Source organism: Diprion similis, chromosome 12 (assembly GCF_021155765.1).
Source record: "Diprion similis isolate iyDipSimi1 chromosome 12, iyDipSimi1.1, whole genome shotgun sequence".
Taxonomy (NCBI): domain Eukaryota; kingdom Metazoa; phylum Arthropoda; class Insecta; order Hymenoptera; family Diprionidae; genus Diprion; species Diprion similis.
Window position 1 is genome coordinate 9,604,932 of NC_060116.1, and position 60,948 is coordinate 9,665,879.

Here is a 60,948-nt window from a genome sequence, read left to right on the forward strand (position 1 = left end):
GAGTTTTATTTTCCACCGGTTGGCTATTAACTTTTACGTGGTACGTTTACTTTTTAATCTCGAGAAAAAAGAAGACCTTTCCCCGCGCGTATATTTTTAATTTAATCCCCTCTCTGACCCCTTCCATCCCCCTTTCTTGCACAATCCTCGCGAACACCGACGCAGGCCTTCATTTTCCGTCATAACCATACACCCGTTATGTGCCTCGTACTTGGATGTAGCAACAGCTAAACTGTACCAGTTCTAGCTCTATTTATGCGATGCGGTGCACCGGAGGACAGCCTCTAGAGATACTCACTCACTACAGCGAGCTCAGCAAGCAACAACGCCTTAGTAGAATTGAGCGGTATCAGGAAGGCAAGCGTCTTAATTAATCCCCTGCAGGTCGATGTGCAGGCTGCTGAATTCAGACGGACAATTTATGCCCGCGAAGCTAGTGAGAAGCAATAAAACAAAGACGAAAAAACAAAACAAAAAATAAAAAATAAAAAAAAACCATCACGCACACAGATTTCCGTGTAAAAATAAAGAAAAATCAGCAACCGTGAAGAGTGCAAACGCGAGCCGGTTGTGAATCTCGGTTAAAAAGTACAGGGTGGAATTTTGTAACACAGGGGTAACCCGCATGTAAATGAAAGCCGAGTAGAAGAATGATCTCTTTTTAATTCAACACGACCCTCGAGTTTTATTGCTCGGGCAAAAGGAGAGAGAGAGAGAGAGAGAGAGAGTGAAGGAGGAGACCGCCGCGAAGTGGGATCGCTTGTTTTTATACCGGGGTATAACACGACGCCGCCATTACGTTTAATCTGGCGCAAAAATGCTGAATATAAACCTTAATATAAAGAAGGTTGCAAGCGCGGCCGCTGGTCGAGGGTAGACGAACGGAGGAGGAAACGGGCGGAGAGAAAGAGGAGTGCAAATGAAGCTCTGAGGATCACCCGTGCCCTCTCCTCTCTCTGCATCCTCCTCTTTCGTAAGAGTTTTCTCCAGCCCCTCGACACCCGAGCACTAGCTTTTATCTCCTCGACTTTTCCACGATCCGGCAACCCGGATGGTTAGTTGGCTGCTTCACCTCCACCTTCTACCCATCTTTTCAGTTTTAAAAATTCTCTCGGTACTGTATTTTATACAATTTTTTGCCCGCGCACATGTACCTCTTCCCTGTGTCCGAACAATAAACTGATTTTTTCGTAATAATGTAATGAGAACACGTATTTAAGCAGTATAAGTCTTGACCTTTTTGTCAGGAATCCATTTGTCTCTTACAGATGTAAATGGAGAATGAAATTTAGTCGTGAGAGAGTCCGAATAGGTTGTTAATTTTTAAAGGTGTTACGATGAAGAATCGATACGGTGGTATGATTCCAGAAACTGAAGTTTAAAGGAAGATGACATCAATCTTTACAAATGAAGTGTATAATGTGAAAGGTGCACAAGTTTGGTAAAGTGAGATTTCACCGTCATCATCTTTCCCGAACCTGCATGGATCTTAAAGTAACCATTTGTCAAGATCCCCGTATACAATCCATCTCCACAACTATACTTGTCACTGTCAGCCATGAGAAATTCTACCATAGATACAATCATTAATTTATGTTTACTACATCAACAGCATTTTAGTCCCGACTATAGTAACCAAATCATCTTACGACTCATGTCTCAAACTGTACACTTGCAAACCTAATTACAATCCACGAATCATGCGTGACGTAGCTACCGACGACGTACGTGCGTCACCACTGGTTTTCGGAGTTCGAGCATCATAGGGTGAAAAAAAAAATTGAACCCCGTGGAAAAGCGGAATCAATGGAGGGTAATTAACAACAGGTGGAATCACCCACTCCACCCCGGTCCGCCTCAACCGATTCGACCAACTCGATGCGGGGTTTGTATCGCAGGGCTGAATTTGCACGAGCTTTAGGCTATCGAGCGACGATAGGTTTATAGCACTGCGGTGAGCCGCCCCAGGTCACCCTGCTGCAGGCTCGCGTGTCGCCCAGTTCGATCTCTCAACGTTTGCTTCCAATTGTAACCTGCTTCCAATCGACGCTGACCGTTGAGCTTGGCAAACGCGGAAGTCAGTGACTCTCCGTTTGTCCGACGCTTCAACACCGATCCTTAAATCATTGTCTCTGGAAAATCAGAGCGCAATTCTAAATGGTCTACAGACTCATGCATGTCTTTGCCTGTTCATTTGAAATTACATCATGCCACTTTGTTGTAAAAGGATTTATAGGTACGAACGTTGATTAAAGTTTGTTTTCTTTGGGGTGAAAAAGTCGAGAAAATCAAATGAACCTTGCGTTCGATGAAAGTGACGAGCCAGCCACACCCGGTTCACTATTTTGAGAGTTACTGCTCGAGTGACACGTAATTCCTGGACCAGATAACTGTGTGGGGATGGTTTCCGGATCCAGGGTTGGACACGCTGATCCCCTCCACTTTATGCGAGTCTATTGCGGTGACAACCCGTTCGATCCCGAGCCGGGAATCCGGTGAATTCCAATTACAGGTATTCAGAGCCGAAGAGTGATTGTCACGGTATCGTGATCATTTGATGCAATATATTTTAATGGAAATTCTCTAGCACTCGCTGGATTCTGTACTCTTCTTAGATGAGAGATGAATGTAACTCCGAGGAGGAAAAACGTCTGACGTGATTACGCCGTGCAGCGGTGTAGCCGCTATACATATATATATATATATATCCTGCACCGATGTATGATACAGTTTTTGCCCGTTGAAGAACACGACTCTGACAACAATTACTATAGTGAAGCCACCGCAGCCGCAACTATCCTGTTTAGCCATCCTAGCAATCCTATCAGATTAAACCCGCGTCTCCGAACTAATCCTCAAATCGAGGTTTTGTCGGTTGGCAGGCCTTGGCTTTGGCGCATCTCATCAAAACTTAAACTACACGCACACTTCTATCTCCAACAGTATGTCTCTAGTAATATCTATTTCTAAACAATCATATTCTCCAGCATATAGTAGGTATACATACGTGTAACGTGGATTCTAATCCAGCTAATCACACGCGACGTTGCGATACAACTTGGTAGCAAAAACTTAAGAATATATGACGGCGTGCAGATATGCGTGGTCGAAAAGATGAAGCTTCTAGCGCATTGTGATCTGGTTAAATTTCGGTCTGTTTTATGCCAAAGTTCGACAACTTTGAAGTGGGATTTTTGAAAACGCTTTCTATTTATACCTCGAATCTAATTGATTTTTTGGAGGGGGGAAATCGCGCCGAAGAGACGATCTCGTCGCCGCTGCGTCTTCTTGGATCAAATATGAATTTCACGATAGCGGAATGGGAACGGAAGTGGAAGCACCATGAATATCCGAGCATCAGACGCCCTCTGGGACATGAAAAACTGCGAGGATCTTGAATAATAAGGCGACTCCCGGTGTGATTCCCAATCGGCCGAAGGAGCCCGAGCTGAGAGACCAGGTGCGCCCAACGGTCGAATCGTTTTATTCCCAAGCCCAAAACTCTGGCCACCCCCTTTTCCCAACCTTCTTCACATTTATATTCGTGTAATACGAATGGCTATTCATTTTTGAACGCGTTTTTCACCGGCCCAACCGAGTAGCGAAAAGTCTCGCAGATTTTCGGTCTGTTCAATTCCAGCAAACAATGTCGATAGATTTGCCGGATAATCATTCTTCAATTACTGTGATCGTTCAGGAGAATCAAATCATTCCGTGATTGTGATGAAGGGGGAAAAGAATCGTTGAATGATTATACAATTTAAAATACCGTATTATGAAGCTTGTATATATTTAGATGTATGTTTATCTTGACGATCTTGATTGAGTTAAAAGAAAAGCTTTTATCGCACTTTTAAAACGTCCAACTCCATCCCAGCTTTCTGCGTTGTTTTCCAAACTATCCCCACCTCAGTTTTTAACGAAAGCACAATCACTCCGTTTGCCTAGCTGGCAATCACGGTGAAATAATCAAGCCACCGTTATTCAAGTATCCAAAATATTATCAAACCATGTGTTCTTGGTGTTTAAACTTGACATAGTTGTCAGTTATCGTATCACTTGTGATATTTTGACTCATTGAAGACTGCCAATCGATAATTACTCGACCAAAATGAGTTCAGATCATATCTTCGCCTTATCGTTTACCGGCAATTGGATATGTGCGTTGAACAAGCCTTCTGTCAAATAATATTGAATGTCAAGAAGAAGGTTTAAGACACGTTTACACGATGCGATTTGTCTGGGAATTCGTCGGCGATTCATAGGCGTGAACGTTGTATTGCTCTGCAGCGACCTCGGTAGGTCACCAGACAAAAGTATAAAGCACATGTCCATACTACAAGCGAAGATGATTCGGCGACGTGTTCTCGTGACAAGTACGGATATGATGCAGCCAGGGATCGAACTGCTGAAAAAAACGTGAGTGAGTTAAGATACTAGTTTGCTGAATAAAAAAATCTGAGGAGCTTCCACGAGTCGATCACAGACAACAAAGAACGTCTTTCCTCCTCCGCGTTGGAAAAGCACTCTTATTCCCGTGTCGAATGGTCGATTGTGCGCCTCCTCTTGGTGCCGTTAGCTGACGGGTACCGACCAGCGTTAGGTAATACAGACATCGTTGTTCGCTGCGATCGATCCTTTACCAGTAGTAAAACATCCAGTACCTAGTGGAATTTCCACAATGTCGAATGTTGATGACCGGTGTGCACTGTAGATGCGAAGTCTTGCTTTGTCCCGTGCCAGAGCTCACTAAGGAGGAAATTTCGGCCGGTTATCCTGGGCCTATGCAGAGTAGAGAAGATGTTCTCGGACATCTGAAGAACTCTTATCCGATCGATGGGATCGTTTGGTCCAACAAAGTCCGGTGCGATTCGGAAATACTCGATTTAGCTGGTACGAAACATAATTATTGTGGTAAGCTTGTTACAGCATATTGTTAAGCAGTAAAAAATCCCATTCATGATCTAACAGGTCCGAGTCTCAAAGCGATCGTCACAATGTCTTCGGGGTTTGATCACATGGACGTAGATGAGATCAAACGTCGCGGAATTCAGGTTGGGCATTCGCCCTTTGCTCTCGACGCGGCCGTCGCGGAAGTTGGAGTGATGCTCGCCCTCAGTGCTAGTCGACGAGCCCACGAAGGACGCCTCATGATCGAACGGTCGGTATCAGCGTGCACTTGAACTTTGAACCCCTTCGATCAGCTCGATAAAAAGCCTCTTTCAACTTGACCCATCAGAGGTCAGTGGGAAAGCAGACCGCAGTGGCTATTGGGACATGGATTTGAAGGTGCGACAGTTGGTATCGTAGGACTGGGTGGTATAGGTCGAGGAATTTTGAAGCGGCTGTCCAACTTCGAGGTCAAGCGTTTCCTCTACGCTGGACGATCTCGAAAACCAGCTGGTAATCCTACATCGTTATACCATTTACTGCTACACATTTCAACAAGATTCAACTTGCTTGAACAGACGATGAACTCGGCGCCGAATTTGTGCATCTGGATAATCTACTACGTCGAAGCGATTTCGTGTTTGTGGCTTGTGCCCTGACCAACGAGACTCGCCAATTGTTCGACGCTGAAGCGTTTGCAAAAATGAAGAGAACGGCGGTTCTGGTGAACGTCGCCCGCGGACCAATCGTTGATCATCCAGAACTGATACGGGCTCTTCGCCATGGGACCATATTTGCAGCTGGCTTGGATGTTACTGATCCTGAACCACTTCCAGCTAATAGTGAACTTCTTCAACTCCCAAATGCTGGTAAAATTAATCACGTATATAGACGGAAAACTTCTAAGGGTTGTTTCGATTTTCAACCACTTTTTTTTTTTTTTTTTTTTACAGTCATCACTCCGCACATGGGTAGCTGCACTGTTAAGGCGAGAGCAGATCTATCTATATTAGCAGCGCAAAGTGTGCTGCTCGCACTTTCGGGTGAATCGATGCCGTATCCTCTCTGAAACGAGCTACTTAGATTTCGCACGTAAATTATTGCTAATCAGAGTTATTGTCGAATGAAACCGTTTTCCTTTATCTCATAAATAGCAATCATTGAATAAATGAATGGTACGAATGAAAAGCTGCATGGGAAGCTTATCGCGCCTTTACTGATTTCATTCAAACCTCAGTTGATAACCGTATTGTAAATTTGAATTAGCTGTATAAAAGTCCTTTGGTTCTCAATGTAGGGCACCCATACAATCGGCCATTAAAGGAATTGGTATTTTCGTGAAAAGTGTTAAGCAGATTGCGGCTCCACCAAGCTGCACCCTCAGTCTGTCTTCGGTTGTTTTATGTCTCCATTAGCATTCGGTCCCTCTCGACAAAGACGTACGTACAGTACCTTACTTCTGCGGTTTGTCGCCGCGACGCCGACGCCTCTAGAGTGTAGGCTAAGATTTATTAGCAGCCCCTTTAGATCCCGCTAAATCTAAATTCCCAAAGCCGTTAGCCCCTCACCCTCAACGCCGGATAAAGTGGGCTGCGACAAATCGACCCACAACTTTACTTTCACACATGGTTGTTACACGTTTCTCTACGCATTTTATCCGCGGTGTATATCGGAGCTCTGGATGCAAACCGTTAAACCATAGGTACATCTGCATCGTCGTATACACAGATTTCCGTGGACGTAGGGAAGAGGCGAGTGAAATGGGCCATAACGGGTAAAATGGGCCTCCTGCACAATTAAATGGGATTTAAAAAAATGTTCATAACGATTGAAATGTATTTTTAGACCACAGACAAAAATAACTGCGTTGTCGAAATTGGTTTAACGTTATTCCTTCTCTGAGGGGCCCAATATGTATATCTATACGTACATCAGAGGATATAAAACTACGAAAATACTTTCCGACTAAACTCTACTCATATTTTTATTCGATCAAAGATACAGTACCGCGAATATTGGCCAATTGCTAATTATATACTAAGAGAAAAATTTATTACACCGTAGAAATAATCTATCATCAATACGTTCTTCTATGAACAACTTTTCAATACTTGATAATAATTAACCTGTATCAACGGATGGTGGATTATATTACTGTTCAAATAATTCGGACACAGAACGTGAAAACCCTAATTATAATAGCTTGAAATTTATTTCATGTAATTAATTTACGAAATGATTATATTTTATCGAACATAATCAGATGATTTGATGGACGTATAAATTGTTTATTCTTTGTAAGTAATATACAAAGTTTTTTCTCACTTTCAATGTTTAAATAAGTAGCTGTGTTTCTGATACAAAATCGAATGTGTTGTCTAAATCTACTATATTCCTGATCGAATTGAATTATTGTTATCTTTTTTTTTTTAGCGTAATCGAGAGAATAACCCCTGAATATACCTGAATAAAATTGTGAAAATGTTGTGCCGCGCAGGGTCCCTACAATATACTTATAGTCGTCGTCTCCGTTAGAAAATCGGGAAAACAAAGAAGAACCCAATAACGTGTAACTATTTCCTTTGAAGAAGCAATGCCTTATCGACGTCCAAAGAGAACAGCTTGATCCGAATGAACCCCGTCATCTTGGGACCGCAACAACTGCACGACGGTGCGAGTCTGGCACGCCGAAAGCTTCTTGAGTTCACTCTGCAGAAGAAGGAAGTCACCCTATAGTCGATTATTTTCCAAAAATTACACTCCAGAGAATTGTTTCCGGTCCAACGTACCATAAGCGCGTGGCAGGCTGCAGCTAAAGCTTTCGCGTTCGTTAAGCAGCTTCCTTCGCTCGATGGAGATCGTTTTCCGGGGTTCCAGTCCCGCGAAAACGTCACCTGAAAGTTCTTTTTTCAAATTTGAGCTTACTAATTTTCTACCTCTTTACCCTACGCCGACTCAGACATACCTGGCCACTACCGATCCTCGTATAACAGACCAAAACCAAGAAGAACATGTAGCATAACGAAAATCCTCTCATTATGTCTTGTCTCAGCATTCCATTCATGCTGCACAAAACGAGTTCGAAGGGGTTAAACACTCGTAAAGTGATATTTTTAATACCGTATCTTATAACTGGAGGATATGATTATGTACACAACGATTTTTCTATAGAGAACGAGGAGTTAGAATTGAAACGCGATTTTAATTGAGCTCTTTCTAGAGCCTCTCATTTCTCATTGTAGATCATTTGGCTAAAATCGTCATTTAGTCAAAATCTTGATGCAGGTATCAACTAGCATGATGCCAGTTCGTAACCAGTTGCAAAATATGGTATAGGAATTTAGTGATATTAAACTATTATAATTATCGAGTAGACCGAATGACACCGAGTAAATTTTCTAATTGTGGCTCCCGTAATCAAACATTAACTATATTTACATGTCTATTAGCGAAAAACAAAGTTCTGGGTACAAGATGGAAATGAGTTTAGTAGCTGCGACTAGATAATCTAACTCGGGTTAATATTGTTTATGGATTTAGTCCTGTGACTTTAGTGTAGTTGGCAACTGTAATGTTTTAATCACGTCTCTTAGGTTCTTAAAAAATATTAATTCACTTTCCTCATCAAAGCAGTTTCCTAATTATGCCATCCTAATATATATTATCTATGAACAAGTCCACCGATTCTAGACGTCGAATCCGGCCTCAGTCCCTCAGATCGTATCGCAATTTTTTGAGCTGAAAGTGTCCTCATGGAAAAACAATATCCCACATTTTTACAGAATTTATCCTTTTTTAATTTCCAAGTTAATGTATGGAGTATTCCATAGAGATTTTTAATTCTTGTTTTATTAAATTATTTTTGCGTTTGTTTGCCACTACAAATTTTTTTTTTTAAATAGATTTTTGTGCAAAAAAGACTGAGAAAACACTGAGTATTTCAAATTAAAAACAAAACTAAATGCTCAAGCTTCTCAATCAAGAATAGTCAAAGAGACTCAATCACTGCACTTTTTTCACCTATTCCCAATATTGCCGGTTAACAACGATCAGATCCGCTTCCTCTACACTTTCAATAACTAAAGTTTTTTAATCTAATTCTCATACTTGGTACATTTTAACATAAAATATATGAAATATATTTGAAATATTCTTCAATTTATAGTTTTTTTTTCATTTCTCGAGTGAAAAAGAGGGTGAGAAAGGAAAAAGAAGGAAAAAGAATAATTATTGGATGTATAAAATGAATTCAAAATTTTGTTCGATTTTTGTTCATTAATTCTTAATAAGAACTCATCTCGAAAAAGACGTGTATGATGTGAAATTTTCTTAGCTTTTCGAAAAAAAATATTGAAAAAATTTTCAAAATTTGGACAATGGCAAGAAACAGATTTTCAAACTATAAGTTAAATTCTGAAAGATTTTCACAAGCATAAATGAAAAAAGAATATTTTTTTTGAAACCTGAGCCTTTTTCCCCAAAAATTTATTTACTGAAATTTTTTTGTAGTGGTAAACAAATTAATAAAATAAGAACTGAAGAACTCCATGGAATACCTCAGACAATAACTTGGAAAATAAAAGAGGAAAAAATCTGACAAAAAATTTGGGATACTGTTTTTCGATGAGGACTTTCGAGCTCAAAAAATTGCGACTAAATCTCAGGAGCTGAGGCCGGATCCGACGTCTAGAATTGGTGGACTTGCTCGTATATATTGTCACGATAGTAAATAATGTACTCACGTACTGATTGAAAATATCAGAGAATTCAGATATCGTTTCAAACTCCTCTTCAGATGTCGTAATTCATCTGACCGCAAGCGCAGAATTCTCGCTTTATATATCTCGGGATCGTCGCGAAGCCCCCGCGTCCCCCCTGATTGCGCCGAGGCTTTTTCGCCCGCGTCTGTCAGATATTCACATTCGCGTATCATTTTCCCGTCTCCGTGATAAATCTGCGGGATAATTTTTTCCTCAAAAGGCTTATTTACTTCAGGTCGAGTGATTGAATTCTAACAAAAAGTATCGAGAATATATATACGTATTGAGCGATAAAACAAAATTATACTGTTTTAATCCTCATATCGAGAAGCCGGATATAATCACTGCGATAATATAATTGAGAATACGAAAAATTGCTTGTTATTTCTTAAAGTAGAAAATTGGAAGGAACGTAGAAGAATGAAATTAAGATATAGAAGACGAGAAAGGACTTTGAGAAACGTGAAATAAAATGTAACGGATCTTTATAAAATGAATCGTAGGTGGCGAGGGCGGCGTTGAAGTTTAATTAGTTATAAATGTGGTGTCAAGGTCCATTACAATCACAAGAATCGCCGAAGTGTCACGGTGTCGTGATATTTTTCTAAAACGTAGTATTATATCTACGCGATTTGCATTCGTTAATATGCAGATTTGTGATCAACCAGTATAAAATTAACTTGGACCAGATACCCGACCTTTTAGAAACTTCGAAATAATCAATTTCCAGCTGACACAAAGACATTTCTTACGTATCTTGAATTCCCCGATCGCCCAAAAAATTCTACCGTCACATCCTTGATTACAACAATAATTGTTCCTCTCTTGTTTATGTTTACAAATCAATTATGCGACAGAGTCTATTAAATTCCCACAAGACTAAGGCATTGATAGTGGACCAAGAAAATAACGATAATTTTTATAACCATGCTACCGACAATACTTGAAACAAGTCAGAGCAGTAATAGTAATACCTGTCACACCTGCCACACTTTTATGGGGACAAAAAATCTCTCGCCTACACACCTTTGAAACGACAATAGGTACCTATACATATGGATGGGTGCAGACACATAAATCCCTCAGGAAAGGCGAAACATGTATCGAAAGATGTTCTTGATCGTGGTAATTCCATGTTTTTCCTTTTGCGGAATCGATGATATCTGAGTAGGAAAATCTTTTAATACACTTATAAACCGGATCAAAAGTCTCCTCTGGAGGAATAAGCTCCCGATAATCATATACAAAAGTAGCTTATGCAGCAGACGCGATAAAAGAAAATTGAATGCACGATTCGGTTTATATCAAAACCACGTTAGGTACTTTTATTTTCATTTTATCGCGAAATGAAAAAGAAAAACTGCGAGAAAAATCTCTCAATCGTTTCCTGCTTCGCCGATGTTTACTTAGGGATCAAAAGCACTTGCATAGGACGCGAGAACCGCACCGCGGCTAGTTAGCCAAATATTGAATTTCTACCGATGATGGCACTAAACCAATAAGCATTATACCTCTGTTGGATTCTAGTGCGAATAGTTTGCACCATCGTTTCCACCGTTTACCTCACCAGTGAAGCTCGCATAAAGCATTTAGAAGGATCTATTATGGAATACGATTTAGGTATGATATTTGATAACGGGAAGCAATGTAACAGATTTAATTTGTAACGTAATGTATATAATATGCTACGAACAATGGATAAAATATAAAATTCAATTGTTCATACAATAATAGAAACATTTCCCGAGAAAAATTGCAATGTTTTGTTCAAGCCGTGTGGATATCGTTTCCTTAGTCCATCGCCTTTATTTGTCAAAATTTGAGAAGACTCTTTGAGTCTTTCTACAGTGTCAATACAGAATGTACCCTGAAAGCAACTTTTTACCCCCTGACAAAAGACTTACGCAAGATTTCGAATAATGCAGATTCTAGGGATCGGTTATGTTATTTTACTTTTACATTCCTCACCATCGAAGTATTCTGAATGGTTTGGAAAGTTTAACCAACCAATGAGAATACTTGGATGATGGTAAATGTGAAAAGTGAAATACGTAATCGAACCCCTGATAACGGAAAAATCGTTATTTCACAATTGCAGGGATGTCTGAAATGCAACAAATCATAATAAGGCAAAACTGATTCATATTATGCAGACTCAACTACTTCAAAGTCACTATAAACTCGCAAAATAGTCATTCTTCCTCCCAACCTTTCGTTACAATAACGTTACTAACTTCAGACTCATAGAACGCTTTAGGGTTACATCGTATAAAGGCTTGTTCATGTACGAAGTTACCCCATGAGGCGTTCTGGCTTTAATCAACGCTTGTGGCATTGATGGTGTAAGTCGAAAAAACCGTTAATCGGGGGTACTTATATACCGAATATGTACTAAATACTCGCTAGTTAATAATCATATACTTCAGAGCAAACTTCTGAAGAAGGTATAACAAATACTGTTTATATTACAAATATAAACTGTAGTTAAATAATTCGTAAATTATTGACACTCGGAGCGAGGCTACAAGATTTTCATGTCACGAACATTGCAGCATATCGTAGTACAATAAATTGGAAGGTTCTTACCTGCGTTCCATCGATGAATAACAGCATCGCCGTTGATTGGATTCAGCGACTACATCCTCTCGATTTCAGTTACCGTATCTTCAAATCGGAACGATCAAAGTCACAAACACAACACACATAACTTTACGATACACGAAAACTGATTGACATTGATATTTAAGTAATACACAATTATACATTCACACTGCGATAAAATCCCACTATGGTAGCGAATGATCCTCAAGATGGCGGATATATCGGCTGTCGATTGTTTACCGCGGCGTTCCCGGTCGTACCCGCACATATGTTGATGAAATACCAGTTTGATAATATTGAGATGAAGTAATTGACTCAATTAACCACGGAGATGAAAATAATGTGCTCTACTCGTTAGACATGATATCAGAAAAATTATTGTTCCGCTATTAGAACAGCCAGCGGTATTACCGGTTGTTACTGTTCGCGACTAACTTCATTCACATTGTATTAACGAATATCACGAATTATAACCATTATAAAATCTCTGATTGAATAGCGATTGAGAATTGTTCATTGTTAGATCAACTTGTACTAATTACGCGTCGTTGCTACATAAGTAAGACACATTTTCACGCAAATTTAGTAGAGCCGAAGTCCCGAAAACACATCCGTACCGAACAATGTCTCACGTACTAATAAAATGTAAACAAGCTGGCCTGGCAAGGTCGGAGTACCGATCGGCATTTGTTTACCCGTCACAGATTCGAAATTCAAACCGTAACAACTGGGGTGTAACTATATAGAACGAAACGATTATAATGTAATTACTTATATCACAATTAATTTTGTTCGGGAAAATAGTATAATGGTATATCAAGCAAGATTATTTTCGTTACAATAATAATTCATTCTACTTCAAATAGGGTAGAAATTTTATCTGCAACTTGATATTATCGTATGCTTTACCAGTCCAACAATTTCTAGTACATACGTGTATACGATCAAATGTACGGTTTTCTATTAATTTTTCCCTCAAAGGCGAAGAATCGATTTCCACGAATGTAATTATGTCATGCAAGAATAAATATTCATATGATATATTATACAGCATGGAAAGTTTATAAAACATTATTTTTACCGACACAGCTTAAATTTTTGAAATTTTATTTGTGTTTTATTTTTTTCTCTTAAGCATGATCAATTACCAAGTTATAAAATAAATTATGCCGCATCTAAAAAGTAACTGATGAAGAATAATGAATGATAAGATCAGACTTTTTACAGTTCGATATGCAAAATGATATGAGCATCAGCAATGCATATACACATACAGAAGTACTAGGAAACACAATGATAGAAGTACCGTATAAGTATATATAATAAGCTATATAGGTAGCTATGTAGACACGATAAATCTGTACGCTGAGCATTAGTAGAAGGCATTGCTCAGAAACTGTATAATATTATATGTATCTAGACTTACACATATCACTATAAACATATCAGTTTTCACCTAGTTTTATATCTTATGCATAGAATTTACTTTGATTATTACTTATTACCACGTCACCTCCGCAAATACATTGAACACAATCATACATTATATTTCATCTTAATTTATACAGGGTTTCATGATTTCGTTATTCGTTGCAGCCTGTCGAATGGGACGCAAAACATTCAAATAATCACGTTACCATGTTATTTAGAGAATTCATACGTTTCCGGCAGAGGAAGGGAAAGATTTCCGGCTAGAAAGCTTGGAAGTTTCTAGAGATATTTAATCCAATTCCTGATAATCCACTCAGCACAGCTTTCTTTTGCTCAGTCGAACTCAAGGTAAGAATAAAATATAGAAGAAAACAAATAAATACAAGTAGTAACAGTCAAGAAATGTAATTTTTCTGATTTTTTGCAAAGGAAAGAATGATAATCCGGAAGAATGCAGCACATGGACACTTGAAAACACTTACCGAGGACTGGATTTGGCGGACAAGGAGGATACATTTTCTATTTTCTATTTTAAATTATATTAAATTAAATATGAGTTATATTATAGCTTTACAACTTTACATGACGAGTGATGTTGGTTGAGAACGAGAAGTTTTCTCGTTTCACCAAGAAATGGGAAGCTTTTCACATATTTATACGATGAATATACAGTATTTGTGGAATCAGGGTGAAAAACGCTGACAAAACACAGCTACACTGTTACTCCTACCTCGCCCAATATCTCAGATAATTTTTCGAGGTGTTTATTGATCGAGCCATAATCTTGTTGACTTCTGCCTATCAATTGGAAAGCATTCATATATTCAAGCTCGGAAAACCGCGGACCTTTTTCTAATACACCGTTCAATATTTCTTCCGGTGTTTGGTAGAACAGCTCAAAATATTGACGGGCATGATCCATCGCTAGTTCACGAGCCATTGTGATATTTGTTAACGTCTGCTGCAGGGCGAACACGTTTCGACACATCCTTTGAATGCCAATTTCGTCGATCTTCTCCATGAACTGAGCAGACGTTATTATAATTTTGGCTATCAAATGACCAAGTCCCTCAAAGATGTACTGAAACAATTTCCAAATTATCACTAATTGGTATCAACTGAAGAATTTAATTCATTACCTTGGCCTTTTTTGGATGAAGAATAGACTGCATTGCCTCATCGATGTGCTGCATCACTCTGCACAATTCTTCAACTCGAGGATCCGCCTCCTGTGCATCTCTGGCTCCGCCACACAGGTGACTGTACTCCCCCCGGGGTAACAAGTAATGGAAGCATTGAACGCGTACCTGAAACCATTTTTCATGGTTAAAACAAAGCTGAATATTAAATCCGATCGAAATAAACCGGACATGAACAAACTTTCCCAATGGACTCTGACCTCTAGATGCAGAACCAAGATGCAAGTGTTTGCTAACTCGTCAAATTCGACAGCCAGCTGATGCAGCGATTCTACTAAAGCCTCGGGCATAGGCGGCAAGCCTTGTGATTCACCAGAGTATTTAGCCTGGCGTAACTCGAAGACAAACGACTGTATGGAAAGGGAGAACCATTCCATGCTTTCTTGGAGTAGCGCTAAACCACGTAGCTGACCAACGTCAGATAGTATCTCATGAGCATTGATACCGCCTTCACCCAAATTACTCGCCAAGATCTCTGCTTCTCTGAGATTACGCTGTCTCACTTCTTCAGGGCTTTCCTCCTCTTGCGTCTCTTGACGACGCATCGATCTTCTCCCGAAAGCTCCACGCTGAGGGTGCGTTTCATATTTCAAATTCGCCCAATTCGGTAATGATCTAAAAATTTGATTATTATGTGAGATAATTTAATATGCAATACCCATACTTTTGTACTGCAAAAATTGTAAATACAAACTTGATAAATCTACTGATGTCGTCGTCTTTCAGCCATGCTGCAGAACATATTCTTTTATCTTCACTTTCAGGTTGAACTATACCACGGTACGCAGCTTGACACGTCTCACGATAATTGTGAAGTATGTTTAAAGCAAGCGTGCAGAAGTGTTCGCCCTGAAGAGGCAGCACGGTCATGAGCGATCTCAACTCATTTACGCATTGCTCGACTTTTACGGTGCTCTAGGAACGAGTAATTGTTCATTTCATAAATCTTCTTCACCGACCGTCAAGAATTTAAACTTCAGCAGATCATATATCGAAAGCTAATTACCTGTAGAAGTGGTCGAGGTAGGCCAAGTTCTTTCATTAATTCAGGTGACGTTGTTGCGCGCCAAGCCTCTTGGCTTTTAGTCGCGGTATCAATAGCTGTAGCAACTATCACGTGATGTCGTCCCAAATATACTTCCTTCACATAATCAGCAATGAAAGTATTCAACGTGCATGGATTTCTAAAATGAGTTGTCATACTGTCATACATATTCACACTGGTCGTGGTAAACTTATTGTTAGATTCGGGTTGAGTTCCCGTGGCAGCCGTTCATACCCAGGTTTGCATCCTAGAGCTTGTTCTATTTCTTCAATGAATTTCATCATTGGTCTAAAGACCAGTGTGATATTCTGTGGGTCTGGTTCACAGACAAGTCTTTTCTCCTTTATAGCACCCAAAGATTGACTAGCATCCTAGAACGAAAAAAATCAAACGAAAATGAATGAAATTTGATGAAATTTAATGTTGTGTTGAGCATATACCCTTACCGCTAATACGAAATTACTATATCTATGTTCCTTGAGATAGCTGTTGAGCGTCATAGTGTGAGATGAAGAGTCAAACTTGAAAAGAGAGCCATTTTTTTGACGCTGCGGCTTTCTTCTGGCAAAATAAGTGTTTACGTCACTTGCCGGTTCTCTCAGTGTTGTGGGAGTTTGGAAGGGATCGTCACCCATATTTTGTATATCTAGGTATTCGGTTAACAATAACTGAAGCTGCAATTACAAGTATAAGATTACCGTTTTCATCAATTTCAATTTCATGTGAAAAAAATTAAACAGTAGTACTAAAACTTACAACTGCTTGAATCTTACTCCATACGTCAGGCATTTCATATAATCGTACATCTAAATTATATTTCTTTACAACATGTGAAAAACTGCGTAGCACTACAGCATGCATTGCAGCAACTAATCTGAACTGTTCAAATACTGTTTGAAGCAGGTCAAGAAGTAGGGACTGCTTTTCTGTTGTATTATTGCTCGACGTAATCTTAATCTCCGAGATTTCTGCAGATATAGGTTTTAACGAGGTTGGTTGATTGTCAGCCATTTCTTTGATTTTCTTCGAAGTTCGAGCTACTATATTTAGCAGCTCGGTCTGCATTTGTACCTTAACAGCCTATAAAATTTCAAAAATTTAACAGTACTTGATACAATCTAATTTTCGTTTCGTTTTCTATTAGATACTTCATAAATTTGGCACATTTCATTTAACTAGTTTCTACGAGAAGTTATTACAAGTTGACAAATTTTATACCTCGACAGCCTCTGGTATCTTATTGAGCAATGCAAGGCACTCGATTATAATTGCCAGAAAATGTTCCGAATTCTCTTCAGGATTCGTGGCATTTTCATCCTCGACAATATTACTCAAATCATCAATAGTTGCAGGTGTTGTTCCCCTAGAATAAATAATACATGAAAATATCGCTGCATCAGCCAAATTTCATTAGCTCACGAAAATGAACACAAAAACATAAGACAGAAAACACCCAAAATATAACATACATTAAATGACTCACATATTTACAAGCGAAGTGCGACGGCTGCATGATAAAAAATATTAAAACAGGAACATTTGAATTAGGTAAATGTTGAGAAATCGTCAGAATTCAAAGACAAACAATGTAATTATAGCTTAAAATTTGAACTCTGGGAAAATCTTTCTGGAGACAGGAGGAATTGATATTTTCCAAATTATTGTTAATCGATGAAAATCAGGACAACATTTTACCTTGGAGCCTGACCAGCGGAATATGCAGACATGACGTCAAGCAATGCTCTTCTAACTTTATTTCCTCTAGATCCGCGTGACTCGTTGCCCCTTTGGAAATCACGACCAGAGCCTTGTCGTTTGAGTAATACTTCACGTGTTGATTCAATATATAAATGTTTACTCAGTTCTTCAAGTAACTTTACATGTAGCTGTTGCTCTTTAGCTTCCAATTCTGTACGAACTTCCCTGAGAGCTTCCACTCCTTCCAAAGTCCCATCTCCGAGGGAAAGAGCAGATACTAGTAACTGGGTAGCGTGTAGGTACAGTTTTTTGTTTAAATAATGACCTAGGCGAGAAGGAACATCTCGTAACTGATCGCTGAAAATAATAAATAACAGTTTAGGCAATTGAACAATGCACTGTGTTTGGATAATTGTGAATTTATGGAAGCTCACAATAGAGCACTTACATTTCGTCCAACAGTTGCAAAAGGTGCTTATGTTCGATACCCTCTAGCCATAATTTCATAAGTTCTTCCCTTCTGCAACGCAGCAGCTGTTTACATGCGTTTAAGTTCTCCTTAACAGCATGAATCTTCTCACGCGAAGCTGTGACCCGTTCCGATAAAGTACTGAATATCTGCAAAAACAAAAAAAGGTGTAATGAGTTGCGAGACCACTCGTATCATCATTTATTCTACATCATACTGTGAATTTGTCAAGATTTACCGACCTGCATGACCTGCGTGAGGTCCTGATCATGAAGAGAAACGAGTTCATCGAGACGTTGATCACTTCTCTTATACTCCTTCTCGAGCTTCGCCTTCTCAACTTCTCTCTGTTCATTTGTCTCGCTAGCGGACAATGCCCGAATAACAGACATCAGTAGACCGCTCTGTAAGCATTTGGCAGAGTTGAAATTTACTTGCAGCAACAAAAACTCTTACTAAAACACTGTGCTGCATAGGCTGTTCTGCCGTTCAGAGATTATATATCATCGCCGATATCCCTATCAGTTTACACGTCGATGTGTCACGAGCGAACGACATTTACCAGAGCATCTCATACAGAGATAAAATATCGCTGCATACGCTCTGGAAGACCGTGAATATTGTTGAAAACATTCATCTCTGGTTTCAGGAGAGTTTCAAGTATGCAAATTGAAAATTGCAAGAGTTGTTTGAGAGTGTAATAAAAAAGAATTCGCTCTAAAGTGAAACAGAAGAATATGACAACACAACGTTCGACGATTCTGTAGCGTGAAAAAATGCTGACAATTATGAATTATGTAGTAAATGATATTTCAGCTGTGGCTGTAACAAATTTTAATCGTCAATATTTCTAGGCCTAACCTCAATGTTGAATAATACTTTTGACTTCGTCAACGAGAACGTTGACACTCGACTAATGAATTGATATCTGAGTATGTATTTTACTCACTGTTTCTTTGGCATATTTTATTCCCCGTGGGGGTTTTACGGGCGGAACGGTAGTCATTTATGTGTTGGTTGATAAACGATAAATCAAAAGCAAACGTCAGAATTAGGCGAAGTGTCAAATGAGAAAGCAAATCGCTGATTTCTCACGCTAGAGGGGAGCGCTATCTGGTGTAGCATTTAGCGCCAGCTTTGAATTCTTTTCACTCTCCAAAACGCAATTTCAGCCGCTAATAGTTTACACACGTACCGACGGCTCCTGCATTGGCGCGATATTTAAATACTACAAAACGGGAAAACCATGGAAAACGAAAAGCGGGTGCATGGCGTTCGGAAAGTTCATAAAAAGTTTGTTGGTTCATTCAGATCCTGCAATTACATTCTAGTGGATATTGATTTGTAATAAATTCGAATTTCAGCTCGAACTCTATTCGATTTAATCAGGTATTACTGATTGCACCAGAGCCTAGTCTAAAGAGACTGCTGTGGTGTACGTGAAATTGTAAGAGTATAAATAAATTTTAACAAATTAAGTCATTAAAACGAAGTTCTACACATATCTCTGTCAGGCGAGATTTGAGGAATTATCAATGAGGACTTGAAAGCAGACCATCGAAGCCGTCGAATCAAATGTTTTATCATTGTATCGTCTTGTCTCGCGGCTAACAATGGCATGATTTTCACTTTCCCTGGTTGCTCAGTTACGAGTATCAATTAATTAAATCAGTAGTTTACAAACCATTTTCCAAATTAACTGGTTTTTATAAGAAAGAATATATATTTTTTATTTAATATTTACACGTATATGACTAAAAAAAATTCATTCGGGTATATTTAGATTTGTAACTTATGATTTTATCGAAATTATTCGTTTCTGGAAGTGAGTGCGCATTATAAAATTGGCCAAAATGGTATGATACATCAACTATTCAATTACTACTTATTACAAGTAATCGCACACCTCCATGCATGTATCACCTTCATCAAACATATCGTTTCCTGATCAAAGTTGGGGGCCAAGCTTTGACGAAAGATGAAAATATCATATTAGATAGTGGAGAAAAAGCTCTCATTCGCATTGACGTTTAGAACCTTTCTATACACTCGTTGCAATTTTCATATTCAAGTATCCGCACAATTTTAAACGGGGTTGAAACTGATGGCGGAGTGCATTGCTCACTCTTAAATTTCACGATTCCGATAAAATGTGAAAATGATCCACGTATAGGCTGAACATTTCGAACTACGCAGCTGACATCAATACGACGTTGCTCCAAAAAAATCTTAAGCAAAATTGTTCGGGGTTTAAAAGAAATTAGTTAAATACCACAATAATTATCGGTTTAAACAAAAACACCCATGAATAAGGTAACAGATCGCGATAACGACCATCTATAAAAAAGATTCCTCGTTTTTACCAAAAAACAGAAACTCATCGCTCCGATTTCCGTTTCTAAAGTAAAATCCCAAATAATATATTATACCAATCAAGCGAAATTGATTTTAGCGTGAGTGTATATCGATGCACGTCGGCCAGGCGGGCGTCCAAATGGGCAATGCGTGCTGGGAGCTGTACTGTCTCGAGCACGGAATTCAACCGGATGGCACAATGCCTTCCGACAAGGTGTCCGTCAGCAGCGACTGCTTTAACACCTTCTTCAACGAGACCGGATCCGGCAAGATGGTGCCACGTTCGATAATGGTGGACCTGGAACCAACGGTTGTGGGTAAGTAGATCTTTTAAGAATAATGCGAATTTCGGCACCCATCTCTCAAACTCATCGCAAATTGAACCTCGTGTGCAGACGAAGTTCGCGCCGGTCCTTACAAGCAGCTATATCATCCGGAACAACTGATCACCGGTAAAGAAGATGCTGCGAACAATTACGCTCGAGGACACTACTCGATTGGGCGTGAGATCATCGATTCTGTGATGGACCGAGTGCGCAGGTTGACCGACCAATGCACAGGGCTTCAAGGCTTCTTCGTGTTTCACTCATTCGGAGGCGGCACTGGCTCGGGATTCACTTCCCTTCTAATGCAAAAACTCTCCGATAGCTACGGCAAGAAGTCCAAACTTGAATTCGCAATCTATCCTGCGCCCCAGGTGAGCGATTAGCGTGACTTGTGCCGGGAGGTTTTCGTGAAACTCACCGCTCAGCGCCAGGAGATAGGCAACCAATGCCAGAATTCGCGTCAGCCGCGAAGTCAGATCTTTTTCGAAAATGCAGGGTGTCTTCAGTTGCCTAGTTAGCCTAGTGCTGGCGCTAAGCGGCGGGCTTGACATAAAACTTCCGGTATAGAATGGATTGAGCCGAAAGATGCTTCACCGATTTCTGAAAACGACAGACCAAACAATTGTTTGAACAATTTTCACCTTCGTCCTGCAGGTATCCACGGCTGTTGTGGAACCCTACAACGCGATACTGACGACGCACACGACAATCGAGCATTCGGACTGCGCTTTTATGGTCGACAACGAGGCGATATACGACATTTGCCGTAGGAAGTTAGGGATAGAGCGGCCATCGTACACGAATTTGAACAGGCTGATCAGCCAGGTGGTTTCCTCGATCACAGCATCGCTGCGTTTTGACGGTGCCCTAAACGTTGACCTGACCGAGTTCCAAACAAACCTGGTTCCCTACCCCCGAATTCACTTTCCCTTGGCAAGCTACGCCCCTGTCGTATCTGCGGACAAGGCTTTCCACGAAGGAATGTCCGTCGCCGAGATAACATCCGAATGTTTCGACCCCGCGAATCAAATGGTCAAGTGCGATCCTCGCGAGGGAAAGTACATGGCCTGCTGTCTTCTTTACCGCGGCGACGTAGTTCCGAAGGACGTTAACGCCGCCATTGCCACGATGAAGGGGAAAAGTACCATTCGATTTGTCGACTGGTGTCCCACGGGATTCAAGGTCGGGATAAATTATCAACCACCCACGGTTGTCCCCGGAGGAGATTTGGCAAAGGTAAAAGAATTTTTGGAGGAATGGACAGCGATGCTCTTAGTCGAAATCGAAAACAGAAACGAAGACTAATTTTTATCAACTTCAAAAGTTTCACTTCTCCAATTTTCTAACCAGGTTCAACGCGCCGTATCCATGCTCTCGAACACGACAGCCATCGAGGAGGCCTGGGCCAAACTGAACCACAAATTCGACCTGATGTTCCACAAGAGAGCCTTCGTTCACTGGTACGTTGGCGAGGGTATGGAAGAGGGTGAATTCGCTGAAGCCCGAGAGGACCTCGCTGCGTTGGAAAGAGACTACGAAGAAGTCGCTCTCGAGTCTACAACCCCGGACGCCGTTGAGTACTGAGGGTGACTTTTTTCGAGTCTTTTCCAACTCCAAGTCATGTGCCGCGAGGGAAACGACACGATTGCGCGCGTTGAATGGTGTGCCAGGCTCGGTTACACCTTGTAATTTCAGAATACGGTATTTGGCCACCATTGATCCATGATTCTGGTGACGTCCGAAGGTTGTTTTCGCCTTTTTCTCACCATGTAAGCGTGTAACTGAATCATCGTTGAATCGCAAAATCATTTCCATCATCCTACGATCATTTTTGCTAGATCGACTTGATCAGATTTATGTTATTCACACCTACACGATCATGCAGTGGTATCATTTCGCTGGTTTCACATAGACTTCCGTATTTTTGTAAGTACAATTTTACGTTGTGAGTCACCGTTATTTCACGTCTGTCATATTATACTTCAAGACAGCACACCGCCACCAGCACTAAACTAAAAGTACCTTTTGATAATTGCCCGGACGACGGGAGAGGCTATAATGCAATAAAAATTCGCAAAGATATTTTTTTGACGGTCAAAAATGTTTTTTTTTTGTTCTTTTCTTTTTAAAAATCTATTTACGTCGCCCGTCGCGAGGGATTCGATCGCTTTTTTTTACGTAGATTAATCAAGTCAAGTGAATCAAGATATGCCCACAGCGACGCCCGCGCTGGCTTCACGTTGCTTAAGATTTCACATCTCTCATCGCGCAGCAGTACAATTTACGTACATATAGTTAAAACGCAAGCACTCAAAGTACACGATAATAGTTGTAATTCTAATAGCATCTTTTATCGCGAAATCGAGAATCCCTGCTGGAAAACTTGTCGATAAAAATAGGATAACCACGTAAAATCGTTGTGTAAAGTCGATCCGGAAGATCGTATAAAAATTCCTGCACGCAGGCAGAATAAATACAACTTTAGATAATAATAATTAATAATACTAAAATGGTAGGAAATTTCAAATCTAACTTCGAATTGCATATTTATTCTGGTCCCTGGGGTGAATCCTTCTTCGTAACTTGAGAAGTGAAGTATTAACTTACAAGTACAGCCTAAATCATTATTACATGAATGTTATTTTGAATCCCTTGGTGGTTAAAATGCTGGTCACTTATAATTATCATGCAGCGATTGTCGAGAACTAAAAAAAGGGAGATTAATTTGGTACGAAACGAGTCACGTCAATTACTGATGGAATGACTCCCACCCCAGTGGATCACCGCTTCGAATCGTTAATGGAACAGACAAGCTCATGGTACGTCATGATTTTTCTAATATTGATAACTAAAATGTATTTTATTCATCCTAGGATGGATAAAGTCTTTCGCGATGATGTTCTGGATGCCTGTGTTTTAAATACGTATAATCCTCAAATAAATTGTTGTTTGAGAATCCAAGCGAAAATACATTTCCTGTGACAAGCATTGAGGAGAATGGCGTACATTTGCAGTTGGTTCCGAGACCGATTCGAAGTGTACAAAAAGATTTATTCACATCAATTTCCCAACGGTTGGTTAATCTTTGCTGATTTCATCACGCAACGATCACTGATCTATATTTCTCTTAGTTACACGTGGTGAATTACATATACGATCAACACTTTTTTTCACGCACATCGTATTTTTAGTTGCTTTACTCCTTTTATATATTTTTTGTACTCTTCTCTTTCCTTTGACGTGAGATTTATATGTGTGATATATATACCTTTATAGTTGGTAATTTGCAAAATAATTTTTATATTATTAATATATATATATAAAATCTCCATTTCAAAAAAATATTATTCGTGCTGCGAATAGCCAATGGAGATGTTATAAAAATAAATATTGTAAATTATATATGTGAATCTGTATTTGTGATCAATAAATCCGGATTACACATCACGAGCTTCCTTTTCTCTGTATCAATAAAATTGAACATTCCACGCTGCAGCCTTGCGAGAGTAACTAGAATTTCAGGTGATTTTATTAAACATATATACGCACATGTAGATGTGCATATTACACAGGAAATTCATTACAAAAGGAAACTACCAGTGCATAAATTAATACACCTATCTACGTACGTTGAACAATTTTTTCCGTATGATACATTCATGTAAAATTATCTTAGAATACTCATTTATTATATTTTGTTAATGCTATCAAAGTGAGTTTACAAATAGCCAATCTCTTACTGAATCGAATTCTCGCACGATTTAATTTATTCACGTGATAACACGATGATAGCCATTCTATTCGTAGAATCGATTCAATAATAGACACGTAATGAATTCCCGAAAAATTTGTAACAAAATTGAGTTATGATTAATGACCAAACCATTTACTAAACTGCATCGATTAATGCCTACGTATAATATATACCGTATGGAACACAATTACGTCTGCATAACAAATTCAGTCCGAAATCAACTATTTATCAGTTCCCAGTCTCGAGAAACAGTTCTATAATTCACACGATAGTACGTCAGAATTGGATATGATGTTGTACTCACTTTCAAAGTAAAAAATATCGCTACTCGGGTATTCTCATTTTACAGGTCTGCCTATAGGATGTTAGAATATTAATTAATTTTATGGTCAGAGTGACTGGCTAAGATTAGAAGATAAAGTGCAAATCCTTTAAGCCGAAAACTTGAGAACTGAAAAACATAAAAACTATCAACGCCTACCCAATAATCATTCAAAAAAGAAATGAATCCCCAAAATCTGCGAATTTAATCACACAGTCACAGTTAAACACATCATCGGGGTAGGAGCTGATAAATTCGAATGTCAAACAAAAGGATACTGCAGATACAAAGGTTGAAATCTCAATTAACCGCGGAACGAGTCGGTTCTGGAATGGTGATCGACAGACGGCGGATGTTCGGCTTGTCGTACTCTTCCATTGACATGCCTCTGGAGAGTCTTCGAGGTCGACCATCGCTGTCGAAGGAACCGCCGCTGAAGGTGCGTTGGCGATCAACACCAGGCATGGTAACGGAGGTGAGCAAGCCTTGACCCTTGCAGAAGAGCAATATGCTCTGGGCGACTTTAACCGGCTGCAAATCCGAAAGGATATCCTTCTTAATGAGGTCTATTTCGAAATGTCACGCGGACGGAACTCACCGAATCAAGAAGAACGTCTCCGGCACGTTCAACTTTGAGTAAAGTTGCCCGATTCTTGTCCAACTCGCGAAACAACTTCTCAACCACACTGGCATAGGGGCTGAGCATTCCGGTGATCAGGATAATGTCGGTGTTGCAATTCTTCAGGGATATATCCTTCCGGCTGATTTCAAGTGAAGGGAAGCGTTAATTTTGATAGTTAACAAGGCGGAGCCGCAATGAAATTGCAACAATTGACTACAACTCACGTCAGAAAAGCGTTGACGTACTGCTTGATATTCCGAGGATTAAGGGTGCCTCGAATTCGCTCGAGAAATTCTGCGAGGACTTTTTCCTTGTCGGGGTTTGTCGTGCTCACCAGTTGCTATAATATTTAGGATAAATGATATTTCAGTACTCCGTATTATGTATTACGTTGTGCATTTATCTAACGGGCAATCGATCACACGCTTCGCGATCGAGATATTTGAGTAGAAAAAATGTAATATTCTGCAGGTTCGCTACGACATTGACAAGCCAAATACCTCGTTTATCATCTGTGGCCGTGCGTTTAGGTAGCGTGAAAATTGTGGGAAAAAACTCTCATGAAATCGTCGCTCGAATACACCAATATCTTATGCGTAATAAAATACATTCGCAAGTACTCACGTTCCCGTACTTGTGGTAGAGGAGAAATTCTTCCGCAGATTGGCCGACCTCCTCCTTTCCTCTCCAGCTGAGGAACTGAAGAAGAAAGAATTATTTTTTTCGCAATATCAAATCCGGGGGTGAAATTCGAGGAAACCGATCGTGGTCGAGAATGTTTTCAAAAATTTCATGACGCTATATATATAGGTACGTATTGAAAATGTTACTTTGCAATGCGCCATCTGGTGGGAAAAAATCAAACTGGTACAAACAGGTGACCGTTGGCCGTGTTTTGTGTATATCGTTGATTACATTTCATTAATTTATGTGACATAAGTCATTTTAAAGCCGAAGAATTACGATTTGCCTCCATTAAAATGAAAAACTTAGGTTATGTGATGATAAAATGGCGCCGACAACTAGACTCTGACCTTGGTTTTGAAGTTGTCAAGAACCGTCGCGGCGCTGCCGGTGCAGTTGATAAGAATTAACCCGAGGACACGGGATGGATTCGCCAGGGCAAATCGGGCGAGGACATTGGCTCCAGCACCTTCGCCAAAACCGACGACGTAGCGAACGTTGAGGAAATCGAGGACAGCGACGAGGCTTTCGCCGAGAGTCTGGAGCGTTGGGAACTGAAATCTGATATAGGAAAGATGAGGATGCTGGAAGTTTGTCGAGCACAGCAATCACTTCAAATCGTGTTTTCTCACCCGTCAGGAAGATTCGGAGCGTTGTCGGCGTGTCCCGGGACATCGATATGGATGAAGATGGAACGATCCTTGATTTCCGACATACAAGGATGTTTAACGAAGTCGTGGAACGAGGTGTCTGTAATCAGAGAAAATGGTAAAGTTTCCGGGAGGGGATCGAAGCCTCGTATCTATCGAGTTTTATTTTTCCGTCAAAATGCGCTGAACGATGTTTGATAGATCAGAAAAAACCGCCCCAGGATCTCTCGCATCATTCGATTCATCGAACTCGTAAGAAACTCTTTTCCGAGTTATTTATTTTACACGGTTCCTTCGATGATGTGCAAACGATTCGAATCCCTCCTTTTTACTGGCGATTCTAAGCGCGATTTATGATCGAGAATGATGATGCATGACTGCGTAGTCGCGATTCTGGAACACTGCATACGCTTTCGGTTTTGCAAGGTTCTAGGCAAGTACTCGGCTGCACTTGAGACCGGCTGAATAGGGGGTGGAAGATACTCGCACACGAGCAAAGAACAAGTCGACTTTTGCATATACGCGGTCTTGTACTTCAATACATTTGTGCAACCCTCTGAAGTGAAAAGGCCGCACAAAGCCGTGGAGTTCTATGAAAGGTCAGTGACCCACGTGGAGCTCTTTTATAAAGCTAAAAATCATGCCTCGGCTTCTCCGTGAATACACTTTGTTTGCCAACGTATTTCTAGTTTAGGAATAAATCGTTCGGTCATTTTTCAATGGCGGTTGTATTGTTCCTAATTGTGAACTGTAATTTTGGTTCGTGCCCATCTGGGGTGAGAGGAAAACTTTTCTTGACCTTTATATTTATCGTCTCAGAAGCTTCCTACTTATAAAATTACATCAATGTTTCCACCTTGCATAAATTTGACAAACTTGAGATTTAGACTCTTAGAGCTGTGGTGGATTAAGTTCTTTGAAAACAGGATTGAAAAAGTTTAAAAGTTTTACCACAGGAATTTCTTTGAAAGGCTTTAGAAAAGAAGAATTTATCCTAAGAGAAAATCTCAAGCTTTGTAAGGCAATCTTATAGTTTGCATGTCTTTAGATTCTTCGCTGCAAAGTTGAAATAGGTAAAAAAGTTTATTAAATAGCAAAATAAAGAATCCAAAAGTCAATTCATTCTACATTAATTTTAGACAGAAGAACGAAATGTAGCATATATTGACGTGTTGCTTACGATTGCATCCCAGATCGTGAACGGTCATAAAAACGGCGCGCTTCTCCTGCTGCTTTAAATCACCCTGTAAATTGAATACGAAGTTCCTGAGTTTTCAAAGCCCTTCATCATGGCTCCAACGTCGTTTCATTCACGGACTTACCTGCACGTAGACGTTGAGGTCACCGCACTTTTCCGTGTTGACGACATGTTTCTAAAACCAAGAATGCAGTGAGAGTAATTACGTTCTAGAATAAATTTCGTCAACAAAAAATGATAATTAGGCAGTCTACAGCGATTACAATCACAATTTTCCACAAAACCAAGAGCCAAGGAGTGAAACATAGAATGGTGGTGGATCAAAAATTTAATAAAAACTTAGAAAAAAAGCGAAGGAAGCGAGTAGTTCTATTCTTCGCCAATTCAACTTGACGTAGCTTTAAAGAGATAATCGTTTTTAATTGAACCATAAATTGGATTGTCACAGCGAACCGTAAACATCAAGTAACTGGACAGTACAGCTTGAAAATGAAATGCCGTACAATTTTAAAGCTGACTGTAACTGATAAAAAGTTCCAGGCAAGTGCGGGAGACGAATCTGTCTCTTTAAGCAATTTTTTTTTTTGTTTTGTTTCATCGTATGCACGGCTATTTTCGTCTCACTACTCGTCAATAGATTTTTCGTGCGTCGTGGGCGGTTCTTTCATACAATATGTACCTACATATATAGTCTTCGCTTCGAGCTATAATTATTCCCACGGAGCATTAGTACAAATTTAACCGGATTCGGTCTAGAACGGGGATCAAACAAACGTTTCGAACACCCACTGAGAGGTCGGGCTTATCAATTACGAGTCTTGAATCCAGCGAATCTGAATATTGCAAGGTAATAACCGGATTCGGTCTGCGCCAGTGCAGAGCTTTGAATATACCAACAAGCTTAATTTGCGCAGGGTCTGTTGAATATCATGCTTTAAATACCAATGGAAAAGTAATCTGGTCCGAAAACCCAGCCGCGTCTAGACAGTAAGGTTTCTTGTCTACCAGGTAGTTTGTGATGAACGGTACGTATTTCTGAAGAAACATATTACAAGTAATATCTTGGTTTACCAAAGGGTCGTTAGCCGCAAAAAAAAAAAATAAGGAAAAAACTACCCTATAAACTCACAAACGCTTTTCGATCACCGCATGTATAATTACTGATATTTAAACACCATAATTTCGGCTTATAGAGCTGTATAGCGACTCTTTTTTTACAAATATAAATAAACTAGCTGGCAATGTGCTTTCGGTCGGTGGTCCGAGTGGCCTCATTGGTATACCTAGACAAATAGGCACCTGGTATCGATCACCGAAGCCCCACGAAGAAATTCCAATTCGATACCTACTAGGCTACAGCGAGGTACACAATTGAAGATTAAAGCTTTTTCGTGTTGACTAATTCAATTTGACGACCCCTGTGCAACTCTGGTAAAATTAGAAATTTTATCGTTTGGTAAAATCGGACGCAGCTCTGTGTAAGATCTAAATTTAATTGAAGTTTGATTAATGTTACTGCTGAAATACCAGGGATAAACTTAGATTAGAACATCTCACGTCTTATCTGTTAATATCGGACTACAGGGTGAAAGGGACCGTGAATATCGGCAGAAAGAAAAACAACAATAAGGTTGTGAGATACTGCAAATATCCTTCAAAGCCTAGAACTTCGGCTCGTGTACATGCTAATACAAACTCCTAACATTGGCTTCAACTTCCTTCGCCGTTCGAATTTGGGGCGGGCTTAAGAAACAAGCCCTTTCAACGCGCAAGCAATCTATTATTGCTTTGCGAAATTTCCGAGGCAATCACTTTGCACGAATCGAAATTCATACGCATCTTTAAATCATATTGTTGAGACAATAATTCAGCGAATTAATGTAACTTAATTTAGCGGTCCGGTAAATCGCTGCATCAAATATGGCCCATCGGAAAATTCATTTGGGACGAAGAACAAGCCATGCGTATAAAAGCCTCGTTCCAAAGTTAAATATCTTACAACCCCGAACAATCTGTATGAATTATTCAAATTCACGTAGAAGTTAAGCCGAATAGGAATGTAGATACACGGTTGTTAAATATCAACTAACTGCAGCTATTGAGGAGCCTAAACAGGGCCAGAATACTTTGGCAAAGGATTTTGTAGTGAATAATAAATTGACGAGACGTCGCAAAATCGCTGTTCATAACGATATTATGAACAAAACTTGCGAGTGGTTATCATGGAACATCAATGCAAAGGCCGTCGATTGTATGTACTAGTGAGTGAAACTTTTCCTGCGTCAATATTTTTATTCATGAGATGAAAATGGGAATGCGAGTTTGGTCTACTATTTCTTTCATGATCGCGCAAAAACATTTTCGATTTATTTGTTGGTCGTGCGTCGGAGTTACTTTACTTCTTCAAGTAATCCTTGGTGGAATCGGTCTCTGAAACTTGTTGGAAAAATATGAAATATTTCTCCTCTTTCTGGCCTCTACAGTCGATAAGATTGCCCTGATTCTTAGATTCGGGAATCTAGTTCAGATCTACTGGCCGAATGATCGGAAACGTTATCAAGAGAATCCGTATCCCATTACCTCCAGGCATTCCCATTTGTTTTATTTCCCCTTGACTTGACAACAAAAGCGTCAAAGCTGTTGATTCCCACAACCATCTCATGCCTTAGCTTTAGTCAATTTTTCCGATAATTGAAGGGATGTCAGCACAACGGGTGGCGTGCAAGTAAAGCGAACAAAACTCGATGATCCGAGTATGATTTAATACACGTGAAGAGTTGTATATATCATATTCGAAGCCTGGAAGCAAGGTAGAAGCCGCAAAGTGTAAGAGGGTAAAACAGAAGACGCAGGGTTGCGCAACGATTGGATGCACCTTGTGAAAACAAGTCGCGAAGAGCGAGATGTTCATCCCTTCCGCATCAATGTGACGTGATCACATTAAGATGAATCGTCAAAACTGCCGAATCGAAAAATAGAAGAAAAGAAAAAACCTTTAAAAAAATCTCAAGGAATATTATTTGCGTGAATGATGATGAACACGAATAAAATAACATCAACACTGTGTGATAAAAATGAATCTGAGCAAATTTTAATAACACAAGCTAAGATATGAACAATTTGAGTAAATATTTTATGATTACAAATTTGAAAATGATTGAAACTTCGGTCTTTTTGATCCGTTCTTCATACGTTTGTTGCTTACTTTGTTCAGAATAGAGATTGCCAGGGATCAGTTGCAAAAACTTTGACAAAAAATAATCCCAAGTCGATGAAAATAATTTTTTTTTAAGTACGGTGCAACATATGTAAGTCGAAAATTATATTTGCTGCAGTTGACGAGATAAATGAACAGAAAAAAAATTACGATAAATTAAATCAAAAATGTAAGAGCTTAATTTTGATCATTTTGATCATTCTAATTACAAAATATTTTCTTAAATTTTCAATTCTTAGTGTAGCTTCTGTCATTCGAGTTCGCTCATCAGATTCGTTAATATTGTATCACAATATACACCATCTTTGGCACAAATAATATTGCTGAGTACTTTTTAAACAGCATTTTCGTTCTTCTTGACGTTTGATTCAGACGATTCCGACCGATTCATCCTTGAACAAGGAATCCGTGATTCTTCGTGAAGTCCAGACGTTAATGAAAACACGCGGAATCACGTGACGCACGTATAATATATTTATATAACGTACTATGAATAATCGAGAAGTTGTACTGGGATTGAAAAGCATCGATCTGAATCATAGGTCAACTGGCTTCAATTTATTCCAGCTTGATCAGAAAGCAAATACAGTCATTTCTCCTATAGGAATTTAATAAATTATATAATAACTAAAGAGAATGAACGCGGTACTTTTCCACGTCTGAAGGTGCAAGCGAAACACTCGTATTGTCCTAAAGAGCCAGATTATTGCAAAATCCAATTTTTATACCCGTGTTAATATTCAGTGTGACCATAAAGGCGTACGATTTTCCAGCTTGAAATATTACGACTTGAGCGTGCTTCTCCGGAGAACGAATCCCATTTCAGATTTAACGCCTTTTCATCTTTGTACCAAGACGCGAATCACTTTACGAGTAACCTGATTACTTGGACCCCGTAGGGTTACTTTTCATCGAGTTTCAATCCTCCGGGAAATATACGATAGAAAACTATTAATAAAACGACACGTTGATTGCCCTTAAAATGTTGCATAGATGCCTCAACTTTTCGCTTCCGAAATTGTCTCTTCTAAAGTTTCTGCTAATCGAAAATCGAAACGGTGGTATTTTCCGAATTTTGACAATGACGCCGCGATTATTCAACGTTTCAATTTCACCCGTAGAAAAATCTGAGCAAAGCTTTTCTCCACCCCTTAGAAAAGCATTTTTCACCATCTTCAGGGTAATTTCCAAATGCATCATACTTAGGGATAGTAATACTCGAGCAATTTTTCGTTGTTCCAGCTATTTTCAAAACTGTATATTAACCATTCCACCAGCAGATCATTCTCCAAAATGCAAACTTAAGTTAAGAACTAAAAACAAAGAATACAGTAACTGTAAATTTTTTCGTGCACAACAACAAACGTACATGTAAATCCGTTTCTGCCACGTTGCTCATTTCTCGGCTTCAACAGCTTCTAGTCTTTCCTATTTGTTACTGCCGATCTTCTTCAACTCTGTGGCTTAATCTCTTGATCAAAGGATGCAACTGTTAGTCGGTGACACTGAAACGGTGCGTAGAAACGTCAAACGTCAAGCAAACGGAGCACCGGGAATGAGAACTGTCGCGTATTCTGTAGGCGAACGCAGACTGCGTTTGCGGACGAGAGGAACCGCGTCGAAGCGCCGCGACGTCCGTCGTTCCCCAGAAACGCAACCCCTACCTTTCGCTTCGATTCACTCTAACAACAAGCGAAGAAGCCAAACTCACCAGAATCCGTGGTACCTGTTCATTTTATCAAGCAGAAAATTCTGGGAGTTAAAAATTCGGAATTCTGGCAATAGTTTTGCAAAGGTGGGAGAAACAGCTCCTGTACGTGTTCACCAAGTGTAGCAACTTTTTGGGGACACGAAAAAAAATGTCACTTCCCTGCACTGTACAAGAAATGCGAGAAAATAATTCTTCAATTGTGTTTAGTTTACAGTGTTTGATTGAAAATTTTTTGATTGATTCGGTGATTAAATTTTTTACAAATATGGAAGAGATGTGTTACGCATTGAACATATGAAAATGTTGACTATGTTGAGGAAAAATTAATTTTAGTTCACTCGAGATTATAAGCTAATTCGATTAGGTAATATATTCCACAAACGACTTTTTAAAAAAGAAATCGGGCGTGAATAAATTTTGTTTAGAGTAACTCTGCAGGCACTTGGTTGTTGATAAAACTAACAAAGAGAGAGGGAGATGAACGGATAGGTAGGGAAAAATATTTCGTGAGAATTCTCATTAAGAGAATTAACTCGGTCTAGAACGCGTTCAATCTGAAATTTAATTATCAAGCCAGCGTTCACGTGGTTCATCGTGTGATTAGTTCTTTGGTCTGCAAATCCCAGCTACACAACTATTACCACAAATTACGCACTATAACATCCAATCTCGATTCGGGATTAGCAAAGAAGTTTTATAAACAAAGAAGTTTTTTATCGTTGAAACTAGATTTCCTTTAATATCTTTACCTAAATCCTTGGCCATGCCTCAACGAAAAATCATTACCAGCCACTAAATATTTTTTCACCATTCTTAAATGAGAGAAGACAATTTTATATTTAAAACAACAATTCTTTTCTTTTTTTTTTTATCACTGTACAGACATGCGCCATACATAAAGTTCCAGAAGTAGAGTAGCTGGCATTATATATGATACACTAATTCGAGGACCCTTAAGAGTTCTCTTAACTCATGTTACTGCGCAGAACTTGAATAGCCTCAGCTCGATTTTATGATGCAAGGGACTTTGACTTGACCTCCACGAATTACATATGTACGTATCCTGCAGATGATGTGAGACGAATCCTCAGTTTTGTGGAGCGAGATAATACTAAGTATGTATGTACTCAGGTCTGATGTCTTGCATACTGTACTACCCGCTTTTTATTTTTTATTTTCATTTATTCCTCATCAATTTTAACTGCGAATTACGTACGCTCGGGTGAGCGAGATCCCCGCGATCCAGATACAACGCAATTACCACAAGCCAATTAATTAGGATAGCCGCTGACACGACCCAGGCTAACTCGCTCAATTAATTTATTTGCTCGGCTTGCATGATAAGAGACTTCTTCTGCTTTTCTTCTCTTCTTGCCAAACGTCGACGGTTCACCGACCCAATGACCTGCATGGGATCTTGGAGAGCAAATGGGAACAGCTGCAGATAGTGATTCGAGGAGGCGTCGAATTCCCTTTAGAATTCAAGACCATCCATCATAGTTCGGAAACTTCTGGGGGTCTAAAATCCGATTTATTTAAGGTAGAACAACCTTGAAGGACTATCCATAATTTTTATCCCATTTCGCAGCTGGTCATCGTTCTGATTCGGCTTACAGCCGCGTTCCTCTTGCTTTCAGGATTCGGTCGAACGTTGTTATTAAGTGGCAAGTGGAAACCATGAATCGCACGTTTTTCCACTGACTAGTAATGTGAATAGTCCTCGTCTCTAAGTCAGTTGACAATTGAGACGAGAAACGAATGAGGAATAACGCATTCGGTATAGAGGCGGTCCGTTTATCAGAAGGAATAGCATTGAAAGCTCGTTTCAATTCGATTTCCGTTATCGACACCACATTGTTGGAAGATCTCCGCGAGGTGTCAATTCCTTGGAAAAACAAGGCGTGGAAATGGTCTCGTTTAGATTCGCGACGTCGAGTTACGTGAGCGTGTCGGAATTCAGGTCAATAAAAGCGCGTCACGAATTATCTTTGTCTGCTGGTGAGAGCGGACCGCGTTCTTTGAAATGTCTAAGCGTGTGGAAAAGCCTTCTCGAACGTGCAGTTCGAGTTTTATAGAAGCACAGAATTCCCTACAAGCACAAATTAATATCCAGTAAAATAGGGAACGGTGAGAGGAGGACGAAAGAAAGCCTGTCAAGCAGGAAGTAGTTAATCGTTAATTAATAAATCTAACTGACAGCGGTAAATAACTGTATAATCCGATACCACTAGGTGACTACTAGAGCTATCAATGGCGGAGTGGATTAAATTGGCATCTGATTGACTGGAAGCCGCATCGCATTTGCATTCAAACTTCCCTGGCGTTCCTTTTGGTATTCCCTTGACACCGACTAACCCGAACGACAAACAAAGTTCAGTTTCGTGGCAAACTTTTCGTAGAGTCCAAATCTTGCAACGCCAGGCTTTGATGTAAAAGTTGCGGACTCGCAATCAGTTTTTACAATACCTAAACTAAATTCCAAATACGAAGCCCAAGCGAATTTGGAGTTCGGAAATAAATTTAAAAATGAATATCGTAACTCGCTTTGAACAATTTCCCAGGAGAATTTTCCAGCCGCCGAAAGTGGAAGTTGAGGCGAATTGCACTTCACCGATTTCCTTATTCCTCCCGTGTGTAATCAAGTGAAGATCCTGTGAATAAGCTCTTCGAAAACAAACTAATCTTGCCAATGTAACAAAAGCTAATCTCTGCTTTGTATTCGTATCAATAAGCTCCGCTTTGTACCGATCCATAATTGCAAGTTGAAGCATCGTTAAAAATTTCACGAATGCAATCTACGCCACTTTAGCATCCTTCTTTACATTCCAGGGTAAAATGCAATGCAATTTTTCTTCCGTATATAGCCGTTTGCGGCTTCTGTTTCAGAATTCTTGGCTTTGTTACGATTCGGTTTCATAACACGTTAAAAAATTCGCACACAGATTTAGGACTTGTGATATAACTTTTGCACAATACGCGATCGGTACAGTTGGCAACCGTGATTCTAAGGAAAATCTATTTTCTGTAGACTTTAGGGCTTTCTGCGACTTTTTAAGGGACCCATAGATCACGTAAGGTTGTTCATTTTTTTTCTCTTTCTGATAGCGAAAGAAAAGGGACGAAAGCGGATAGCCACTGATCCCTACCGAGCGAGGGAATATAGAGACATTTCTTACGTAGGTATATCCCGTCGTAAAAATACTGTCAAATCTACCCAGCTCAGCGTTTACTTTCCTAGATAGTACCTATAACTACACGGTGATTGATTCAAGATCGAAATCCAAAAATAGCTAAAATTGAGAAGTTACGGAAAATAAAGAGATGGAAAAGGGTTGAGAATAAACCTTCGTGATCAGAGGATAAGCCATTAAGTAAATTCAAAGAATCTAATTTTTCATCTGGAATTTCTCATGTATTTTCCTCGCGTAGAATCTGTGCTCCATTCATCTTCGTCAGATTCCTGACTAAAAAATACAACCGCAAGAAAGGGATGAGAAGTGATGAATCACGTAACCGTAAGGCTAACCCCCAATTAAATTTAGAGTCATGATTAGAAGTTGAGAATTTTGAGGCCAATCAAGCTGAGGGTTGAGTAATAATTCTCACGCCCTCGTACCGTAAAAATCTTTATACCCAACGCGAAAAGTATATCAGCAAAAATCTCGAGCGTCTTGGTAATAACGTTGCATCATATTCAACGCGGTATCAAATCATAATAAATAATGAATTCTCGTGGAATGGTAGCTGATCGATGCGCCAGGATTGCTCGAAGGATAATTGCGAAGTGACGACCAACCGTGAAAAACCTCACGTTTTCGATCATGGAAGACAAGATTAATCTCCTGCAGGGTGTTATAATGAAAAGCCTTCTCGATTCGTGAATATCGGCTTAAATCCCTTTGACACGCCAATATTAAGGCTTTTCTAATCGGCCAACGTCTTTTCCAGACTACTCAAAACTCCTGTCAAAAACGGTGTGAATATCCGCGTCTTGACTTTCATGTCAGTGCATGGAGAGATAAATTCGAACTTTCGCCATAGCTGTTACCAAGCCACAAAACTCGAAGCGCCAAAGTCTAGAAATGTAGAAGAACAATCGGTTGTCGTCGTTTCGATTCCAGACGTATGGACGTCTGTCCACATTCGCAAAGCATTGAAATGCCGAAAGATGAGGTAAAGTTTTTCAGTTTATAAACTTAAAGTACGAGTCACGCCATTTCCTCGATAAATTTCTCTCTTAGGAAGAAAACGAGGTCGAAAACGTTTTCAAACTGTCAATTTTGACCCCATTGACCCAATATCTCAGAGCTTTCTTTGACGCTCGACACAATCTGGCACCCGACGAATTTCTCAAGGCTATTTACATCCCGGAAAAACCTTCCCCGAAGACTTCTCGCAAGCATGCCGCCTGTGCAGTCGAAACGCGGAAAACCATACCCAAGGATTTACAGGTTAAGTTCTTCGTGCCTCGCGTTGTCGGAGGAAAATCCGGTCTTCTTTGGAATTCCAATTTTCCCCAACATTTAATATGTTTCCTAATTTGTTCAGGCGCCGCCAGTTCCTTTACAGAAGCCAATAGCTCGACTCTTCTTCGAGATAACAAGGCTTCAACCTTTTATATGTAAGGTGGTTCAGGAGTTTTGCAAACGTCGAAATCGTCGAGGTGAGATGGACGCGCCAGAGGCTATTGGTAAGCGATTTCACCGGCTTTTTATATCATCATTTTGCACTCAGTTTTGATAAGGGAATTCGATTTTGCACATGCGACAGCGTTATCTTACGTCCTGATCTACCGGACGTCCGTCGTCTGCATCAGCGACGTTATAGACTGCCTGATGCTTTTCGACGTCTCAAAGGTGCTGGCTTTGCTATCCTTTCTGTTGACTCCCAAGCTTGCTTCATGGTTCTACGTCACCGGCTGCGACGTCTTCGACGTTGAATTTGTCGAGCAGAAAATTCTGCAACCATTTACCACGGCTGTACCAGTCCTCCAGGTATTCATCTGAAGAAAGGAATTAAATATCAATCCGAGTAAAACAGGGGAAAATCATTAGTCAAGTTTACTTAAAAAATTTCATCTGTATTTTAAGACGATATACACGACCCTTCTCGCGTCTAGACGCCCTAAAGTTTCGCCAAAGAAGGTCACGATCCCTGTCCAAATGAATGTCCTCAGACGAATAAGGAGGTTGCCTGCAGGACCTGTTTGCACTCCAGAGGTTTGACGCGTTTTTATAAATCAGTTAAAGAATCGTCCAAGCCTAGAGATGTTCCGCAGATGGTTTTCAAAGCGCCGGTGCAACCAGTACCAAAAACGTTGTACAAGCCTCCAAAGATAGAGTCGAAAATCGCTAACCTTCGACACGAGAATCGCGTACAAGCAGCTCAACGCTTGGAACATGCAAACGCCAAGGTTCCTGCTTGTTTTAAAACCGAGAAAAGCAAACGGTACCAGCGGCTTCTCAACGAAGTTGCCGAAGCGAGGATTAAGTGTCGACGACCGATCGTTGCCAAGAGGATTCCCACGTTTAAGGTGAAATCGTTCAAAGTTCGCGTACTTTGTTGTTTGGGTAGTTGAACTGAAAGCGTTTGACCTCGGAGCAAAATCGAATTTAATTTAAAGTGATGTCGCGTCGAACTACCCTTGTTACCTTAATCCGTAGACTTTCGAACGGCAGTTAATTTCCAAACGTCTTCCAGAATGTGCAGATAAAAAATACCGTAACGACCATCCTGAGAGAAGGTGCGCGAATATCAAGCGGAGAAGTTAAAGAAGTGGAAAAGTAAGTTAGATATTAAGTAAATTCAATCATCCCCTCTTGAACCTTGGAGGGTTCTTCAAATCGTGAGGCAATTTTCCAAGTTCTCTAGACTTCTAATTGTCCCAAACATTGGAAGTTCCTCTTCGCCAACAACAACTTCCGCAATTTGATACCATGCAGATTGAAGGAGTTGATGAAGGGGTCGTTCGACCCGTCGGAGGTGCAGAGACTGGAAGAGGATGTGAGGCGTTGGGAGAAGGAAGAGAGGTTGCGAAAAATTGAGGAAAAACACCTCGCGGGTCTAATCAGTTACGAAGAATCACTTCTGGCAAAGCAGCAGCTCGCTGACGAGGCCAAAGCACAAGGAGACAGAGTTCGTTTGGAAGTAAGTCCGCCTGTAATTGGTCATCTAACCGAATTCGTGAACCACCATTTGCATCTGCACCTCAATGTTCCAGAGGGAAAAGCTCAACGCAAAGTTGGAAAAATACCGTGCAGAGGAGATGGAAAAGCTGAGACGAACCGTGGAAAAGTGTCACGAAGCCGAGCAGGTGGCAAAGCACGCGTACACGTCTATGGTGGACGAAAAACGTCAGAAAGGTAAGACGCATTTCTTAGGATGATAATTGCAAGACGAGGCTAAACTTGGACGATATTATAACGCCGTATTGAAGCTGCGGAAGTAGCTGAGGAGTCGCGGAGGATAAAGATTTGTCTGATCGAACAGAAGGAGGAAGAACTACGAAGAAAACTTCAGATGATCCAGGAAATTAAAAGACTTCAGTCTTTGCAAGGTCACCGTGCCAATAAGGAACTCGATCAGGCGGAAACCGGCAGACTAGGACTGATGTGTGAAATGTCATTAGCCGAGGTCCGTTCACCGAGATAGTTCATTCACAGATAAAATCATTCCTCGCTCCGTTCACCCTTGTCATCTCTTCCTCGCCGATTTTTCCAGCTGAAAGAACGGCTTTATCTCGCCAAGGATAAATGGCGGGATGAATTGATCTCCCGAAGGGAGGCGGTCAAGGAACGTCGTCGGAAGCAAAAAGATCTCGTTGATTGTGTTCAGAAGATGATCAACGAGCACCGAGGCTCTAAGTCTGTATTTCATTCCGCGACGTAAAGAGGATTCTTTGTCAGAATCTGTGATTAAACGGACTCGTTTATTACAGACAAATCGTTTCTCGCCAGCAAACACCTGTTGTCTACGACAATTCGAAAATCTTGGAAACTCCCGAGCTCGAAGCTCTTCGCCGGAAGTTGGATGACCGCCGGATAAAACGAATACATAGAATGAATACACCGAGCACGAACGTCATATTCAAGTCAAAACTATTGACTAATTCGTCGGAGTGTTTTACGCCGATGAAAAATCGAATTTAGTTTTTTTTTTTTTTTTTTTTTTTCTTCTCAATCAGCTAAATATAATTACGATTATTTTATACCTATGTATTGATAATTAACCGTTGTGCTATTAAAATTATCGTACCAGTGTTTTCTCGCACTTTGTGTGACTTTTTTTACATTAAAATTGCAGCTGAAAACCTCTCGTAACCAATAACTTGAAATGAAACATGAAAAATTGAACACCCAAGTTTAACTTACTCAAGTAAATTTCACACTGCACCAAAATATACATACATCTGAAAGATTAATTTCTCATCGGAAGTAATTTTACGAGTCGGAGAATGGGATTTTTAATTAAAACCGAACGAATGAAATTGTTCGCGAAGCAATGTTTTGCAGTATTATATAAGTATTTTCATTGGAGGCGTATCAATAACACGCAGGTTTCAATTAAGCCTCCACATTGATACACCACACGTTTGCTTTATTCTCGTAATAATTATCAGTACGCCTCAAAGTGCCTGTAATAGCCATTGATAAAGTGACACGTTTAGTCAAATTCTGTTACGCAGCCTACATGACGGCCGATAATTGTGTCGTTGCCCATTAACCGTGTATTATATCCACAGCGTAAAGGTATAATGTAACTCTATACTCAGCTCGCGTTTGTGCCACATTAACATTATACGCAGGTTCACTTAAATGCCTACATAGACTCGACAATTTACACCATCGTAAACGTCGCATAAACAGCACAAAACCAATTTTATCCACTGTATTAAAAAATGTGCATCGCTCGTCGCGTTTTTTTAGCATTACGAATATCGATATTCCGAGGTCTTCAATAATGGCCAATAAACGCTGTACAACAGTCCTAAAGTAATAAGGAAACTTTATCACATGACTAAAATGATGCAACGTACTTTTCGTACTTTCATTTCTTTTTCAATTTCACCCAATAAAAGCGGTTTCCCAAAAATGAGGAACACGCTCGTTTTCACCGTCCGATCGGACACACTTAATTAACATCAATGGTAGGTATCGCACAGCCGAATTAGAAGGTACGTAGTAGGGTTTCCCCGAGGCTATACATATCTATGTATTGGCCTCACGAGAAGGTAGCGTTATCTCGTGACTTTCTCAAACGTGAAGTTTCCCACTCACCCAAAGCGTCACGTGACGTGTAGATAATGTGATCAGCTCTTATTCACATCACAACAGTGTGCAAGCGGGTGTTCAACAACTGTACGTCGTATCTAACGCGTAGTGAAATCTTACGACTGAAAGTGGTTGATGTGAGTATAGTCCTATTACGGACAATTCATTGTTATAATTATTTGTATCCTGGTACTGTAAGGAAATGGTATTCGTTAGGATTGAATATCTTTGAAATTTGTATTAATTTGCGAATCGCGATAAAAGCCATGATCCAATTAATAACTCAAGAACATATTACGCTAATTGAAATTTTTTACAAAAATTCATTGTACAGTTATGACAGATGCTCTTTAGTTCGATTACCTGAAACCAGTTCGCGTATTTTGTTGGAAAAGTCAAACCATTGAATAATCATTTGTAATCAAAATCGCGAAATATGTTTCCGTCCGTGGGGTGGATCGAGTGAGAATTAGTGATTATGGATTCTGAGACGGTTGATTTTTATGAAAAGTCTGTTACGTTGGCAACGCAGATTCAGCTTGCAGTTTCATCGCCGGCCGGCCGCTACGGTCTGAATCTGCATTGCCAACGTAACAGACTTTTCATAAAAATTAATCGTCTCAGAATCCATGACGACATGTGTACCTACAGCCTTCATATCCGCCGCTCTGATAAATTGCGATCTCTGCTTCTCGGTACACTTGCACTGAGCAATCTAGAAACCTGTATCTCATCCTGCGATACGAATGCAGCTTTTACCGTTCGAGCTGCGTAAATTCAACTTGCAGAATCGCGTATCTCAAATTCCTCTGAGAAGTAAAGCTGATGATGAGATTTCATTACATATCCTCAGAATTAACTTGCCGATGCTTTTAAAAAGATGTGGAACCGCAAATTTTTTGTGCATGCTGGAAATACTATATAACTGTTAGTTTACAGGAGAGAATTGATGCGCAATCGTGCAATGGATTGTTGTTTCAGGTATAAAATGACAGAGGATCGCCCAAACAGCCTGTGTCCAAAAGTGAATAAACCACGAGAATTTCCGAAAAGAACACCCATAATTTGCTACGATAAACCGAATGCGGTAATGATAGACAGAACCGCGTACGACAAAGCGAGACATGATGCTTTGCTCGGTGATGTTGTTCTGACACTGACAGTTCCAAAAAAATCGGCAAAAACTTGGGAAATGAGTAAGGGTGACCTGTGTAGAATCACCGTGATCGAAGGATCTCAAGTAAGATTTTAATCGAAACTTAAGGATGCCTGTAACGTATGAGAGTATAGATATTCTTGAAGATTTTCAATTCAGTATTATTAAACAATTTCGAGAATATGATTCAAAGAAGACAGACCAAAACTGAAATTCAATGTCACGGAAATGGTATTTTATTTATTTGTTTATTTATTTATTTTTTGTTTATTTCAGGTGGGTGACATTAATATTTGGAACCTATACAATCCCAAGGAGCGGTTCTATTCCGGTGAGCAGCATTTTCAATTCCACGATTTTATCTCTATTAAAATGGCAAACAGAAAACAGTACGCGAAAACAAAAAATCACAATTACGCATATTTCCATCTGCCTCTGAGTATATCCGATGCTGGACGATTAGAAATATCAAGATGCGGTTAAATTATGTCTTGCTTTTCAGTGATCGAAGTTTCATCACAATCGACGCTCTGGTATTATCGTTCCTTGGAAAGATGGTGACAAAAATTTTATATACCTACGGTCGAAAAATATCGCGGAAATTACAATACGTGGTGTTAATAGCGCACAATATAAGCTCACGTTTCATCGCTATATCTTGTTACAAATATTTGAAAAGAAAAAAGTTATTCCCCACCCATGCATACGTCTTTATCAATATTTATACACAATACGGTCCGCTACTTTTACCGCAACTTTTCCCGCAGCCATATTATAATTATGAGATCTTATGCTATTAATTCTTTACCATTTCAGGAAAAACTCGACAACTGCATGCTGCCCACTTGACAACTTACGATAGACTTTGGAGTAACTTGCCCTATTTAAGACCATTGGCAACGGTGATCGCCGACTCACTATCCCGATACGGAGTCGACGAAGACGGTGGCAGCGTGCACGATGTGATCGGTAAAATGTGATGGTTTAATAAGAATCCGCGCTGATGCCGGAAAAGGTTTTTTTTCTAATCTTTGCCAGTGATAAACTCTGCGGGTTTCAATTACCTGCACCGAGCGATACGCCCCAAGAAATGTTTCTGCATCGTTTTGCTTATATGCGTTTAATTACTGTAACCAATCAACTTCGTAAGTCTCATTCGCAGGCACGAGATGCGACAATCACACGATAGAACTCATAACCGGTAAACCAACAAACGATTCCTGCCACAGCTACCTTACTAAGGCGGTGGAAAAAGTGGGCCTTACAGAAGACGATGTCCACGACGTCTGGAACATTTTTATGTGTACCGGATTCACGAAGGTGAAAGAGCTAAGCGTCGATAATCATTCAGCCAGTGCATAACGTAAATAGAGGTTCGGAGAAGCTTCAGTTTTTCGATTTTCCAGGACACCCATCAGTACTTCTGCAAAGCTAGTCCATCCAGGAAAGGAGACTACATCGAGTTCATAGCAGAAATGGATTTGCTGGTTGGTCTCAGCGCTTGTCCCCAAGGTAATTATCAATCTGCGATTTAATGAGAGCGCTGGATATTCAGCTGATTAAATAATTTCTGGTTATCACCTTGTTCCAATAAAAAAAAAATAAAAAAAAACTCGTTATTATACTTACTTGATGGAGTACAATTAATCTCCTGTCAAATAATTGAGTGTCCATCAGGGGCCAAAGGTCTCAATGATGATATCATCTACCATCAATAGAACGTGCATGAGTCTGAATCATAATTGATCGACGAACGATAGTAATCCAGCTGTTGGGAAAATAATTCTTATCTGCTAATTTTTTTCAGGCGACGTATCCATCGCCGTTGGACAACCAGTTCCTGACAATATTTGTTACCCACTGGGAGTTGAGATCTTCCGAGGGAAAGAAAAGTGACTTGATGAATGAATTTTACGCTCGCATTATCACTCTCTCGTTTCATTCTGTCCGCGCGTAATTTCTCAGAGTTATAGAAATTGCGTTTAATGAAAACATCCGCAAATATTTAGTATTTTATTACCTATTTCGTATGTTTTACGATGTAATATACAATGTGGCACGGTAATGATATCATGGATTGTGGAATAAGAACGAAAAATGAAAATACCTCATACGTCATACTCAGATTTCACTCTGGTACATTTGGGAATTTTTATCCCCGATAACATGAAGTTTTCAAAATCGTCCAATTTCCTTTGACGATATGCAGTCTTCCGTATTTTGCTGGGCGTCTTCAACACGAATTTCGACGTCTTCAGGGCCGTTTTCATCTGTCAGAACATTCGAATAAAATAAATCTCAATCTTCAATGATAATTATGATTGATACTTTGTAATGCGGTGAATACGCAATCAGCTATCTTGCAGATTTCCATTTATAAGTCGTCATAATCTGCGTCGATGAATTATTACGTTATCCGCACGTAAAGTCGAGCAGCTTATATATACATATACACGCGATGAAACAACAACAATTGTCACCAGGCAATACAAGTGCAGGTGAAGCACTGATAACATAAATTGTAAACGTGCTTACTTCGTGAGTTGAAGTGGATGTTGCAGTCCCGCTATAACTTGATTCTATGGAATTCTTATCAAATGTGGTTTCCGATGCAGATTTGAAAAAGGTACTTGGCGTGACCAAGATTGGTTCGAATTTCCGCTCTGACTCCGGGATTTCCCGCAGTAATCCAATCTCTGCCTCAGATTCTGACTTCACTGTGCTCGAGTTCTTCGTCGTCGAAACCGGAACGAAACCAAGTCCGCGGGGAACGTTTTTTTTCTTCTTTTCAAAGAAACGAGATTTTACCGATTGCTCGGATTGCGAAAGCATTTCGGGATCGTGAAATTCTGAATATTCGTCATTGCGTTTCTGAAATTTTTTCTTTTTGAAATCGGGAAAGACGGAGTTTCGATTTGTACAATCATTAGCAACCGTTGATACGTCTGCATGTTTCGGAAAATTTGAAGCATTCTCGTGACGTGACGAAGGATAACTGTTTTCAAGGTCGGTCTCCCCATCGGTGACAGCAAGATCTCGTACATAATCTGCGTACCATTTCTTGGCCAGCAATTTCTTATCCTGCTCCTTAGTTACTCTAACAGTATCGAAGTCATGTACGTCTGATTGTTGTCTAGTATTTTGCTGGAACCAATTCTCATCCTTCGAAGCGTTAACGGCCGGAATATATTGGGCCTCATTCTTAATATCGGATAAAAAATTCTTCAAATGTTCTCCACTTTTTCCAGTACTATACTGCTGCTCTTGTTTCACAGGAAGTATATCCTTAGAATCTTCAAGGCTCGTCAGTATTTTGCCAACTGTCCCTTCTACCCGGAAGACACCAACCTTGCAATGTTCGATCTCTGATATTTCAGCTTCAAGTTCCATCCGCTCGCTGTGAGATTTTTCCAGGGCTTCAATCAATCTGAAAGAAGTAAGAAATTTGTTTGTGAAGAGCAACGGTCTTTCACTATGCAACAAAAATTTTTTGCGTATAGATTTACAGGGGCAATTGAGGAGTACGATTTACCTCTGAGTTTCATAATCGTTCTCGTATGCAGAATCGTTACCCCTTAATTCCTCTACTTCAGTCAAAACTTCCTGCAGCTTTCTTGATAAGCAGTTATTTTCAGCATTCCTAATCTCCGCTTCCAGAGCGGCTACTTCCGCTGCAAGTTGTCTGACTTCCGGATTCTCTCTAACAGCTATGGCATCAACATGGTGAGCCATGAAAACAGACAAAAAACTTCACCTCTTAATTTATTTTCAACCTCTTCAATTAACTTCGAAACAATTCAATTTTCAAATTTTTTAACCTGTTTATTCAATGTTGCGATCACGTTATAGGATTTTAATTGAAATTTCGAATTCTCTATGATCAGATCTGGGTTTGAAATGGTGCGAGTAAAAACTTAAGATTTATGCGCTTCGCTATCAACATTTTATATCATACCTTTTTTGAGGTCGACATCGGATTCCTGAGTGGTGCAAAAATCGTATTTCTGCTTTTCGAGAACGAGAGGATACTCGTTCAAAAAATCAACACTGTCATTCTCAGCAACACATTTCCACACTTCGTCGCACATTTTTCTCTGTTCTTCCCAGACTTGCCAATGCAAATCATCCTAAGATTGTTATAATTATAATTATTTATAATTCGTATAACACTTCGCGTGACGGAAATATATTTTTCACTCACCAGCTTCCGTTTTTCTTCGCTAAGTAAGGCTCGCTTCTGTTGAACCATGGATTGGGCAAGATCGTTAATCTCCTTCGCCACAACGAGATCAACTTGCTTCAGCGCCGATTGTCCCAAGATCGATTTATAAGTCGCTTGCAAGCGCTCATAACTGTTTTCGAGAAACCTCAGCTGCTCCTCGAGCGAATCAATTTCTGCTTCATCTCAAAAAACAATAAAAAAGTAAATAAAAAAATTGAGCATCGTTAGAGTTGCGACTTCGGTTGACAAAGGTCACCTCAAATTTTGCACACTAACATACTTACAAGCCTTTCTTTCCACCAGCTGTCCATTGCGTAGCTCAATATCGTCCAAACGTTTTTTCAAGTAGCTGCTCATGTCTGAAAACTGTTCATAAACTTTCCTGAAGATCTGAATCAGCTGCAATAGTATTTCAAGCTAACCGTATCTCTTTCTAATACGATTTTACAACACCAAGGAATTACTGATGCTTCGAGACTGCGAACGGTGTGAAGTATGCAACGGTTAGCAGGGAAAAAAATGACAGCCGCCACGGTCTATAATGATTCTCCGCGACATTTGAATGCCGATAATGGTTTATATCGCGGCATGCAAGTAATGATAATGATAATAATGAAGTAACAAGCGTACAGATTTTGACGGCCAACAATCTGAAGTTGTGGGACGCAAATGAGCGCATGTGATACACCGATATGATCATGTACTCTAATTTGCAGCGAGGATCAACGATAGCAGCGAGTGAATAACGTAACACGATAACGATATTTGTTATTAGGGTTCGGAATCACTCGACGTCCGAGGTGCTTGACAAGGGTCACTTTGGGGATGATTGACGTCAGCTAATGGCTGCTGTCATTGCACGGTGATACTGTCATCCCCGTAAAGTGATGACGCGACGATTTACGTGTGCAGAGGTTACCGGCACAAACATGTTTCCGCAGGTTGTTCTAATTTTCCGAACCCTTATCCCATGAAACTTGTTGACAACATTGGGCTCGTATCGTATTGAAGTTGGTAACGTTATCGTATTTCGTAACGATTCCTGGTAAGAAAAAAGCGTTACATCGCGATTTTGGAATTGTTTGAAATTCAGTAAATCGTAATAAAACAAAACACACTCGTATCCCGAAGTTTTATTGCCTTAAAAATCATTGTAAAATTAAAAAAATGGTATTTTTTCATCGATATTTCTTTACTATGACGTCACTAACTTCAACCTCGTTCACTCGTATCCTTTTATACCCTCGTATGAACACGTGTTCAAAGTAAATCTCATACGGTATTCAAAATCGTTCAAATCCTTATCTTCTTAATCCTTAGTCTCGGCGTGATAATGAAAGATACGGACACTCGCCACGGCTATCGAGCCCGGAACGACGATATCCGAGTCATTAAGATCGATAATAATGCTCCTGCAGATCAATCAGGGTAAATTAACCCTGCGATGATAGTAATAATGACAGAGCGGCGAATTTTATAATGCGAATCCACAATCCCGGTAATATGAGAAAATCTGCGAATGAAAAAGAAGCGAACACATAAGAATTATAAGTAACATAAATAGTTTGTGTAAAGGAATTTCGTAAGTCTCTTACAAAAGAGTTCCGAAAGGTAACTGTGGTCGGAGGGTTATACAGGAAAATAATCTTACCGACTTACATACATACGGCTCTAACAATCTGACCGCACTTATAAGATCCTGGCTTATATGAACGTCTAAGATTAAGCGCCAAAGAAATTATCACAATACATTGTCTTGGCCAACCCGAACAACCCCGTGACCTACTATTTTTAATTGTTAACACAACCTGACCAGAAACAGTAACACAGTTACAATATGAAAAAATAACGACTCCACGCAATGAATTACCTGATCGTGGCTTGTATTTACTGAACTTATTGCGATTCTTATGCAATGATTAGTAAGTAACGTTCGCCAGATACTCTCTTCATTCATTTTTTCGCATTTTAAAGGATGTAAAAAATTTAGCAGTCAATTTTTCGTCCTTAACATTCCTATAAATCAGCTAATATATCCAATATTCTGATTTATCCTTTAGACGGAGTGAAAAAAGAAAAGAAGACATTAAAAGTTTTGAGGTTGTCCGTTTAAATCAGCGGTCTGATATTTTACTTCACCACATTTGACGGAGATAAAAAATTGTACGTGAATTTTTTTGCTTTTTATTATTCTTTTAACACGTTGACCAGAGAAAGATTCGAAAAAAAAAATTAGTTCCATGAATTTTTTTTCCGGTACTATTTTCCGAGTAAAAGGAAACTCGCAATTGTCGTTATAAAAATGACAACAAACACAGTTTTCCAACTTATACAGTCTACAACATTTTCCCTGCGTGTAGTGACGGCATTAGTTAGAATTACAGGCAACGCACAAGTCATCAGCTTGTAAACATTACCAGTTACTTCCAGGGAATTGTAAGCGATTATTTCAGCACTGAAAAAAAAAAAAATTCTTCTAATAATCATGCAGTATTTGACGCCTCCACGAAGTAGTAAACGAAAACTCATAACCCGAAGATAGGAGTCGACTTGTTCTCGAGGTCGGCGAGGTGGCCGAGGTAAGCCCTCATCCATCACGGGAGCCCTATTGCATGGCCAACTGGTCTGCATGCATGTATTTCGAAGTTACGGCCTTAACATCAAATAAATTCTCGCCTGTGGCTCAAATCCTGCAAGCCTCAATCACGAGTTGCCAAAACCGCTAAGGAAACGGTGATTGTGGTTTCGAAGCGTCTAACCTTTTTACTCCTTGGTATATTTAGTGGAATTCTTGCCTTGGTCGAATCAGCGTAATGTTAATTAAGTAATTAACATATGTTATTTTAAGCGACGACCACTACGGTGTACGGGTGAATATCAGATACCGTCCATCCTGAGTCGACACTAATCAAGACCTGCAGGATCCTGCTATGGAAGTAGATACGTATGTACAACTTATAAGCATATTTAGTACAATTGCGGTGAACAGAGGACAATTTTAAGTAATGGACGAATGAATGTATTTCGCAAGCTACCATATGTCGGTTTATAAGCTTCATCGCCGGAAGTTAAATGGTAACTAAAATATTTTTTCTCTAACTTTCTGTCAAGTGAAATAGTGGTTAATTCCTGCCGAACGCTGGTCAAGAACGATAATCAAGTGTACAACGCCCAAGTCGATTTTGTACTGGTGTTTGAATTTAGCTGAACAAGAATTGTCACGTAACTTAAGAAAATTTGCATATGATTAAAAAATAAACCTCTGCATTTTCCGGAATTCATTTTCAGATATTTCTGATATTCCAAGTTCTTGGATTCGGCAGAATGAATTATTGAAACCTTTCGTGTGCTTATAATTATATTTTCACCAGGATGTGCACGAGCATGGCTCAATCTTGAGTAGGATTGAAAGTTAAATGCGCAAGGATCTCAAACGCTAAGGTAGCGTCTAGTTATAAATAATACAAGGAATCAGTGCAATCTAGAAGAATCCTGGGCTGTAAAAATATGTCCGATAACCAGGTCGTTCTACTCGTTAAACTTTGGACGCGGTTGTCCCCTATTTGCCAAAGAATGATTTACTGTTCTTCGATATTGTATCGCAGTATAGCTTGAATGATGTATGGATCGGTAAATACCTTTAATCCGGTGCCTCAATGGCGCGTAGAAATTCACGCTGTTGAGATACTTTTTTCGAGAGTACGTTATTACATATATTATTATATGTATGAAACTATCTTCTGTATCGTGACGCAGTAGCGTTGTTCAAACACATCTAAGCTCGATATCGCATTTATAAACCACCGATTTTTCACCGTACCTACGGTTCACCGAATGTATAACGATCATAATGCATAAATTCGATTTATTTTACAGTTGGATTAATTATAAAAATCGCTGTACGATATTCCACGTATACCAGTGTATGGATAATATTCGTTTCGTTGCCAAATACCATCACAGTTAACAGAGAAATAAAAAAAAAACCGTCAGAAATATTTCGCCGTTGAGCTCGTCCTTTCGTTCTACTTCCTATTATCGCCAAGTCATTGAAACAATACACGTACAGATTATTTTCCTTAGTTTACATTGTACAAAATATTATATTATGATGATATATGTATAATGAAATTTAATATTAAGATTTTGTATTGCAGTACAGGCGATAGTGAAAAATCATCAATTAGATTTTGTTGTCACCTCGGGCAGAAGCTTAGGCCCACTAAGCCTATAATACACGCCAACTTTTTCAAACAGCGTAGCTATAATTATATTAATAAATATTGCTGTCATTATCAGTGAATTATCGCACGTTTTTTAAAACAGAAACCTCGTCTGACTCCGCTTTGTTCGTAATTCATTGCCTCGCTGGTACGACAGAAGCACCAATAAATGGTATTAATTTTCGAACAGCGTACGCCACATGTACAGTATCAAGTTTAACTAGGCATCGATTACAATTGACTAATTTAACAATATGGTCTGGACTCTGTTCACCGACCCCATGTTTACGAATACGTACGTACAATTAGAATCACAGAGCTCAACTTCGTTACTTTGTCAACAAGATCGCACAAATATCCTAAGCATAATAAAAATTTGAATTCTCGGATAACCGGAGCTTCGGAATAGATAAATTCGGCATAATTTAAAGGATCTACGAATCACAACGAAAAATTAGCGCCGGAAACTTTCATTGTAAACTGTCGAACTCGTACACGCAGGATGAGTGTCAATTATATTAGAAGACAGTAGAAATACTTGCTGGTTCATTAGATAAGGAAATGACTTGAATCCCGTTGTCGATACGCGTTTCAAGTCAAATTTAAAAAAACCTGACCCCGTCGCAGGAGGAGTTGATTTGTCTTATTATGGGTCCATGAAGGAGAGAGGAAGCAGAGCGCGTGGCACCGGTGGGCAGGCTAGAGGCTAGCGGCCCCGGAGAAGGGGTGCTATCTTCCTTATCAATGCTATTGCTATCCAATGGCGGAGTGAGGAAGTAATCGCGGTGATAAGGGCGGCGTGTTCTGTCGACAGTACGCGATCTCTCCTGAGGTTCCTGACTGCCAGTCACGTCTGACACCGAGGACAAGTAACGCCACGGAGTGGCGATCGCGGTCTCAGCCGAGTTTTTCCTAGTGCTGTGCTTATCGTCAGGTCCTGTCAGGCAATCTATACTCTTGACGTCATTCAATTAGTCACGAGTCGTTGCTGAAGGAGTGCGATAAGCAGATCCTTGGTGTCAGTTGTTGGCGAAGGTTGGATGCAGGACACTTGGTCTTCGGTAGTTGGAGGAGGATTCGAGGATAAGACGCGATTCTCATTGACCTGTGACCCTCCAACATGATCGTCAGGAAATAAAAATCATCGTTTTTTGGGAAGAAAAGAAAATAATTATCGTGCCCAAGAAGTTTCGAGAGTTGATTCAATTTTTCGTCTGGAAATGACAGCGACAATGTGCAACACGCCGAGGTCGTTTCGCATCGACGATCTCCTACATCCGGAACGTGGATCCTCCATTCGAGACAGTATCGTCTCGCCCAGGGAGGGTGAGAGGTCGTCCTGCAGCCCCCCGACGACACCCGACACCCCCACAACACCCTCAACACCACCGCGTACTCCCACCATCCCGTTTCCCATGCATCTCCAAGCACACTGGCCTGCGAGACCAACTCCTGTTTATGCACCGCATATGGATGACCGGCGACTATGTCTTCCCTACGACCTTCATCCCTTTAGAGGTAAGTCGTCTTCTTCTAGCCAATGTCCCTGAGTGAAAATGGCAGTCTCGTTTTCGCTTTTTAGAAGGAACGAATATTCTCTTCACTGAAATGACTAATGCGCTTTTCGTGTGCATCCAAATCAGGATCATCAGGTACCTGATGCATGCTTCTTACCTTTTCTGCAATTCATGCGACATATGTCATTGCCAGCTCGATAAAGTACTGTTACTACGGGCAGCCTAGTCGGTTGATAAACGATAATATTGCGCCTTTGAGGAAAATACTTAATTAGGAACGTCGATGTTTTTACAGGATGCGGCTACTGACCATAGAGCGGATTTTGTACGCACACAATTACATTTGTATTCGTATTTGTATTTCATATTCGAACAAATTGTTTAGTGAACGCGAATTGAAAATTTATAATTTATTCTTAGACACATTATTTAGTTTTTTACAATGCCCTCAGTAAATTTTTTAACGGGATGCCAGCAAAGCCATTTTCTGTGGACTTTTATTTATGTATTACATATATAACAGGATACCTATAGTGCAAAGTCAGTACATTAACGTATTTCCTACTTTGTCTTTTGCGGTAATATACTTGATAATGACAAGTGAAATTAGAATATTATCGCAATTTATCCTTCGGAAGTATGATTCATAATTTAACGCGACGTAATAGGGAATTTAGTAACGACGAAATTTACTCTTCAAAAATCCGATCAGACTTCCCGCGTTATTATGGAATTGTAAGACATCCTCGATAACAATTTTACAGTATATACAACTCCCATTTCTGATTGCTTAACATCCTTCAAAGACCGCAAAACAACCACCATCCCGCTTGTTTGAAAGCACTTAAAACGACAATACAATCCGTCGGCGAGAAGAAATGTACAAAAATCAACCCCAAGAATCATTCGTGGTGAAACTACTCAAGTATCAGCCACTTCCCGTTTCCGTTGACAGCCGTGCTTCTCAGAAGCTGGAGAAAAGATATACGTGACGTATACACTCGAAGTGCGCATGTTGTTTATTTTTTCGAAATTTGGGGTGAAGTGAAATCAATTTTGATAATCGGTGAAAAATCGTACCGTACGCCTCTCAACCCGCCTTCGAGCCAAATAGTTTATCATTCATGCAGGGCATTTGCATGATATATTTATCTTCAGGGACTTCCTTCCTGTATTTACTCTCTATGCCTCCGCTGTATCTCGCTGAAAACGGCTGAATATAAAGCAACATTGCTGAGAACTACCCACGTCTGACAAGTTATCGGTGACATTTTGTCAAGTAACAATTACATCCGGGAACAATCGGTAATTGAGTAGAGTTAACAATTCGTATGACCACGCTTGTTCTTTGTAATCGGAAAAATTGTTAAATGTTGAAACTCGGGATTGGATGAAGTTGTTTAGCTGTAAGATCATAATTGAGCGCATCGAGCGCAACAAAGCGACAAATAATTTAATTAGTTAATCAATCATATAGCTCTGGAAAGGGTAATTAAGATTAAGCGGCGTTTAATGCGGTGAATTATAGATTACGTCAAGTAGTTGGTTATTAATTACTTAATTACTCAACGATTAAAGTCATGTAAAAGAATTTCCAAGCACGTGCTTATTCAACATCCAATTTTAGTCAACGCACGTTTGTTGATATTAAATAAATTGTCATTCGCGATGATCCGCTATGTGTAACACAGAAAGATTAAGATCAACCAAGGTCAGAATTTATCTAATTTTCAAATGCCGTACGACGATACTGTCAGAAAGAGATTCCACGCACCTTTTTATTTCTATACGTATACATACATACATAAACGTATATAAGCTTAATCGGTGCCCATATATATATATTATATACTATATATACATACGGTAAACAAGGTGGAAAAGGCACAAACTCGGATCGCGCGTACTATCTCGAAAAGTTTATTCTCCAAACTTAATACGTCAAACAATCCCTATCTATCACAAATATACATATCAATTAAACGCTCTTCGGCACAGGGTGCAGCGGCCGTTCTCCAAACATGCTGAAAACCGTTCACACCGATCGATTCGTAATTCCAGTAGTATATTAAATTTGATTTAGCAAATTTATAGAATATTGTTTACGAAAGAAGTATCGTCGCACGGTTGACTTCGTTAATTAGCAATCATTGTAAAGGGCAGTAATTATCGCATTCTGCAGTTAGTCATTTAAAGACAGCCTTGCCGCAATAAAGATAGGAAATATAATATCGCGCACCAACAATATTTTATTGAATACCAATTGCTGGTTTTCCGCCAGTGATGCAATATCTGGCTTAATAAATCGATTAATCAAAAATCTACGACATCTTTTGATAACTAAGCTTTCGCGGTAAGCGCTTTTATCGTGACAACCTGGCTAATAGCTCTGGAATAATATGTCAATCCGTCCACACGTTCAATCGGTTCTCTCTATCGTGTCATGCGTGTGTACAGCCTATCTGACAAAAACACCCAACGTCTATCCTTACCGCAGACTAGTGTGCGTCAGCTGGATGGACAAGCCGCTAATCTTGTATAATGTATCATTACGGACTATTTTTAAGTTACAATTTTACATACTTTCATTGTAATTACTGTAATAACAGTATCGCGCAATAAAACTCACGACAATCGAATGCTCTTCAAAAATAATACATCTGATCCTACCTGCCATTAATCGCACGCTAAATCCATCGTAAATCTTAAATTATTATTAACACTTGATTCTGTTCATCAGTTGTTGCGCGCAATAATGTTTACCTAATTTATGACAAGCGTTCAATGACTTGTAAATTAATTCTTTTGATGAATCATACAGTTTGCGAAATCGTCAGAAACGGTAACGTAATATTTGGTCATATTATACTGTCAATGTACATGTATAAGGATATACGGTCAAAGATCTCGTTCTCCGCATTACACACTAATCAGTATTTCCTTGATTTTCAAATCGATCACTGATTACCGGTATATTTGGCACTTGGCATTTGATATTTATTACAGGCAGTATCGTTGACACATTAAGTATAACTATATATACTGTAGCACCATCTAATTGTCTACGCGTAAAAACTCACGTGCTCCACAATGATCGCAACACTTTAAAATTGCAGGGTCACCGTCTTGACTTGAAAGAAAAATGGCAAACGGACTCGAACAAGCTGTATCGTATATAAAAAAAATAGTGCAATCATCATTTACCGTGAAATAAAAAGTGACGAAAACCTGGAGAAGAGCACCTAATTCCTCGTCAATACGAGGTCGATCGGTTTTTCCCCCGCAGTCTGTTCTCGATCAAGGATCTAAAACCGTTACATCAAACGCCCATCCGCCCTGGCTACTTCGTCGAGGATCACGATTATGTCCGATACACAAGCGTAGTTGGGCCGATGTAGTAATACTAGTACCTAAAAGATACACGATATATATAAAAATATATAAGTACTGTGTACCATCGCGGTGCTGCCGGTATTATACGAAAGGGAACGAGTCGTCTATTTGTCGGCGGTCAACACGGTTATCAGTAATGTATTTGATTGTCTGATGAATGTTCCGAGGCGCCAAAAAGAGATTATAATGCTATTGATCATTAATGCCATCGTGCGGGATAAGTGGCCGCAACTCTCCTCATCCTTGCGGCCTGCAAGTCTCTGCACGTATGTACCTACATTGTACCTACACACGCGAAGCCCCCGCGATATAGGCATACGTATGTGGATGAGCAAGGTGCACCACCGATCGGCTCGTACTACTATCACTTTGGGCACTGACTGATGCCCGAGCCTTGGGCCCGCGCCGCTACCCGATCAACTCACCAAGGATTACCCCGACAAAATAATATCGATCAATCGTGCCAGAGTATTACCGAACCCCCTTCATACGCCCGGCCTTCCCCCGACCGACACTCACTCTTACCAATATCTCTACTGTCATTTCGTATTGTTCAACGATCGGCCATTGTAGCACATTTTTTCTCTCTCTTGACTCGCCATGTATCAGTTCTAAAAGAATAAGCCTGGTAAATTTTCGTCATAACTATGTGTAATATTATTTCCATGATGCACCCCATAGAGACCCTTAATTACAGGCAAATTATGGTACAAAACAAAAGAGCAGCGGAAGTACTCGAGTCAAATTGTACCCTGATTTGCCTACGATTTGGGTCCCTATGGGGTGCATCATCTCAATTCCAGATAGTATTACAGATGTTTTTTCCTTACTTGCAGCGGTTCCACCAGCCAGGTTTTGGCCGCTCTATTCGCCCTATCAGCTCCCTTTGCAGCACAATATTCTGGCACGACTATCGGCCGCTCATCACAGCAAACGCAAAGGAGGTCAGGTCCGTTTTACACCGCATCAAACGGCAGGCCTTGAACAGAGATTTGGTTCTCACAAGTACCTCAGCCCTGAGGACCGCAGGCATCTTGCTGCACAGTTGAAGCTCACCGATCGTCAGGTAAGGATTGATGCGATTGTCACTAAAGTACATATATTATAACTCTCCAGTGCAAGTTTATCGTCAACGTTTGACTTCCGTTCTGTAAAACAGGTAAAGACATGGTTCCAAAATCGAAGAGCAAAGTGGAGACGCGCCAATCCAACGGCTGCAAATAGTGAAGGCGGAGAAGGTTCGGGAAATTCGATTCGAAATGGCGCGAGCGGAGAGGCTAACGAAGAGCTTGATGAGCCCTACGATAGCGACTGTGAAAGTCCGATTTCGGTTACAGACTAGACGAACACCGAAGAGTCAATCTAGATGCCGTAATATCTCCGTTGAGAAAAATACACGAGAAGAAAAGATGAAGGCCTGATTCAAATATAAATATTTCCACGCCTAGGCGAAGTCAGACGAACGATAAACGTTTCGGATAACTGCGAATATGAAGATTCGAATGGACTATTGAAAAGTCTCGACGCAGGTGGATAGATACTTATGCCAGAGTTTGATATGAATGGTATATTTAAATGTCGTGATGCAGTCCAACATTGAAGAAACCGTAACGAGTCGATCGGGTGATCGATAACAACGGGTCAACTTAGTGAGAGAAATTATAATCATGCGGTTTTGTTTATTTGCACTTTACACTTAGATATCGGATTATTACGGTCTTGTTCAACGTTGACCTGATCTCCCGATTCAATGGGATTCCACTTGTGCCTTTGACGGAGGAAAATGCATAAGTCGATGAGACTTTGTGTTAGACATCGAAGGAGAGAGAAAGACTTCGAATCTATCGAATACGAACAAAGTTTGTACAAACATCTATTTTCTCTCCGATGGTATGTGTATAGTTTATATTATAATGTACAGTGAAAATTGAAAACAAACGATCCATGAATTAAATATTTTATATATACGTGTAATTATAGCTCATCAAACCAGCATGTTTTATATTAAAATATGTAAATATGGGATGATTAAATTTACATCTAAATTATATTTATTAAATCATTATGTCATTTTTTTAGTTGATAAGCAAGTGCGGCACATATTCAATAGTATTAATATCCCTTGTTTACACTAAGAATATAATAGTAATACAATAATATCTAAATGGATTTTGAAAAATAATAAATTTATGCAAAACATGCATCATATATTCAATATCGCTGATAAGAATATCCCTCAAATACGGCGGACGATAATTCTGGCCAAATTAGCTTGCCCCACTAACCTGAACCTGAAAATAAAAATTATGGTGACGAAGCGAATGTTCATTCTAAACTATAGCTTGGTTAAGCTTACCCTTGGGTCCTGGGTGTCTACAGCGAAGTCGATACAGCAAAAGTACGAAATTTCAAAATACACATTCATATATATACCTACTAAGTTCCTGAAACAATTATGCGCACAAAAAATTCATATCAACTCCCGCTCGCCAGCTTCCGGCAAAATTAGTTTCAATTAGTTTGTTCAATTTCCATCGGTGTGGGGCTCCATTATATGAAAAAAACGGAATAACATAGAAACAGCATGAGGCGTACGTATTTTGTTCTTTTTATTATTTCCAAATCTTGCTTAGAACCTGAAGAAATTCTTTCACAATCTAATAATTAATAGGTAATTAAGTTTAACATTAACGCCTGACAATGATGAAGTAAAGATTACAGATAAGCTATCCTTGCCCAGTCATACTTATGATATGCATGTTTATATTTCCCTATATCTGACTTTACGGGCATATAAATAAAATCTTATTGCTTAATATTTTATACTATTTATATAATTACATATGATGATATGTTTTTGTAGTCCCAATGATTAATATGCACGTTTGTGCAATGCCTCATGCGAGACATGTATGGACGGATTGACCCAGATATATAAATTTGATATTTCGAAAACCGAACGAATCCGCATCTTACCGACATTTTGACAGTAATAGATTACAAATATGCCAGCACTTAATTACACGCTTCAAGAATCATGCTCTTTAACGAGGTGCAAAATATGAATGATTAACACAGACTGCCGGTGTTAAACTTTTCAAATAATCACAGTTCGATTAAACTGAATAACAATTACATAACCACCGTCTCGGTTCGCTGTAAGACCTCGATTTTCAAAAATACCAATTATATCCGGCAGTATTTGACGAGGCCTCAGATTGTCATTATTATTATACTGTCCTCTTTTTCTCGCTAATTCCATCTATACAATAGTTATAGTGTTATTATCAAGATAGCAGGGAGGAATAACTCAAGCCTCGTCAGTACTGTAATTACTAAATCAGAGTTACTCCGATGCTACGATAAAGTTGTTTTAAATATCACAATAACCTCACACGAAAAGCTGTACTACATCATCTACAAATACTTATTATTTAAATTAGTTTAACAAATACGAATTACAAAGTAATCATATGTACCTATATATATATATATATATACCGTATATGTATACATATGATAATGTAATATTTTCAGACTACAAGTGACTATTGAAATAACGTTATTGAATAATGTTTTGCTTTTGTTTTTTTGTTTTTTTTTCATTCGTCAACGATACAAACCTTAAAAGGCAAATTGATTACCGTTACATTCTATTGTTATTGTTATTTTTTCATATTTACGAATAATGTTATTATTACCATTACTATTGATATTGATATTATCATCATCATCATCATCATCATTGTTGTTGTTGTTATCATTATTATTACTATTATTATTGTTGTTATTATTACTATTATTATTATTATTAATGTTGTTATTATTATTTTTTATTATTCATCCGTTCATTCATTCATTCATTCATTTATTCATTCATTCATCCATTCATTCGTTTATTTATTTATCATATATTAATTTGCGATGTATTCGAACTTCAATGACCGTAACAGTAGTTGAATGAACGTACGATAATAATATTGAAAGCAATGACGAATTTAAATAATCTATATTATATTATGAGAAGGTATATGTATGTATGTGTTCTATCTGTGTGTGCGCGCAGAACACACAAGCCCACTTTGCCATTGCCTATATATTACAGTTACAATGTAACAACACCAATTGTCCAACAGGAGAATTACTATCATTCTTTAAACATTATTTTATGTTTTATTTTTTCGCTTTATGATTCATCTAATTATATGTTTAATTTTATCCCCTCTTATTTACTTTCATGCTATAATAATAATAATAATAATAATAATAATGCTTTTTTTCGTTCTACATCTTGTAACATAGCAAAGCCCCGTTACGTTACAAGTAATATTAGAGAATTTATAATCGAAAATAAACGAAAAACATAGCTTATCTTGATTAAAGTTTACTTTCGCTATTATATATTTTATGTATTTTAATACATTTCAATCACTGTTAAATCTTTACTATTAAGTCTTATTGGCATAGATTTTAACTTCTGCGATTTAAATTTCTGTCGATTTATTTATAGTTGGATTTAATTGTGAATCTGAGAGATTAGATCGAGTTTATATTCTTCGGATAAATTGTTATCGCACAAAGACATAATTACAGGGGCCTAACGTTGAAATTGCCTCGTTTGATGTTGAACGCCAAATTTGGCGACATTTTTTGGTCTTCGGGTGACGGAAGGGGCCACGAACTTTTTTAACAGCCAAGATTTTCGACGCACAAGCTCACGCAAGCCTCGACTGTTATTTTAAGCATTTTTCAAACTCTAGATAAATTCACGTAATAATCTCGATAGAATAAAGGCAAGATGGAAGGATTTTTTTTAAAATGGCGCAACGGAACGGTTTTTTGTCTTTCACTGATCGCTGTCAAATGTGTTTGTATATAAATTTATCACGTATAAAATTCGTTCTATATAGGATATTTTTGTATAAAGAATCATCTACACTGTATAATAATTTGACTTATAGAAATTGATGCGATTTTTATGATAATAATGATAGAGAAAAATTGTCTAAAAACAAAATTTTTCTACGATTTCATTTGATACAAATAATTGCCATCCTTCCTTCCTTTTCACTTCTTGTACTCGTACCAATAAACGCCCGTCATAAATTGTAATATCTTTTACAGAGTACGCAATTATAATTTCAAACTCTTAATTATATTGGATCAAGAATTCTCGTTCAATAATTCCAAAGAGGAAAATCCTACGTCGTGACGAAAAGGTCAGCTGAACTTTCC

At 39.3% G+C, this 60,948-nt stretch overlaps 9 protein-coding genes across 13 annotated transcripts; 5 read left to right on the plus strand and 4 right to left on the minus strand.

Annotated features, from left to right (window-relative positions):
* Positions 1-4,316: 4,316 nt before the first annotated feature.
* Positions 4,317-6,042, plus strand: LOC124413303 (glyoxylate reductase/hydroxypyruvate reductase). Its single transcript, XM_046893810.1, has 6 exons — positions 4,317-4,419; positions 4,715-4,893; positions 4,972-5,161; positions 5,240-5,403; positions 5,469-5,759; positions 5,844-6,042. The coding sequence occupies exons 1-6, from the start codon at positions 4,328-4,330 to the stop codon at positions 5,957-5,959; spliced, it is 1,032 nt and encodes a 343-aa protein (XP_046749766.1). The 5' UTR covers positions 4,317-4,327; the 3' UTR covers positions 5,960-6,042.
* A 1,356-nt stretch (positions 6,043-7,398) lies between these two features.
* Positions 7,399-9,823, minus strand: LOC124413639 (adipokinetic hormone/corazonin-related peptide-like). The gene is made up of 4 exons (XM_046894359.1): positions 9,633-9,823; positions 7,856-7,955; positions 7,680-7,784; positions 7,399-7,599 (listed from the first exon to the last, which is right to left on the minus strand). Exons 1-4 carry the CDS (start codon positions 9,821-9,823, stop codon positions 7,489-7,491), a joined length of 507 nt encoding a protein of 168 aa, XP_046750315.1. The 3' UTR covers positions 7,399-7,488.
* A 3,903-nt stretch (positions 9,824-13,726) lies between these two features.
* On the minus strand, positions 13,727-19,174 carry LOC124412807 (exocyst complex component 4). Of its 2 annotated transcripts, XM_046892941.1 has the most exons (14): positions 19,043-19,174; positions 18,336-18,497; positions 18,073-18,242; positions 17,622-17,981; positions 17,410-17,433; positions 17,145-17,289; positions 16,683-17,006; positions 16,373-16,600; positions 16,161-16,297; positions 15,888-16,065; positions 15,576-15,796; positions 15,082-15,496; positions 14,822-14,989; positions 13,727-14,763 (listed from the first exon to the last, which is right to left on the minus strand). In XM_046892941.1, exons 1-14 carry the CDS (start codon positions 19,097-19,099, stop codon positions 14,395-14,397), a joined length of 2,958 nt encoding a protein of 985 aa, XP_046748897.1. In that variant the 5' UTR covers positions 19,100-19,174; the 3' UTR covers positions 13,727-14,394. The 2 variants fall into 2 exon arrangements, with proteins under 2 accessions (XP_046748897.1, XP_046748898.1); XM_046892942.1 differs by lacking the exon at positions 17,410-17,433.
* A 1,356-nt stretch (positions 19,175-20,530) lies between these two features.
* On the plus strand, positions 20,531-22,358 carry LOC124412809 (tubulin alpha-1C chain-like). Its single transcript, XM_046892948.1, has 4 exons — positions 20,531-20,765; positions 20,844-21,145; positions 21,429-22,010; positions 22,125-22,358. The coding sequence occupies exons 1-4, from the start codon at positions 20,561-20,563 to the stop codon at positions 22,356-22,358; spliced, it is 1,323 nt and encodes a 440-aa protein (XP_046748904.1). The 5' UTR covers positions 20,531-20,560.
* Positions 22,359-23,981: 1,623 nt separating this feature from the next.
* Positions 23,982-32,834, minus strand: LOC124412808 (uncharacterized protein ZK1073.1). 4 transcript variants are annotated; one of them, XM_046892943.1, is made up of 10 exons: positions 32,591-32,834; positions 28,129-28,179; positions 27,987-28,050; positions 26,789-26,906; positions 26,507-26,717; positions 26,097-26,171; positions 25,973-25,984; positions 25,697-25,812; positions 25,449-25,611; positions 23,982-25,381 (listed from the first exon to the last, which is right to left on the minus strand). In XM_046892943.1, the coding sequence occupies exons 1-10, from the start codon at positions 32,618-32,620 to the stop codon at positions 25,151-25,153; spliced, it is 1,071 nt and encodes a 356-aa protein (XP_046748899.1). In that variant the 5' UTR covers positions 32,621-32,834; the 3' UTR covers positions 23,982-25,150. The 4 variants fall into 4 exon arrangements, with proteins under 4 accessions (XP_046748899.1, XP_046748900.1, XP_046748901.1 ...); XM_046892944.1 differs by lacking the exon at positions 25,973-25,984 and having other exon boundaries at positions 32,591-32,833; XM_046892945.1 differs by lacking the exons at positions 27,987-28,050; positions 28,129-28,179.
* A 5,880-nt stretch (positions 32,835-38,714) lies between these two features.
* LOC124413640 (golgin subfamily A member 6-like protein 1) lies at positions 38,715-41,311 on the plus strand. The gene is made up of 7 exons (XM_046894361.1): positions 38,715-39,079; positions 39,153-39,294; positions 39,369-39,565; positions 39,653-39,816; positions 39,870-40,022; positions 40,759-40,923; positions 41,266-41,311. Exons 1-7 carry the CDS (start codon positions 38,888-38,890, stop codon positions 41,309-41,311), a joined length of 1,059 nt encoding a protein of 352 aa, XP_046750317.1. The 5' UTR covers positions 38,715-38,887.
* Positions 41,197-44,293, plus strand: LOC124413599 (uncharacterized protein C11D3.03c). Its single transcript, XM_046894312.1, has 7 exons — positions 41,197-41,339; positions 42,184-42,442; positions 42,635-42,689; positions 43,175-43,327; positions 43,521-43,678; positions 43,765-43,870; positions 44,166-44,293. Coding segments are annotated over exons 1-7 (822 nt in total). The 5' UTR covers positions 41,197-41,337; the 3' UTR covers positions 44,255-44,293.
* LOC124413601 lies at positions 44,017-56,679 on the minus strand. The gene is made up of 8 exons (XM_046894315.1): positions 56,548-56,679; positions 46,865-46,946; positions 46,560-46,762; positions 46,314-46,485; positions 45,891-46,065; positions 44,894-45,785; positions 44,466-44,628; positions 44,017-44,126 (listed from the first exon to the last, which is right to left on the minus strand). Exons 2-7 carry the CDS (start codon positions 46,935-46,937, stop codon positions 44,467-44,469), a joined length of 1,677 nt encoding a protein of 558 aa, XP_046750271.1. The 5' UTR covers positions 46,938-46,946; positions 56,548-56,679; the 3' UTR covers positions 44,017-44,126; position 44,466.
* Positions 52,014-57,109, plus strand: LOC124413600 (hematopoietically-expressed homeobox protein hhex). The gene is made up of 3 exons (XM_046894314.1): positions 52,014-52,321; positions 56,550-56,779; positions 56,873-57,109. Exons 1-3 carry the CDS (start codon positions 52,024-52,026, stop codon positions 57,053-57,055), a joined length of 711 nt encoding a protein of 236 aa, XP_046750270.1. The 5' UTR covers positions 52,014-52,023; the 3' UTR covers positions 57,056-57,109.
* Positions 57,110-60,948: the final 3,839 nt, after the last annotated feature.

Excerpts from the sequence above, each read along its gene's own strand:
- LOC124412807 (XM_046892941.1), bottom strand. The coding sequence starts at position 19,099 with ATGACTACCGTTCCGCCCGTAAAACCCCCACGGGGAATAAAATATGCC. Across the intron at positions 18,498-19,042 it reads TAAAATATGCCAAAGAAACA|AGCGGTCTACTGATGTCTGT; the intron begins GTGAGTAAAATA and ends AAATGCTTACAG. Across the intron at positions 17,982-18,072 it reads TTGCAACTGTTGGACGAAAT|CGATCAGTTACGAGATGTTC; the intron begins GTAAGTGCTCTA and ends TATTATTTTCAG.
- LOC124413303 (XM_046893810.1), top strand. The coding sequence starts at position 4,328 with ATGTCCATACTACAAGCGAAGATGATTCGGCGACGTGTTCTCGTGACA. Across the intron at positions 4,894-4,971 it reads GGAAATACTCGATTTAGCTG|GTCCGAGTCTCAAAGCGATC; the intron begins GTACGAAACATA and ends ATGATCTAACAG. Across the intron at positions 5,404-5,468 it reads ACGATCTCGAAAACCAGCTG|ACGATGAACTCGGCGCCGAA; the intron begins GTAATCCTACAT and ends TTGCTTGAACAG.
- LOC124412809 (XM_046892948.1), top strand. The coding sequence starts at position 20,561 with ATGCACGTCGGCCAGGCGGGCGTCCAAATGGGCAATGCGTGCTGGGAG. Across the intron at positions 20,766-20,843 it reads CCTGGAACCAACGGTTGTGG|ACGAAGTTCGCGCCGGTCCT; the intron begins GTAAGTAGATCT and ends CCTCGTGTGCAG. Across the intron at positions 22,011-22,124 it reads CCGGAGGAGATTTGGCAAAG|GTTCAACGCGCCGTATCCAT; the intron begins GTAAAAGAATTT and ends TTTTCTAACCAG.
- LOC124413601 (XM_046894315.1), bottom strand. The coding sequence starts at position 46,937 with ATGAGCAGCTACTTGAAAAAACGTTTGGACGATATTGAGCTACGCAAT. Across the intron at positions 46,763-46,864 it reads GCTGGTGGAAAGAAAGGCTT|ATGAAGCAGAAATTGATTCG; the intron begins GTAAGTATGTTA and ends TTGTTTTTTGAG. Across the intron at positions 45,786-45,890 it reads AACGATTATGAAACTCAGAG|ATTGATTGAAGCCCTGGAAA; the intron begins GTAAATCGTACT and ends TACTTCTTTCAG.
- LOC124413639 (XM_046894359.1), bottom strand. The coding sequence starts at position 9,823 with ATGATACGCGAATGTGAATATCTGACAGACGCGGGCGAAAAAGCCTCG. Across the intron at positions 7,785-7,855 it reads CGAGGATCGGTAGTGGCCAG|GTGACGTTTTCGCGGGACTG; the intron begins GTATGTCTGAGT and ends AAGAACTTTCAG. Across the intron at positions 7,600-7,679 it reads CAGCCTGCCACGCGCTTATG|AGTGAACTCAAGAAGCTTTC; the intron begins GTACGTTGGACC and ends CTTCTTCTGCAG.
- LOC124413599 (XM_046894312.1), top strand. Across the intron at positions 42,443-42,634 it reads CCGTGATCGAAGGATCTCAA|GTGGGTGACATTAATATTTG; the intron begins GTAAGATTTTAA and ends TGTTTATTTCAG. Across the intron at positions 43,871-44,165 it reads TCTCAGCGCTTGTCCCCAAG|GCGACGTATCCATCGCCGTT; the intron begins GTAATTATCAAT and ends AATTTTTTTCAG.
- LOC124413600 (XM_046894314.1), top strand. The coding sequence starts at position 52,024 with ATGACAGCGACAATGTGCAACACGCCGAGGTCGTTTCGCATCGACGAT. Across the intron at positions 52,322-56,549 it reads CGACCTTCATCCCTTTAGAG|CGGTTCCACCAGCCAGGTTT; the intron begins GTAAGTCGTCTT and ends CCTTACTTGCAG. Across the intron at positions 56,780-56,872 it reads TGAAGCTCACCGATCGTCAG|GTAAAGACATGGTTCCAAAA; the intron begins GTAAGGATTGAT and ends TCTGTAAAACAG.
- LOC124413640 (XM_046894361.1), top strand. The coding sequence starts at position 38,888 with ATGAAGGGGTCGTTCGACCCGTCGGAGGTGCAGAGACTGGAAGAGGAT. Across the intron at positions 39,295-39,368 it reads GGACGAAAAACGTCAGAAAG|CTGCGGAAGTAGCTGAGGAG; the intron begins GTAAGACGCATT and ends GCCGTATTGAAG. Across the intron at positions 39,817-39,869 it reads TCTGTATTTCATTCCGCGAC|ACAAATCGTTTCTCGCCAGC; the intron begins GTAAAGAGGATT and ends CGTTTATTACAG.
- LOC124412808 (XM_046892943.1), bottom strand. The coding sequence starts at position 32,620 with ATGAGCAACGTGGCAGAAACGGATTTACAT. Across the intron at positions 28,051-28,128 it reads ACCTCAACGTCTACGTGCAG|GGTGATTTAAAGCAGCAGGA; the intron begins GTAAGTCCGTGA and ends TTCAATTTACAG. Across the intron at positions 26,907-27,986 it reads TCACGATCTGGGATGCAATC|ACACCTCGTTCCACGACTTC; the intron begins GTAAGCAACACG and ends CTCTGATTACAG.